Here is a 72,089-nt window from a genome sequence, read left to right as displayed (position 1 = left end):
ATTTATTTTTTAGATAACTTATAAAAAATTGTAGAAAAAATCAGCATTGAGAAATTACTATTATTAATTAATATTTTTGGGAACAAAATTTTGAAAATGTCTATAAATAATTTTTATTTTTATCAATGAAAAAAATTATTTACAAAAAATAATAATTGAAATACAAAATATCATAATATAATAAATTGATTATTTAATGATGTAAAAACTCTTTAATAAATCTCCGATTCTTGTTCAAAATGTTTGTCGGGGTCCTTCCTCTATTTCGGAAAAGAGAGGGAAGGAAGGAGAGAGAACCTCACGGCTCTATTCTTCTTCCCTTATTTTCTCTCCTCTCTTCTCGTTTCTCTCTCTTTCTTCTTTCTCTTTTCGCTCTCTATCTTGGTATTTTCTCTCTCTAGTTGATTCATGGATATTTGGGTGGAAGGGACTGGTGGATAGTTCTGGGTTACTACGTGATGGTGGACCCTTTAGTGGATGTGGTGCAAGAATTCTTTTATGATGGTTTTAGTATTAAACCATGTTTTGATCATGTATGCTTATGATTGAAAATATGATGGATGCAAATATGAATATAACTTACATTTACATAATCTGACTAATGGATGTGGTGCTCTAGACTCTCATGTTATAACTCATAACTTACGAACTTCAGCAATGACACATCTTATTTCTGTATGGGGATAGTTTATATTAGGCGTGCAGATGGGTTGGGTCGGACTGGATCCTGAGTGACGCCAACCTAATTCAGTTTCTTGTTTGGGTCCTAATTTTGGTCCTAAACCCAGATCCATGGCTACAATTTTTGCCCAATGGAGCATTCGGGTCGGGTCAGGTGCATATATAACCAAGTTCCAACCCAAAAAATTTGAGTCTGGTTCTGATCCAAACCCATTCAACTTTTCTTTCCTGTCTGGTCTCTATTCCTCTACTGTCCCTCCGATGCTGGGCCCCTTTCGACCCCCGCCGCTCTCCTTCTCGATCATGCCACCCTCGCCTACTTCTTCCTCATGACTTGAAGATGCTGGGCCACCTGAGGCGCTTGTTGATGGCATCGGCGGCCCGGAGGAGACCTTGGAGGGGGAATGCTGCATCAAAAGACGGGGAGCACCTCAACCTCAATTAGAGAAGCCCTCATCTTGGTGTTGTCCTTGATGATGAAGACGCCGTAGAGCCTGACACACACCAGTTAGACTCATCTTCGCCATTTTCGTCATCGTCACCGACGAGGCTCATACCATCCAACCGAGGGTGGCGTCGCCGCTCATGAACAGGTTTGCGCAAGAGGGAGAAGGAGGGGATGTCAGAGAGAGTGATGAACGGGAGGAGTAATCACAGTTGCAATGGCTGACCGCCGATGGGAGAGAGCGCTCTAATGGGGGAGAGAGAGAGAGAGAGAGAGAGAGAGATGGCCGATGGTGATGGGGAACGAATAGGGGATTTCAATCTTTTCTGTTGTATTTGTGATTTGGGAGAGACAGAGAGTGAGCCAATCACAGTTCATGGAGGGACATGGCACAGCGCATGGATGGGTCACACGGATGGGTCATGATTACGGGCATAACGGATTTTCCGAATTTGGGTCGAGTCAGGTCATAGGGTAAGAAACCCAAAATTGCCCCAAAAATGTAATGGGTCGGGTCGGGTCGGATCAGAATTTAGTAAATCCAAATCCAACTCGAAAAAAAGAACAGATTTAATTTTAGAACCCGACTCGTTCCTATGGGTCCTTTAAATCGGGTCGGATCAAGTCTAAATGGGTCGGGTCATGGGTCAACCCAACCTATTTGAAGCCTTAGTTTATACTAGACTCGTAGAATTCCAACAAACTCAGAGTCTTGAAATTTGAAATCTTGTAGCTATCTCATCTAAATCCTAGAAATTCTAATGGTCATATAATATTCCAAGATTAGTTTGAGCATTTAGTCCACCTTGCTATCTCATCTAAATTTCAATAGAGTTGCAGTTTTTTTTTTTTTTTGATGAAACAGTAGAGTTGTAGTCTTAACTATAACAAATAACTACTTGAGTTGATCCAGAAGGATCTTCAGACTCGATATGGACCACTTTGATCACTACAAGTGGTCCTGGATAGGTTTCAAGAGCAAGATCCGCCATATCGAAAAACCAAGTCGTAGGCCAAATTTCCGGTGGTCACAATTTGGTCATACGATGCCTAATTAAGATGTTTTTTTTTTAAAAAAAAATTGCGTATCTTTTCGAGATCTACAACTGTGGGCCAACCACTTAGAAGGTTGAATCGGGCCGAAATTTTATCGTTTGAGCTTTAAAACAGGCTGATCAAACTGAAAGTTTTTTTTTCGAGTAAGACTTTGACCAAGCGTAGCTCTCTATGTAATAAAAATTCGGCAGAGCGACGGAAGGCAGGGTTTATGTAAAAGTCGAGATATATCTCTTCGAGATTTTTAGCTTTTTTTATACTAGAAATGTCTATTTTAGAAAAATGAGTCCTACTAGGACTAGAAAGAGGAATCCGATATAAATTGTGTTAGGACGGACCTCACATTATAGATGGAGGCTATTTACCTCATTTTTTTTAAGGATCAATGAAAGAAAAGGAGACTTAAAGACCAACTTTCAATATTTCTCCATCTTCTTCTAGTTTTCTTTTGAGAGATTCGAGTTGAGCAGGTTGAAGAAAATCTTCCTTCTTCCTGATCGGATCAAGTTGGTATTATAGCTTTGGTCCTATAGGAGCTTTAGTGCATGGTGCACATATGCGAGCAGTTCAAGCAGTTAGGAGAAGGGTTATCCATACTTGAACTACATTGAAAGACAAAGGCGAGTATGACTGCTACTTCTGCCTCAACGGATGAGGCGATGATGAAACATCCCATACAACTAGAGGAGAAGATAGCCCAACTCACTGAGATTGTGTCTCGATTGGCGACGTCATCAACACAAGGCTAAGGGAGACGGTAATATTGTTCCAAGGAGCCTTGCATGGCAGAGCTCCGACTACCCGACCGACACTCTGCCCTGGGAATGAAGCTCGGGTGGAACCTAACGAGTGGTCTCAACCGTAACCTCACATCATGGGCTAGTCCCAGCACCGGGCTCCTACACCTGGGTTCTGGATCTCCGTGGCGACCCCCAGCTCCTTTTGTTGAAAGACTCAAAGCAACTGGCGGGTGCCGGGCCATGGAACAGGAAAAGCTTCAGTGAAATTCCGGATATTAGGGACCTGGCCGCTAATCTCTTCACAGCGTACTTTGTCATCAAGAACGACGAGGTCTTCTACATGTACAACACCACCAGAACGTCCATCATCGCGAGGCATACCGTGAACTACACCGGCCAGGTCCAATGCCTTGTCTGGCTTGATGACAGCCAAATGTGGAGCGTCTACATGTTTAAGCCGAAGGACCTATGCGACTATGTGTCACAATGCGGGGCTTACGAAGTCTGTAATCCGGACGACTCACCAGTACATAGTTTTTTGCAGGGATTCAAGCCTAGGTCGCCGATAAATTGGGATCTTAATGAAGAAAAAAATGGGTGTGTGAGGATAACAGAGCTAGACTGCTGGAACGGGACTGATGGGTCTGTGACAATAGAGGAGACAAAGCTGCCGAACACATTGAGGACCATGGTGGAGTGGAGCATGGGACTGGATGAGTGTAGGGCGATGTGCTTGAGGAATTGTTCATGCACGGCCTATGCTAGTGCTAATATCAATTGGACCGGATGCATAATTTGGACGACGGAGCTCACTGATATTAGGGTGTTTACCTTTGGTGGACAGGATCTCTACGTTCGGCTAGCAGCGGCTGATCTAGGTATGTACTGCTCCATTTACTTTGGTCAGCAACTGCACACTAGAAAGATATATACCTTTGGATCAATGCAAGCTGGAAATCGGCAGTTGTCTGCATCCCGCTGCTGGTGCCAATTCCTTGGGTGAATTTTTTTAAGTTCATAGTTTCACGTGAAGTCCCTTATATGAGTAGGTTTTAATTTCTTAAAACAATCATAATTTCCATTTAAATCCTATTAGAAACTCTTTTTTTGCATTGCAATCTGTGCTCATTATACCCATAAAATAAATAATACTACATTCAAGTATTCATTGTGGGACTGGAAGTGGGTCTAGGCCAGCCCGAGGATTGTCGGGCTGGGCCAAATTTGGCATGGGCTACCGAATAAGAACGAGTAAATTTGGATCAGATTTGGAGTTAAAATTAGAGCTTGTAGACTTTTCAGGCAACACACACTGATCTGAAAGGAACCTTTAGGTAGGTTCGCTCAAAACACCACACTCCTGGCTCAAATTAAAAGTTTTCAGTCTTGTCCCCATTTAAAAGTTTTGTTAAAAACCCAAACTCAAACCGACTAATTGATAACTTGGTCTAACCCATTTAAAGATCGGGCTAAGTCAAGCAACCAATATTCATCCCAATTTATACGTGGAACTTCTTGACAATCCAAAAAGAAAAAATGAAATTCTAAAAAAACAAAAAGGAAAACAAAGGAATGTTCATCATGTACTTATACAATGGAGCTGATGTTTCAGAGCTGGGATCAGATCATTCACATTCACGCACCATAGTTGGGATTGTCGTTGGCTCTATTGTGGGGATTCTACTGCTTTCTTCGGTGGGCATTTGCTGCACTCAAGGAGAGGAAAGGGTGCTGGTATATGAATACATGCCTAATAAAAGCTTGGACGCCTTCCTCTTTGGTTAGTCAATCTTCCGTTCGCTTCCTTATCTTTGTTTCCTATTCCTCATTAGATTAAGAAAATCACAGCATAATCGATACCTTCTAATGCTTACTTCAAGAGTTCAAGAAAATACTTAGTTCAATAAATACTAACCTTTGCCTTGAATAAATAACCCACTTTTGCTGATCAAATGGAAGAGTACCGAAAATCGAAAAGAAATAGATGGGCGCACTCATCCGAAAATGAACCTTGAAGTAGGTTCCCTTAAAGCACCACGCTCTAGGCTAAAATTAAAAGTTCTTGGTCATGACAATTAGGGAGTGGCTGGCCTTGTAGAGGTGGCCAACTTCATGGAGCTTAAGCATGTTATAATGATTCTTCTGAATCTACCACCATACTGTAATCAATCTTTGAAGACAAGTCAATATCAGGATTTAACTCTCACAAGTATATTTGTCTTAAGTTCTTTAACTCTTAGGCTAAATGCGGGTATAAGCTTTTTAAATTTGCTACCAATTAAAAAAAACAAATCAAACTGAGGTGGACAGATATTTCTTTTCTTTATTATTTATACAAGTAAGGCTAACATAAAGTAAACTTTGGGCAGATAAAGATAAAGGTGTGTTACTGAATTGGCAAACTCGCTGCAACATTATAGAAGGGTGCTCAAGGTCTTCTCTACCTACACTGAGACTCAAGACTTAAAATTATTCACAGATATCTTAAAGCCAGTAACATTCTTCTTGATAAAGATATGAACCCTAAAATATCAGACTTCGACTTGGCAAGAATATTTCGAGGGGATGAGACGGCACTAAATACTCGAAGAATTATGGGGACGTAGTAAGTATTATTGACCTTCATTGTTGTGATATTTATTCTTCAAAAAAAAATATGTAATCATCTTAATGATAAATGCAGTGGATACGTCTCCTGAGTATGCCATGGATGGTGTCTTCTCGGTGAAATCTAATGTATTCAACTTTTGTGTCTTGGTACTTGAAATCATTAGTGGCAAGAAGAACAGCGGCGTTTCCATATCTGAGCACTAAGAAAACCTTCTAGCACATGTAAGACCGGAAAAATAATAGTTAAATATGTTCCTATGTTCCTCTTGTTTTTCATTAAATCATGGTAGTGATGTAGTACTTCTTTCAGGCATGGAGTTATATGGATGCATGGTAATAGCTTGGAACTAGTGGATAAATCAATCAGCAACTCAATTTCCTTGGACATTCTAGAGAGAAAAAATAGAGAGAGAAGAAAAAATGTAGAGAGAGAAAGTGGAGAGAAGAGAGGAGAGAGAAAGTGGAGAGAGGAAACAAGAGAGAGAAAGAGAGGGATGGTCGGCAAAACAGAAAAGAGAGAGGATGGCTAGTGGCTATGGTCGTGTGGTCCGGCGAGGTGACGACTGAAGACGGTGGAGGGCAGTGTTGGGCAGCTGACGGCGGTGGCTGACCGGCCAAAACCAACCCAAAATAGGGCTGAATAAGGGAGGTTTTGGGCTCGGTTGTCCTCGGATTCCCAGCCTGCTCGCCGGCGGCTGGGGTCTGGCTCCGACCCGGGGTCAATGCAAGGAAGGGCCGAGGCCCTCGGCGACGAATGTCGGCGGCGGCGGTGGTCGGAAGAGGGGAAGAAAGAAAAATAGAGTTCTCTTAGCCTGTTGATTTTTGGTTGCTTTCTCGGCCGGCGAACATGAATCCCAGTCGTGGGAAGAAGAAGAAGGAAAGGGAAGGGAGGCCAGAGCGTTACCTCGGCTCCAGTGGCGTCCGACGGCCCTGATTTTCGGTGGCACAAGTTCGAGCAGCCGTAAGCTCTACCGAAGAAAAGAGAGAGAAAAGAAAAAGGAAGAAAGGAAGGGAAGGAGAGCAGAGTAGAAAGGTCGCAACTGCCCCGGCTGGGCTTCAACGACGGTCGTTCGGCCGCTTGGACAGGGGATCACGAGCCCTGCTCTTCCCTTCTTCTTCTTCTTTCTTTTTTCTTTTTTTTAGCTTCTGAAGAAGAAGCCGACTGGGCCTGCCGACTTGGTCAAGCCTAGTTGGCCTGATTCTTACATGGAGTTTATGGAATGGGGAGAAGAGCTTGCCGCTAGTTGATGAATCACTGGGTTACAACTTTCCTGCAAAAGAGGTAATAAGTATGATGGTGGGTCATCTATGTGTGCAAGAACGCCCGGAGGATCGACCATCGATGTCATCTATAGTGCTGACGTTGGGTAGTGATAGCGCGGCATTACCAAATCCTAAACAATCTGGAGAAGTCATCTTCAAGCAAGCAAGATTCATGTACATTGAATAATATGTCCGTTACAATGTTACGAGGTCGATAGCTAGATAGATTTTGTCGATTTTAGTAGAAAATATGAAAGGCAAAGCTTGCTAATTAACTCAATGGAGCTTATCTGGACTAGACATGTCAAGGATTTGGATCATGTTGATTTTGGTGGAAGAGATTGTTGTAGGTGTGTTCTTTTTTGTTCTTTGTTTTTCTTTACATTAAAGTCTAAGAAGTACTATATTTGGGTTAAATGGTGATGATTTTTTTTTTTTTTTGAGCAATAGAGAGGAGATGATTTTTGTTCAATCTAGTATATGTTTCTCTGAAAATAATTTACAGCACAGTTTTGGAGGGGTATTGCGAGTATTCATAGCCACTAATCCATGTCACCATAGTTTTGGAATCTCCCTCCAAGACGTCCATACCAGGCAGCCACTAATTCAGCTTTACCACTCTCCAAGACAGGATTGTCCCCCCAAACACACAATTTCCATCTCACCAGACTTCTGATCAGGCAACTTTCCCTTCAAGCCAACCACCGGCGATGAAACGCCATCAACATCACTCGTAACCGCTTCCATCCTCTCCGTAACCGCGTTTCCTGAAGCTTTTACTTGGGGCCCATGGAACATGGTTGTTGAGGCTTAATGAACTCCAAACGGGCCGGCAAGCCATGTTGGGCTGCACTTTGGGTCACAATAGAAGATGATGAGAGCCCACGTATTTACAGGCCCGTTTGCAGCAACCTCCATATGTGCATCTAGTTTGAGTAAGAAAGAGCCGTCTTGAGCTTCGTTTGATTTCTTATGTTGAGCAAACATCACATCTATGGGCTGCTGTATGAGGCTCTCACGCAAAGCTGACATGCAATACGATGTTTTCGATGTATCCAAAGATCCGTGTCAAATTTCACTCGGAATGCACGATCACTTTTTCATGAATTATTGCTCTCTCGACAATCATCCTACATTGGATGCCATCTCATGTCAACCATCATATATATATATTTATCCTTCAGGAATTCGATCAGGGAGAAGAAGAATCTTCCCCCTCTTGCAAAGGACAAGAGGAGAATGTACAGAGAGTTATAGGAGAAAGAGGGATAGCAAGGTCAATTACATAGGTGTAGAAGACGTCTAGGGTTTCAGTCAACAAGGTGCTTGGATCAAGGGTAACCAGCTGGCAAGCGGGATTTCAAGGGTGACCTTCCTTGTCCTTCTACGAACTGAGATTCTCCCAAAGCTGAATAGTATGGAGGACAACACATAACCGCCAATAGGTGCATTTAAGGAAAAGGTGAGACGCGGATTCAGAGTCAGAACCACACAATGATCAACCTGAACTCATCGACCATCCTTTCTTGACAAGAACCTCTCCTGGATGAAGCCTGTTCTTCGATGCCAACCAAACAAGTACTTTGATTTTCTCAGGCAATGCCACTTTCTAAGTGACTCTAAAGTAATGGCAAAACCATTTGAGTACAGACATATCTCTCTCTCTCTCTCTCTCTCTCTCTCTCTCTCTCTCTCTCTCTCTCTCTCTCTCTCACAGAATAGTATCTAAGTTGAGGGATAAGAAAAGAAAAATACCAATCTTTTCATAGTTCTTGAGATTCAAAGATTAAAAAAGTTCGAGGTATTTTTATACAAAACTTAGATATCACACACTTACTTATAAGTATTGCTAATGGGACAGAGTAAATCGATCACGTCGGTCCATGATCCAGAACAAACATCAAACATAAAATAATATTTGCAGAGAATTGCAAGAAAAAAATAATAGTAGTAGAAAAAAAATTAGGAGAGTAAATGAATGTATTAAAAAGTAAATAAAGGCTGAAATAATGAGTTTGGCTCCCTTACAAAGAAGCGTTAAGCCTACATCTTTGCTTATTAAAAAGAATTCTCTTCAAATTTTCGCATAACTCTTCTCCTTATTTATAAGACTGTACTCTCTCTTCAATTACAAGACGTACAAAAACATCACCATCTCCTACTAATAGACAAATATTAATATCCCACTATAAAAAATAAAAAGCAAATTCGAACCTATTAAGCCTAAGGCCCTCCCTAACTAAAATAGACTAGTACTAGAAGACAAATTATTTTGACTAATATTGAAATAGGAAATAAAGATAAACTAGGAATAGAATTCTAGTACAAAATAGACAAACAAAGGACCTCTCTCTCTCTCTCTCTCTCTCTCTCTCTCTCTCTCTCTCTCTCTCTCTATCTATATCTATATATATATATATATATATATATATATATTGATTGGAATTTTATTGCATATCTTAAAGAAAGGTCTTAGCTTCTACTCTTTGATTCAAAGCATATTTTATACAAAGGATGAAAGAAAGGAAGAGATAAATGTAGTCAATCTATTTTTAGGAGAGTTTTTTTTTTTTAAGGAAATAAAACTGAATTATTACCTATTTGGATCCAAGATCAGTCCGTTACTTTGCATTTATTTGATTTGGTGTAAGTGCTCTCATTAGGAGCTTACTTAACTGAAGTGGTCTTACCTTCGTCATCATCCATCACATCCAAACTAGTTGTAATTGGAAGTCTCGTCTTTTGTGTGCAGTTTCTTCGTCACATTAGATTCTCTTCCATGTTTGTTGAACACCATGGCGGCCCAACCTCCCCGCATGTCATTCTTGGACTTGTCTGGCCGGTGCGGTTCGGGGAGATGATCGCCTTAAGGAGCAAGTCATGGCACTGAAGTTTGCAGAGGGACGAAGATCGTACCTTTAGCACGAGCAAATATCTTTTTTCGCATGAGTACACCGTTCGATCAGCACAAAGTCTATTTCAGGTATATCAAGGTACATAAATAATAATAATAATAATAATAATAATAATAATAATAATAATAGATGTTGTAACTTAAGTTGACCCATCGGTTGGGATTCCAAGTTCGGACTGTTTAATTTATTTTAATCAATTCTAGATCGAGCTAAATTATTTATTTAATAAAATAATTAAATTTGTTTTTTTAATTTTTGATTAATCAAATAATTATTTATTTAGGTTTGGATTGGTATATTTTTGACCAATTCTATATTCGATTCGGTCAATATTTTGTGGGCCAACCTAGCTGTCATCCCTAATAAGCATTTGATCCATTTGTCACTTATGACCCATCAAATCTAAGTGACAAAACAATACATAACCCATTTGTAATTGTGCCCCCGCCCAAAACAAGCTAACTTAAGATAATCTCTGACGGACGCCCATTTATTTCAAGTTAGTTAGTGGATTGGTCGGCATGGCGAAAATTAATAAATCTTGATCATATTGGTACAATTGAATTTAAGATCATGATTGATCTGACGGTGGAAAAATTCCAGCACACTTGCAAACTATGAACGCGGACCACCATAATTATCTAGTCCAGAATATAGATATTTCAAAAGATCACAATGTTTTTCAAGTTTAAAATACAAAACCACTTATTAACAAAAGAAAAAAAAAAGAAGGTGGGTTATTATCCACGGAGTCCACCCAATTCATTATTGGCGAAGTCCGGAAGCCCAAAATGGGACGTGTACAACGGAGGTGCAGCGTTGAGCCAATCTTCCCATCCACGCCACCGGTACCAAGGTGACGGGCCCGCCTCGGAAAAACCTGGTCTCCAAGACTCCTGATACAATATACATGTAAGTCCTATACATTCACCAGTATGCTATCGCTTGTACATGTAGGCTTGCTCGGTGAACGGCCAAGAAATTGTGGCCGCGAGGGGCTTATGGAAGGGCCTGCTACCAATGCAATTGTGGAATGTGGATGCTTGTTTCAAGAGAGTTCCATGACTGGGATTGCTTTAATTGCTCCGATGGAGCCTGTATGGCTTTAATTGCTACGACGGCACCTCTAGCCAATGGAAACATATCCGTAGGGAGCTCAGCTTTCCCGACATCACCGTCAAGGAGCCAGTTGCTTATGAGACCAGTTCTCTAATCTCCTAAAGGAGCTTTGTCTTTTTTCCCTCTTGCTGAGTTAAAAATACTTCTGTGATGTTTAGCCGATGTTGGGGTGATGTGCGCCCCGGGCGAGCTTAAGCGATCACTTACATGCTTAGCTTTGGGGGAATTGTAGAACCATTTCGTTTTGCTGGAAAGGACTATTTAAATTCTGATATCAATGCAATCTCAAAATAGAACGAGGATCCTCCGTAGAGTTAAGTACCAGCATGGGTGGCCACATCATCCACGTCAAACATGGGCCACTTTATTTACCTCCAAAATGGATAACATGGTAGCAGAGTTCTGTCGTGCAAAAGTTGCACCGCTATGAGATTCCCACTCCTCAAGAGTATTGAGAAAGAAAGGGAGAAGAGAAATAGTATGAAGACCATAATATGATGGTAAATGACTGGGACTTTGAGGTAGTGAATGAAATATAGTATATTGCCGGCGAGTAATTAACATCACATCATTACAAACCGATATTGGCGTTGGGCAAGATTTAACCGGTGGAACGGTGACGAGCAGTGAAATTTTACCTTGGTGGAGGGGGAGAAATTAAGGAGGTGAGCATAAGGAGGTGAGAATAAGGGAACGCGAGCACTGGCATCGCTCAAATTGACGAAATACGTTAAATATATTATTATTTTATTATTTTTCATTTCGGTAGCGTGTGCGGTATACATAATTTTAGGATTGGGCTTTTAGTTTCCTTTGGCCAATCGCGATGCTTCAGCTGTTCCGATAGGTGTTACGTCATCCGTGACAAACGAGTTCGCCTTGTATCTTTCCGGCGGAAGAATGATTGATCTTCTTTCGCAACGCCATCCATTGGATCGCGCCCAACACCGATCTCAAAGCAATCCAAATTCATCATTAACCAGATGCACAGATCTCGAAGCAAAAATTGCGTTATCCATTGGTGGATTCGCGTGAAGAAAGATGAATCCTTCCGCACGAAAGATGCAAACCCTACGACAAAATAGCTAGTCTTGGCCCAGACACTAAGCTGGTTCAAAGTCACACCTTTGACCAACCCATATGTTTTTTGCAATGAAAGGACAATGGTCTCGTCGCCACACAATATATTGGAATTTTGAATAGGTCCGACCAGATGACGCGGCCCAATACTCACCTCATCCCCTAATATATCCAACAAATCAACTCTCAGGGTAAGAAGTATTACAAGCCTTATAACTTCAGAAGAATCGAAAGCCGTATTGAGTCCGCAACATTTTCTTCGAAATGGAGCTGTTTGGCAGGATGGACTGGCTGCCTGCAACCCTACTCTTTCTCTTCTTGATCCTTTCTTCTCATTTCTCTCTCTCCGTTGGAGGCGACATCTTGACTCCAACCCAGGCCCTCCGCGACAGCCAAATCCTGATCTCAGCTGGGGAGAGATTCGCCTTAGGCTTCTTCAGCCCTGTCAACACTAACAATCGCTACGTCGGCATATGGTACAAGGTCTCACCTCATACCATCGTGTGGGTTGCCAATCGCCAGCACCCGATCTCCGAGCGCAACAGCAGCCTGTCGATCACCGCCAATGGAACTCTCATCATCACCGACCAGAACTCTAAAACCATATGGTCCTCAGGCTCGTCGGGCCTCGCCAGTCCAGTCGCGCAACTCTTAGACGACGGCAATTTCATCGTTAAAGAGGCTAATGGAGACGGTAATATTGATCTAGGGAGCTTTGCATGGCAGAGCTCCGACTACCCGACCGATACTCTACTCCCGGGAATGAAGTTTGGGTGGAACCTAACGAGCGGCCTCAAGCATAACCTCACATCATGGGCCAGTCCTAACGACCCAGCACTGGGCTCCTACACCATGGTTCTGGATCTCCATGGCGACCCCCAGATGATTTTGTTGGAAGACTCAAAGCAACTGGTGCGCGCCGGGCCATGGAACGGGCAAAGCTTCAGTGGCGACCCGGATATTAGGGCCATGGACGGTAATGGCTTCGTAGCGGACTTTGTCATCAAGAGCGACGAGGTCTTCTACATGTACAACACCAGCACGTCCATCATCACGAGGCTTACGGTGGACTACACCGGCCATGTCCAACGCCTTGTCTGGCTCAATGACAGCCAAATGTGGAGCGTCTACCTGTCTAGGCCAAAGGACCGATGCGATTATGTGTCACAATGCGGGGCTTACGGGGTCTGTAATCCGGACGACTCACGGGTATGTAGTTGTTTGCATGGATTTAAGCCTAGGTCGCCAAGAAATTGGGATCTCAGAGAAGGGAAAGATGGGTGTGTGAGGATGACGGAGCTGGATTGCCGGAACGGGACTGATGGGTTCGTGACAATAGAGGAGGCAAAGCTGCCGGACACGTCGAGATCGACGGTGGACAGGAGCAAGAGACTAGATGAGTGTAGGGCGATATGCTTGAGGAATTGTTCATGCACGGCCTATGCTAGTGCTAATATCAATGGGACCGGATGCATAATTTGGACGACGGAGCTCACTGATATTAGGGTGTTTACCTTTGGTGGACAGGATCTCTACGTCCGACTAGCAACGGCCGATCTAGGTATGTACTGTTTCATTTACTGAGGTCAGCAACTGCACACGAGAAAGATTTATACCATTGGACCAATGCAAGTTGGAAATCGGCAGATGTCTGCATCCCGGTGCCGGTGCCGGTGCCGGTGCCAATTTGTATTGGTTCAAGGGTGGACTTTGTACGCTGTTATAGGGTGTACGCAGTCCAGTTCGTTCTGTTTGGTGTGAGTCTGGCTTGGCTTAGGAGTCGAGTGTAGCTGACATGTTGGTGGGGACACATGAAATCGTCTTGAGAAACCGATAGGACAGCTAACTAACCGTGTTTTCATTTTAATTCAGGGGAAGGCGACCACTGACTTTAGCGTTTCCTACTTTAATGAAATTCTGAAAATTTGAGTTGGTAGTTTGGGCTCGAAATGGACTCGGCTGGAAAACCTCTTGACCATAGTCCAGTTTGAGATTTTTTTGAGATTTTGGATTGGGCGTTTGCTCGAAAGCTTTTGGAAAATTTCAGCTAGAGGCCCGCCTGAGCATAGTCCTGGGCCCACCCCAAACCCAATGGAGCAGGCCCGAATTATTTGGGCTGAAAAGTAGGCCTGCCAACTCGATTCAAGCTTAATCTCTCAATCATTCATATCGTTGCTTCTCTTTTATTTTATGTAATACTATAGCTTTACATTAGCAACCATCTGATAATTAAAAATATGTTTATCAAAATAGCAATGAAGTTGGTCAAGCCTTATAATAGGATAGAACCGAACCACTGTCTATTGAGAATGAGCTTATTTTGGAACTAAACCGAGCTGGGCCTAAGCCTAAATTTGGGCTCTGTTTCGGTCTTGTCCAGAATTGAGCTCCGGTGGGGCCAAGGATGGGCCACTCAAGCTCGGATGGAAAATAAAATGGACTTTATATTTAATCCCAAAATCGGTCTTAATTCTTTCGGGCCTCGCCTGTAGCCCGACTTGAAGACCGGCCCAAACCCATTTTCAGCCCTATAATGGTAGTAGAGCACAAATCAAGGCATAGGACATGATCCACCTTTACATGGGCTGCAGATGGCCCAGGTCTAGATTTTGCCCATAAACAGCTAAATATGGTCCATAATATTTGATTGCTCGGGTGACTTTTTTTAATTTCAAAGTTTCACATGAAGTCCATTATATGAGTAGGTTTTAATTTTTTAAAACAATTATAATTTCCATTTAAATCCTATTAGAAATTAATTTTTTGCATTGCAATCCATGCTCATAATATCCATAAAATAAATAATACTACATTCAAGTATTCATTGTGGGACCGGAAGTGGGTCCAGGCCAGCTCAAGGATTGACGGGCTGGGCCGACTTTGGCATGGGCTACCAACCAGGCACGAGTAAATTTGGATCAGATTTGGAGTTAAAATTAGAGCTTGTAGACTTTTCAGGCACACACACTAATCTGAAAGGAATCTTTAAGTAGGGTCGCTCAAAACACCACTCTCCTGGCTCAAATTAGAAGTTTTCAGTCTGTCCCCATTTAAAAGTTTTGTTAAAAATCCCAAATCAAACAAACTAATTGATAACTTGGCCTAACCCATTTAAAGCTCGGGCTAAGTCAAGCAATCAATATTCATCCCAATTTATATGTGGAACTTCTGGACGATCCAAAAATAAAAAAAGAAATTCTAAAAAAACAAAAAGGAAAACAAAAGAATGTTCATCATGTACTTATACAACGGTGCTGATGTTTCAGCCCTAGGATCAGATCATTCACATTCACGTACCATAGTTGGGATTGTGGTGGGCTCTGTTGTGGGGATTCTGCTGCTTGCTGTGGTGGGCATTTGCGTTCGAATGAAGAGAAGGAGAAGAACAGGTAAAATTAGTCCCCCACGCAATATGCAGCCATAAGTAGTGATTACTAATTAATTGTGACTAGTGCAGCAGCTACCTTAAATGTCATTCCCTTCGCTAGTCACCGCAATAACGAATACAAGGACGAGGACTGGGAGCTTCCTCTATTTGATCTGGAGACAATCATTGCAGCGACCGACAACTTCTCAATCCAAAACAAGCTTGGAAAGGGTGGCTTCGGTCCCGTGTACAAGGTAATTTTATAGTTTACCAGCTGAACTTAGTAGAATGTCACCATGTAGGTCTCAGTCGATGTAGGGTCCTAATTTCAGCACTCTGAATACAATGTTGCGTTCAAGGCTTTCGATCAGTTTGATACTGCCTCCAGATTTAGTACTCTTAAGTATAGCAATGCTGAATGTGGTGATTTCAGGGAATGCTTGGAGAGGAGCAAGAAATAGCTGTGAAGAGGCTTTCAAAGACTTCGGCACAGGGCGCTGATGAATTCATGAATGAAGTGATGCTGATTGCCAAGCTTCAGCACCGAAACCTAGTTCGGCTTCTTGGTTGCTGCTCTCAAGGAGAGGAAAGGATGCTGGTATATGAATACATGCCTAATAAAAGCTTGGACGCCTTCCTGTTTGGTTAGTTAATCTTCTATTCTCTTCCTTATCTTTGTTTCCTGTTCCTGATTAGATTAAGACAATCACAGCATAATCGATACCTTCTAATGCTTAGTTCAAGACTTCAAGAAAATACTCAGTTCAATAAATACTAACCTTTGCACTAAATCAGTAACCCACCATTGCTGATCAAATGGAAGAGTACTGGAAATCGAAAACACATAGCTGGGCGCACTCATCTGAAAATGAACCTTGAAGTAGCGTCGCTCAAAGCACTACTCTTTAGGCTAATGACAATTAGGGAGTGGCTGGCCTTGTGGAGGTGGCCAACTTCATCGAGCTTAAGCATGTTATAATGATTCTTCTGAATCTACCACCACGCTGTAACTAATCTTTGAAGACAAGTCAATACCAGGTTTTAACACTAACCGGCATATTTTTGTCCTAGTTTCTTCAACTACTCTTGGGGTAAATACGTGTGTAAGCTTGCTTTATTTGCTAACTCTTGGGTTATGTGCTTTATTTGCTTTATGTGTCAATCTGAGGCGGACTGATATTTCGTTTCTTTAATATTTTTGCGAGTAAGGTTAACATAAAGTAAACTTTGGGCAGATAAAGATAAAGGTGTGTTACTAGATTGGCAAACCCGCTACAACATTATAGAAGGGATTGCTCAAGGTCTTCTCTACCTACACCGAGACTCGAGACTTAGAATTATTCATAGGGATCTTAAAGCGAGTAACATTCTTCTTGATAAAGATATGAACCCTAAAATATCAGACTTCGGCTTGGCAAGAATATTTCGAGAGGATGAGACAGCACTAAATACTCGGAGAGTTGTGGGGACGTAGTAAGTATTATTTATCTTTCATTGTTGTGATATTTATTCTTCAAAAAAAAAAAAAGTAATCATCTTAATGATAAATGCAGTGGATACATGTCTCCAGAGTATGCCATGGATGGTGTCTTCTCGGTGAAATCTGATGTATTCAGTTTTGGTGTCTTAGTACTTGAAATAATTAGTGGCAAGAAGAACAGAGGCGTTTCCATATCCGAGCATGAAGGAAACCTTCTAGCACATGTAAGACTAGAAAAATAATAGTTAAATCTGTTCATATGTTCCTCATGTTTTTCATTAAATCATGATAGTGATGTAATATTTCTTTCAGGCATGGAGTTTATGGATGCATGATAGTGGCTTGGAACTAGTGGATAAATCAATCAGCCACTCAATTTCCATAGTTGAAGCCTTGAACTGTATAAAGGTTGGCTTATTGTGTGTTCAAGAAAGTCCAAAAGATAGGCCGACGATGTCCTCTGTGGTGTTGATGTTGGGCTGCAAGGATGCATCCTTGCCAGATCCTAAACATCCTGGTTTTTTTCCAACAAGGGCTTCCTCGAAAACCGAGTCATCAAAAAGCAAGACAAACTCTGCAAGTATAAATGAATTATCAGTTACAATAGTTGAAGGTCGATGACTATTAGATCGAGGTGGTAAAATTTTCTCATACCAGAGACAAGTTATGAAAAGTTCTCGTTCTTTCAATGTCTATGCATTCCTTTCAACTATCTCAAATTCTAATCACAAGTCAGTAGTCCATTAGTGTAAATAACTTATACTAGGTGTTTTGTATAATATTTTGAAAATACTGAAAAAAACTAAGAATTCATACTATTGTTCATCCTAAAGAAGATAGCAAAGTAGATCCTCCTCTAAATCTTAAATGGTAACCATGAGAGAGCGCTAAATTTTTTTACTAGTTTGGATTCATTAATATAAAAATGAAACAAAATATCCTACAAATATGGAAAAAGATATCCATTTCCATGATTCCTATGAATAAATGACCAACATTTCTCACTTGATTGGTTCATGTATGAAATAAAAGAGGATCAATGGGGAAAGAGCTCGAATGGAGACTGTTGACCATGAACAGTTATGGGCCCGTGGTAAGATGTAACATAGTACCAACTTTCTTTCTTGAGGAAAAATGTAATGACTTTGAGAACTTTAGCAATGACACATTTTATTTCTATATGGGGACAGTTTATATTAGGGGTGCAGATGGGTCGAGTTGGACTGGGTCCTGAGTGACCCCGATCCAACCTAGTTTCTTGATCGGGTCCTAATTTTAGACCTAGACCCAACCTAATAGAAGATCGGATCGGGTCAAATCGGGTCCATGGCTACAATTTTTGACCGATGGAGCATTCAGGTCGGGTCGGGTGCATGTATAACCGAGTTCTAACCTAAAAAATTTGAGTCTAGTTCGGGTCCAAACCCATTCAACCTTTCTTTCCTTTCTGGTCCCTATTCCTCTACTCTCCCTCCGATGCTGGGCCCCCTTCGACCCCTGCCGCCCTCCTCCTTCTCAATCTCGCCACCCCCACCTACTTCCAACCACCGTCTCCCCCCCTCCGCCATGGCTTTGTTAGAAGTATGCCCTAGAAGCCAAAGTGGCTGACACATATTTGTAATCTGGAGCATAAATTTTTAATTTGACACTTATTAATAAATAAGATTAGGCAATTTGTTTATCATTCATGTTTGTATGTGTCCATGAATCGTCCAAGAAATTAATAGATGATGACACATATTCTCAAGGAGTTGAGAATTTGAGGCATGTGTCATTAGGTATTAATTTCTAAATGCTCCTGACCGATGGATCTATCACGAGGGACGGTGATCGATCCGCTGAGATTGGTGCACAGATTACTTAGTCAGATGGACGAGTCTTGAGTCCACGGTGTAGAGGCACTGGAGTGATTGTGCGAGTACTTGTTAGAGAACAAGGTACTGAGCGTGACCAAAAAAAGTAGTCACATGAATGTCTATCCACTCGTCAGTGACTACTTATGCTGCAGTTGTATGACTGGTCATTTGACCTGTGATGCCTCGGCTATTCACTGTGAGGTTGCTGTAGTTTGACGAGCACGCGGACTTGGGCCCTAGCCATTCGGGTCCTTGTAGTGCGAATTGGCTGCAGTAGGTTCATTTTGGAATAGGGTTGCATCTAGATGGGATCTATCGACCTTGATAGATTAGGAGTGATCCTATGTGATTTATGAGACTGGGTTCGATAAATTTCTGACCAGATATTTTGGAAAAAGAGTTTTCCATATCTCGAACTGGAAGTCCAATAAATTAGATATATGACAGATGATGGGATTTCACAAGTTATCCATAACCTCCGTCATGTTGGGATCCATGATAGAGGGACTGTATCATACGCTAACTGCACCTAGAGGTTCAGATATTCCATTTTGCTGGGTTGCCACCATATACTACTAGGTGTCACTAGTGGATTGTGAGACTCGAAGGCATTCACTTGGTGATCAGTGAACCCTGAGAGTAGAACTAAAATTGTTTCAGTCCACTAAAAAGAGTTTCAGTGATATTGAGAGAGAGATCTCAATATGTCTCACTACCAGATAGAATAGAACCTACGGGGTCACACATATAGAGGATTTAATTAGTCAGACTATCATAATTATGATTTAGAATCATAATTAAAGTCAATTATCAATATGATTGGTGATTGAATTAACCCACTAAGTGCTAGTGAGTTAATGGAATAAGAATTAAGTGGAATTAATTGCAATTGGATTGCAATTGGCGGATTTAATGAGCCAAATCAAATTGGGTTCGACCCAAATTGATTTGGATTCATGATTGGGTCAATTTGATTAAACCAGAGTTTGTACGGATTTTAAAATCCACATGTCGTTGTAGGATGAATATGACTTAAGTCGTGTTCACACTATGCGGACTTTAAAGTCCACATGGCGTCGTAAGATGCTTGCTCCCAATTAATTATCCTAATGTGATTAGGAGTTAGCTTAAGTCCTAATTTGATTAGGAATTAGGTGAAAGAATAGATGCCCTATAAGCCAATCGCAATATGTATTGCGAAAGGTTTTTCTTTTGATTTTCCAAATCATATATGTGATATTTAATTATAAATAAAAGCATTATATTTCTAAATATGTTGTTTCTTATATTTGTGATGAACCCCTTAGATTAGGGCAATGGTTTTAGGGATATAATGAGATCATACTAGTGAGACCTAAAATCTTAAAATCCTAATCTTAAGTATTCCCAGTCGTTGGTACATTGAGTCGGAGATCAATGCTACCGGCAAGACTGGCACATCTTATGTATGCTCGATGCAGAGGGTGATTGATCTCACAATCACTTGTGTGAGACAGTAATACAAAGATGTGGATGCTCATTACAGGAATGAGTTCAACCTGACATATGGGACGGAGGCTGTCATTCCACTAGAGATCGGACTTCCTTCTCCAAGAGTTGAGTATCACGATGCCAGCTCCAACTCTTCACAACTCAGAAGCAACCTCGACCTAATCGAGGAAACAAGGGAGGCCGCCCGAGTTCGTATGGCGAGGTACCAGCAAAAGACAGCTCAGTACTACAACGCCAGGGTCAAGGTCAAATCCTTCAGACCAGGGGACCTTGTCCTCAGAAGAGCTGAAGCCTCCCGACCAACTGAGCAAGGGAAGCTAGCCCCGAATTGGGAAGGACCTTACCGAGTCGCGCATCCGCCGACCCGGAACTTATAAACTAGAGTCTCCAGACGGGACTCCCATTCCACGAAGCTGGAGCTCTGAAAATCTCCGCGCGTACCACCAATAGAACCCCAAGGGGTCCCTCAATATTCAACTATAAATTTCATTTTGTGAATTTCGTTTTATGATGGTCTGCGTGCTTACTTCAAGCTCACCAATTCTCCTGATTACCTCATGGTGTCAGGTTTATTTCTCCTCCCCTGACCACGGTTGGGATGCCCCGATGTCTCGGGATGATAGAGTATCTACGTAGACTCCCTGAAGATGTTCATGAGTTCGTGATGCGCTCTCCATCGGCCAACGAGCTCGGCTCGTTCTCCATCGACCAACGAGCTCGGCTCGTTCTCCTACCCTGAGACGTCAGGATGCCCCAATATATTGGGATGCCCTGTTACAACGGGATGCCCCGATACGTCGGGAAGCCTCGAGACGTCGAGGTGCGGTCTTTATTGACCAGACGAGCTCGGCTCGTTCTCCATCGACTTCCACCAACGAGCTCGGCTCGTTCTCCATCAACTAAACGAGCTCGGCTCGTTCTCCTACCCCGACCACGGTCGGGATGCCTCGAGACGTCGAGATGCCCCGATCCGTCGGGATGCCCCGAGACGTCGGGATGCCCCGGTTATAGGGATGCTCGAGACGTCGAGTTGCGGTCTTTAGTGACCAGACGAGCTCGGCTCGTTCTCCATCGACTTCCACCGACGAGCTCGGCTCGTGCTCCATCGGCCAACGAGCTCGGCTCGTTCTCCTACCCCGACCTCGGCCGGGATGCCCCGAGACGTCGGGATGCCCCGATTCGTCGGGAAGCCTCGAGACGTCGAGTTGCGGTCTTTAGTGACCAGACGAGCTCGGCTCGTTCTCCATCGACTTCCACCGACGAGCTCGGCTCGTGCTCCATCGACCAACGAGCTCGGCTCGTTCTCCTACCCCGACCTCGGCCGGGATGCCCCGAGACGTCGGGATGCCCCGATTCGTCAGGAAGCCTCGAGACGTCGAGTTGCGGTCTTTAGTGACCAGACGAGCTCGGCTCGTTCTCCATCGACTTCCACCGACGAGCTCGGCTCGTGCTCCATCGGCCAACGAGCTCGGCTCGTTCTCCTACCCCGACCTCAGCCGGGATGCCCCGAGACGTCGGGATGCCCCGATTCGTCGGGAAGCCTCGAGACGTCGAGTTGCGGTCTTTAGTGACCAGACGAGCTCGGCTCGTTCTCCATCGACTTCCACCGACGAGCTCGGCTCGTGCTCCATCGGCCAACGAGCTCGGCTCGTTCTCCTACCCCGACCTCGGCCGGGATGCCCCGAGACGTCGGGATGCCCCGATTCGTCGGGAAGCCTCGAGACGTCGAGTTGCGGTCTTTAGTGACCAGACGAGCTCGGCTCGTTCTCCATCGACTTCCACCGACGAGCTCGGCTCGTGCTCCATCGGCCAACGAGCTCGGCTCGTTCTCCTACCCCGACCTCGGCCGGGATGCCCCGAGATGTCGGGATGCCCCGATTCGTCGGGAAGCCTCGAGACGTCGAGTTGCGGTCTTTAGTGACCAGACGAGCTCGGCTCGTTCTCCATCGACTTCCACCGACGAGCTCGGCTCGTGCTCCATCGGCCAACGAGCTCGGCTCGTTCTCCTACCCCGACCTCGGCCGGGATGCCCCGAGACGTCGGGATGCCCCGATTCGTCGGGAAGCCTCGAGACGTCGAGTTGCGGTCTTTAGTGACCAGACGAGCTCGGCTCGTTCTCCATCGACTTCCACCGACGAGCTCGGCTCGTGCTCCATCGGCCAACGAGCTCGGCTCGTTCTCCTACCCCGACCTCGGCCGGGATGCCCCGAGACGTCGGGATGCCCCGATTCGTCGGGAAGCCTCGAGACGTCGAGTTGCGGTCTTTAGTGACCAGACGAGCTCGGCTCGTTCTCCATCGACTTCCACCGACGAGCTCGGCTCGTGCTCCATCGGCCAACGAGCTCGGCTCGTTCTCCTACCCCGACCTCGGCCGGGATGCCCCGAGACGTCGGGATGCCCCGAGACGTCGGGATGCCCCGATTCGTCGGAAAGCCTCGAGACGTCGAGTTGCGGTCTTTAGTGACCAGACGAGCTCGGCTCGTTCTCCATCGACTTCCACCGACGAGCTCGGCTCGTGCTCCATCGGCCAACGAGCTCGGCTCGTTCTCCTACCCCGACCTCGGCCGGGATGCCCCGAGACGTCGGGATGCCCCGATTCGTCGGGAAGCCTCGAGACGTCGAGTTGCGGTCTTTAGTGACCAGACGAGCTCGGCTCGTTCTCCATCGACTTCCACCGACGAGCTCGGCTCGTGCTCCATCGGCCAACGAGCTCGGCTCGTTCTCCTACCCCAACCTCGGCCGGGATGCCCCGAGACGTCGGGATGCCCCGATTCGTCGGGAAGCCTCGAGACGTCGAGTTGCGGTCTTTAGTGACCAGACGAGCTCGGCTCGTTCTCCATCGACTTCCACCGACGAGCTCGGTTCGTGCTCCATCGGCCAACGAGCTCGGCTCGTTCTCCTACCCCGACCTCGGCCGGGATGCCCCGAGACGTCGGGATGCCCCGATTCGTCGGGAAGCCTCGAGACGTCGAGTTGCGGTCTTTAGTGACCAGACGAGCTCGGCTCGTTCTCCATCGACTTCCACCGACGAGCTCGGCTCGTGCTCCATCGACCAACGAGCTTGGCTCGTTCTCCTACCCCGACCTCGGCCGGGATGCCCCGAGACGTCGGGATGCCCCGATTCGTCGGGAAGCCTCGAGACGTCGAGTTGCGGTCTTTAGTGACCAGACGAGCTCGGCTCGTTCTCCATCGACTTCCACCGACGAGCTCGGCTCGTGCTCCATCGGCCAACGAGCTCGGCTCGTTCTCCTACCCCGACCTCGGCCGGGATGCCCCGAGACGTCGGGATGCCCCGATTCGTCGGGAAGCCTCGAGACGTCGAGTTGCGGTCTTTAGTGACCAGACGAGCTCGGCTCGTTCTCCATCGACTTCCACCGACGAGCTCGGCTCGTGCTCCATCGGCCAACGAGCTCGGCTCGTTCTCCTACCCCGACCTCGGCCGGGATGCCCCGAGATGTCGGGATGCCCCGATTCGTCGGGAAGCCTCGAGACGTCGAGTTGCGGTCTTTAGTGACCAGACGAGCTCGGCTCGTTCTCCATCGACTTCCACCGACGAGCTCGGCTCGTGCTCCATCGGCCAACGAGCTCGGCTCGTTCTCCTACCCCGACCTCGGCCGGGATGCCCCGAGACGTCGGGATGCCCCGATTCGTCGGGAAGCCTCGAGACGTCGAGTTGCGGTCTTTAGTGACCAGACGAGCTCGGCTCGTTCTCCATCGACTTCCACCGACGAGCTCGGCTCGTGCTCCATCGGCCAACGAGCTCGGCTCGTTCTCCTACCCCGACCTCGGCCGGGATGCCCCGAGACGTCGGGATGCCCCGATTCGTCGGGAAGCCTCGAGACGTCGAGTTGCGGTCTTTAGTGACCAGACGAGCTCGGCTCGTTCTCCATCGACTTCCACCGACGAGCTCGGCTCGTGCTCCATCGGCCAACGAGCTCGGCTCGTTCTCCTACCCCGACCTCGGCCGGGATGCCCCGAGACGTCGGGATGCCCCGAGACGTCGGGATGCCCCGATTCGTCGGAAAGCCTCGAGACGTCGAGTTGCGGTCTTTAGTGACCAGACGAGCTCGGCTCGTTCTCCATCGACTTCCACCGACGAGCTCGGCTCGTGCTCCATCGGCCAACGAGCTCGGCTCGTTCTCCTACCCCGACCTCGGCCGGGATGCCCCGAGACGTCGGGATGCCCCGATTCGTCGGGAAGCCTCGAGACGTCGAGTTGCGGTCTTTAGTGACCAGACGAGCTCGGCTCGTTCTCCATCGACTTCCACCGACGAGCTCGGCTCGTGCTCCATCGGCCAACGAGCTCGGCTCGTTCTCCTACCCCAACCTCGGCCGGGATGCCCCGAGACGTCGGGATGCCCCGATTCGTCGGGAAGCCTCGAGACGTCGAGTTGCGGTCTTTAGTGACCAGACGAGCTCGGCTCGTTCTCCATCGACTTCCACCGACGAGCTCGGTTCGTGCTCCATCGGCCAACGAGCTCGGCTCGTTCTCCTACCCCGACCTCGGCCGGGATGCCCCGAGACGTCGGGATGCCCCGATTCGTCGGGAAGCCTCGAGACGTCGAGTTGCGGTCTTTAGTGACCAGACGAGCTCGGCTCGTTCTCCATCGACTTCCACCGACGAGCTCGGCTCGTGCTCCATCGACCAACGAGCTTGGCTCGTTCTCCTACCCCGACCTCGGCCGGGATGCCCCGAGACGTCGGGATGCCCCGATTCGTCAGGAAGCCTCGAGACATCGAGTTGCGGTCTTCACTGACCAGACGAGCTCGGCTCGTTCTCCATCGGCTTCAGCCAACGAGCTCGGCTCGTTCTCCATCACTGAATCTCTGCCGACGTCCTCAAAGAACGGAGTCCGAGCAGAGGAGCGTCTTCAGTCGCCTCGGCGCAAGAACGCTCGCGATACCAGGTACCCATTTATTTAATATTTTTACATTATCTTACCTATTCTTGGATTTCTCTGCCGACGTCCTCAAAGAACGGACCCCGAGCAGAGCGTCTTCAGTCGCCTCGGTGAAAAAACAACCGCGGTACTAGGTACCCATTTATTTAATATTTTTACATTATCCTACCTATTCTTGGATTTTCCTCCGCCGACGTCCTCAAAGAACAGAGTCCGAGCAGAGGAATATCTTTAGTCGCCTCGGCGTGAAAACGCTCACGATACCAACAAACTTGGTATAAACCAAGTCTGTTGAATCCTCGTCACGAGCCGATGAGCATTCGACCCATTCGTTGGAAAAAAATCCGGTCCGCCCCGGCAACGCGAGGCTCGAAGTTCACTAACTTCGCTGAAGTTCGAGTCCTAATGACCGCCCTAGGGCTTGGTCGAATTCTGGACTAGGCTCGAAAAGACTCTCCGAGCCCAAATTCCTTGGGCATAAGCGTTGCTATACCTCTGGTCGAAGGACCGAGCAATGGAGCTCGGCAAGCCGAACCTAAACCCGAACCCTGTGGCGGACGGAGTTGAGACCATAGAGCCCATATCCTTGGAACCTAAAATGGATCCGAGCAGAGAAACTTCAGTCTACAACAGACGAGTTTCCAAAAACATATATTCATTTCAAAAGAAGGCCCGTAGGCCAAGTACAAAGATTCGGGCTCGGCCCTTACAAGTGTGGGGACCATCCCGACTTAACAAAACAACAAAAATTACATTCAAGGCTCGAGCTCGACTACTTCGGCTCCAGCAGTGTCGGGAGCGGCTGGCTCGGCGGTCGGGACCTCTTCAGCGGCCTCGGCAGCAGCAGGAGCAGCCTCAGGGGCGACCTCGGCGACTTCAGGGATGGCTTCGGCCGCCTCGGCCAGACCTCTCTGGTCGGCCTCCGGGGTGTCTGCCTCCGCTTCCGGCCTCTCGACCCCTGCTCCCGGTTGAAGCAGGTTCACGTCAAAATCCGGGAGGAGCCGCCGCAGTTGGTTGCGGAAACCCCGGAAGCCCTGAATCAGCCCATTCACGCCCTCCTCTGCTAAGAGGTCGTGAAACTCCTCCGACTCGCGGAAGAGCTTCACCGCGTTCTGAGCTTGCTCCCGAGCCTCGAGCTCTCGAGCTTCATGGTATGCGGCCTTCCGCTCGAGATTTCTCAATTCCCGCTCGAGCTCTAAGTGACGAAGGCGGGCATTCCCCACCTCCTGCTCGCGGGAGGCCAGCGCCAGCTCGGCTTCGGCCAGACGAGCTTCTGCGGCGCGCAGTTCGGACCTCACCAACGTATGCGCGCCCTTCTCTTCATCGAGCTCGGCGGTCAGAGCTCGAATTCCTTCCTCGGATGCTCCTACTCTTTCTTGGAGCACCTGACGTTCGGCCTCGGAAGCCTAGTACCTCGCCTCGGCGGCCATGTACCTCGCCTGGGCCTCCTCGTACCCACGCTGACACCTCCGGGCCCGCTCCCGGTAGTCTTGGATAATGTGCATCAGCGTTTCTGTCTCGTGCAAGTGCTGTAAAAGAGACGTGAAAAAATATTAGGCGCTACGAGTAAAAATTTTCACAAATTACACGGACGAAAAAATTAACTTACCCGGACGGCATTGCAGCGGGTAGCGTCCATGAAAGCATTGTAGCTCATGGACCGCATCCTGGCCTGGTCGGCCGGGAGCAGCGTGACCCGAAATATTTCGCGCGCCACTCGAGGGTTGTCGAGGGCTGAATCGCCCTCGTATACCGACCAGACGGGTGCAAGGGGCACCCGCTCCCCCGAGCCTAATGGGCCTGGAAGGTCAGCACCGGCTGGCCTGGATGGAGCCTACCCCGAGGCCCCCTGACTGCTCCCCGGCTCGGAGCTAGAAGGCTGGGGTCGGACAAGCGGCTGGTCTGACTGCCGCATCGCTGAAGCGGGGCGCGCAAGCGCGAGACCCGCAGGACTCCTTCCCTGGTCGGCAACTGAAGCATCCTGCCGACCAGGGACTTGTGCCAAGGGCACCGGACATGGGAGCACCACCGAAGCTCCCCGGGAGCCCGTGCCCCTGGAATTCGCGCCCTCACTCCGACCAGCCTCGGAGTGCGCGGGGCGAGAAGGGCCCGCCTCAGCCACTGCTGTCGCCAGGGCCGCCGGGGTCGCCGAGACCTTTGCCTTTTTCCTCGGCTCGGTGGGCTCGCCCGAGAGCTCGGCCGCCCTCTTCTGGAAGCGGGCGTAGAGGACCTCACTCTTAGTCACCATCTTTGCGATATCTGCAAAGGTAAGCAGGATTAGAACATTAGAACAGTAATAAAACGAAAAAGATACTGTTACTATCCTTACCGTGGGGACGCACCGAGCTCAGGCCCACGTTCACCAGAGCATCCTCACTTATGAGGCCGTTCAATAAAATGCCGTCCCCGAGGCTGCGGATGGTGTCGACGATCCCCTGCTCGCGTGGAGAAAGCTGGGGGGGCTTATTGATAGACCTGAGCTGGGCCGGTCTCCACCTAGGGTCGTACCCCCATGACCGTTCGGAACCTAGGAAGAAGAATTTCTTCTTCCAGTCATGAATAGACGAAGGGGCACCATGAAAAAGTGGCCTATCCGCCCGAAGGGCAATATAGAGCCACTCTCCGTCTCCCGGATTCGACTTTAAAAATAAAAAGCCGCCGGAAAACGTTGACAGAGGTCGGAATCCCGTGCAGTAAGCACAGCGACAGGAAACCGATAACTGTCCTCCAGGCGTTCGGAGCAAGTTGTGCCGGAACCAGTTGGTATACCGTCAACAACTCATTCACGAAGCCGTGAAGAGGAAATCGTAGGCCAGCCCAGAGTGATTCTAGATACACTCCGATCCGGCCTACCGGAGGATCGGTTACCCGATCCCCCCGCCTGGCGGGCTCCAAACGGAACCCGTGAAGAGGGAAAAACCACTCTTCGGTCATTTCGACCTCCAGGACGCTCATGGTGGACTCGACTTCGCTTGGAATAGAACCCATTGGAAGAAAAAGGAAGATTAGGAAGAAAAAGGGAGACCTGAGAGAGACGCCGGAGAAAAAAGAACTTCGGACTGTAAAAAGCTGGAAGAAGAAGGCAATAAGAAGAGGACGGAAGGCCAGGGGAGAGTTTATATAGACCTCCCCAACGGCCCGGATCAGCGAGAAAAATGCTGCATCCCGTTTGGATTACGACACGCGTCGGCCCGAAAGACAGAGCGCCGCATTTAACTCAGGTTGACGCTTCGGACACCGAAGCGCCCCATCGGATCGTGCGGCCCCATCATGAGCCCACGACGCGAGGACGCTTCGGAGAAAGCATCCCAATAATGAGATATTTCGAAAAGGAGGAGACGCCGCCTATTAAAGGCACCTCAAAGCGCCCGATAATTTAAAACGCGCAATAAATTAAAATTTTCGGAATCCGAAATGACCCAACTAAAGCTACTTTCCACGCTCAAGCTGGAAGCCAGCTGGAACTCGAAAGTCGGGGGGTAGTGTTGGGGAAAAAACTCAAGTCACACCGCCACGGAGGCGCTCAGCCAAAGAGCGCCGACCAGAAAGGCGCTCGGCGAAAGAGCGCCGACCAGGAAGGCGCTCGATTAGAGAGCGCCGACCAGAGGAAAATACCGGCAAGTAGAGGCGCTCGACCAAAGGGCGCCGAACAGAAGGGTGCTCAGCTAAGAGAGCGCCGATCAGAAGAGGCCCAACCAAAGCGCCAAGTAGAGGCGCTCGGTTAGAAGGCGCTCGCCCAAAGGGCGCCGACCAGAAGTACTAGAAGCAACCCCGCCACAGGGCGCCCCGCTGGGCGACCAGCTCGGCTCGGCATCCTTGCCGAGCCGATGCCCTCACCAAATACTCGATCTCCGCCTAACCTTTTAAAGATCTGACGGCTATATACACGACTCCACTACAACTTGCCACCTGCCGCCATCTCTGAGCCGTCAAGGCACAAGATCTCCGCAGGTATTTTGGCACGATCTATCATTAATGCACGAGACCCACTCAAGTCTCCGGAGCACTCAGTCATTTAATGAACACGGCCCAAGACGATCTCCGGATCGCTGAACCATCAAAGCATATGGCTCTCCCTGACCGCCGGTTCACTCGGTAATAAATGCACTTACCGTCTACGAACCCCAGGCCCACTACGGCCGACGGTTCAACCACTCCAACGGGTCTGGTCACCCACGACAACTCCCTGACTCCGGCCTGATTCAGCCTTATTCTCCACTACGCCATTAATGGGCCAAATCGTACCCAATTATCACAAAAGAAGACAAATTCCCCTGTCACCTCCCAGGTAACATAATACCCTTCTATAAAAGGGAACCTGGGAGGAAAGAGGAAGGAGAGGAGAAGAAAAAAGGAAGAAGACAGCACAGACACAATTGAACACAATATTCTCTTTATTTTCTTCACATATCTCTTCCTTGCTCTCTCCACATATTGGCCCCCTCTGACTTAAGCATCGGAGGGCCGGCGCCGGAGAGCCCGACCACCGGCTTTTTTGCAGGACAGGACAGGACGCACTCTTCTCCACTCTCTCATCCCCACGGAGGACGCAGTCGGCCGGCGCACCACCGTCCGCCCTCCCGGCAGCGGAGCTCCTCCTCCCCTGGTTTCGCGGCGGCCCCCGGGTCCAATTTCCAGCAACAATATTCATTCATGACAATAAGTTGTGTACGAGGTCTTCTGGATATGGTGAATTATGTACGAAGATTATGAGTAGGTCAACAAAGAATCAATCACTTCTAGTAAGAGAAGATAACATCCCATTTATTCTAACCTTATGATATTTCAAGGAGTCTTTGATCAAAGCAGAATGAAAATTAGAAAGAGTTTCTAATATTTCATGATTCGAATTATCATTAGAAGATTAAGAGAAATATGAATATGAAATTGAGTTTGACATACATTCATACTCATATATATATTTGGGATGCAGTTTGATTGAATGATTGAATTGCACGTTAACTTACCACTGAAGTGTATTTTTGGTATTTCCATCAAATTTCATATTTTTCAGATAGACATGACACGTTGCTAGACGTCAATCTTGTCTTGTAGGTTTGCTGGAATTAAAGAGTTTAATTCGATCGCCAATTAGAAAGAATTCTAATTGTTAAGTTCAGATTCACGCAATTTGGACCTAAATCGATTAGAAGAGTTCTAATCAGATTAGGTCAACTCGAATCCACACCTACTGCTGGCTAAGTATGGAACCCAATGGGTCACACACAAAAAAATTGATCAAAGGTCTAATTGGATTAGATCATGTTTGCAAGACAAATATCCTAGCAGGTGTTGCAACCTTAGCTCCTGATTCGAATTGGATTTGAATCGGATTTGAATTGGATTCAAATATGATTCTTAATTGATCTAATTTGATTAGATCATATCCTAATATGGGTTAGCCAAGAATTGGCACCTAATTGGCTTGGTTTGACTCTAATTAGATTAGATTTGATAAATCATTGATTTTTGACTGTTGGATCTTCTTCTAGCCATTGGATGAAGACTTAATGGATCAAATGGATGGCGCCATGGATTGGAGCCATTGGATTTTCATCATAGGATGATGGAAGATCATGATGGCATGATGGATACTATTGGGAGGCGTGATAATGAAAAATACGTGAAGGAAAGAGAGAGAATATGTGAAGATTGTAAGTGTTAAGGATGAAACATCCTTTTGATCTTATCCACTTAAATCTCTCTCTCATCCTCACGCCTAAGGGGATTATGGCGCCACTAATTATGGCCTTTGGATCATCATCAAGCCTTGATCAATGGATGAGAATGGCTCCTACTTTTTATGCGTGAGAAGAAAAGAAAATAGGGAGGAGTACAACGCATGAATGAAGAGACGTATCATGAAAGCATCTCTTGGTTGGATAAGGATGAAACAATACTAACTCCTTATCACAACCCTTCATTTGATATGTCCTTTGATTCATGATTGGATGGCACCCCTTGATGAAGGGATGAGTGGATGGGATGCATCTTTTGGAGATGCATCCCCATGCCATCTATAAATAGATGCTCTCCCGGTGAATTCATTCCATCGAAACTCTAGAATTCCAACTTTCTCTTTTATCCCTTCTTTCTTACATTAGTTTCTTTCTTTCTAGCATTGCTTCTAATGTGTCCTAAGCCAAGACAAGGTGGTCTTCTTTAAGACAAAAGGATTAGAAGTGATTTTAGAAGGAGAAAGAAAAATAGAAAGGAAGGAAAGCAAGCCATTAGAGTTCTTTAGAAGAATTCTGCATTAAGGATCTAAAGTCTTTGGAGCTAAAGTCTTGAATCAAGTTTCTATGTGGATGAACGTTGGAGGGTAAACATTTGGGCACCTAGTAAAAATTCTGCACATTGGATTAGAGTTAGAGGTATTCTTCTATTTCTGTATTTATATTATATTATTTGATTACTACCATTAAGGTGATCTTGGCTTAATAGGGTATCATGTAAAGGAACTTTATTAAGAAAATTTTAAAATTCCTAGCTTTCGTTGCCCCTATATGACATGATAAAACCATACAGTGGTACCAGAACAATCCTTAATTGGTTCAATCAAATGATTATGCATGATGTACGATTGCTAATTTACTATGAGATAGTAATGTCATATGTTTAGAAGAGTGCTAAATTATATGATATGATATATAATAAAATTTCATGATATGAATTTTTTCATATGAAGATATGTTGAAGCATGTTAATTGATTCAATCAATTAGTAATAATTTGTACATGCTATGAAATAGCTATGATGTATGATAATTGCTTTTCATTTATATATACTATGAGATAGATATATAGTTTATTATATCATATACATAGATGTGTTAAATATGTTACAATTATAGAATGTGCTTGAGACTAGTAAATCCTTAATAAAAATTATAGTAAGTCATAGTTTCACGTGAAGTCCCTTATATGAGTAGGTTTTAATTTTTTAAAACAATCATAATTTCCATTTAAATCCTATTAGAAACTCCTTTTTTGCATTGCAATCTGTGCTCATTATACCCATAAAATACTTAATACTACATTCAAGTATTCATTGTGGGACTGGAAGTGGGTCCAGGCCAGCTCAAGGATTATCGGGCTGGGCCAAATTTGGCATAGGCTATCGGGTAACAACAAGTAAATTTGAATCAGATTTGGAGTTAAAATTAAAGCTTGTAGACTTTTCAGGCAACACACATTGACTTGAAAGAAACCTTTAGGTAGGTTCGCTCAAAACACCACACTCCTGGCTCAAATTAAAAGTTTTCAGTCTTGTCCCCATTTAAAAGTTTGTTAAAAACTCAAACTCATACCAACTAATGGATAACTTGGTCTAACCCACTTAAAGCTCGGTCTAAGTAAAGAAACCAATATTCATCCCAATTTATATGTGGAGCTTCTTGACGATCCAAAAAGAAAAAAAGAAATTCTAAAAAAACAAAAAGGAAAAGAAAGGAATATTCATCATGTACACTTATACGACGGTGCTGATGTTTCAGGCCTGGGATCAGATCATTCACATTCACGTACCATAGCCGGGATTGTGGTGGGCTCTATTGTGGGGATTCTGCTGCTTGCTGTGGTGGGCATTTCCGTTTGGATGAAGAGAAGGAGAAGAACAGGTAAATATAGTCCACCTCGCAATATACAAACATGACATGAGTAGTGATTACTTATTAATTGGGACTACTACAGCAGGTACCTTAGGTGCCATTCCCTTCGCTGGTCACCGCAACAATGAATACAACAACGACAAGGACTGGGAGCTTCCTGTATTTGATCCGCGACCGACAACTTCTCAATCAAAAACAAGCTTGGAGAGGGTGGCTTCGGTCCTGTGTACAAGGTATTTTCATAGTTTACCAACTGAGCTTAGTAGAGTGTCACGTTGGTCCCAATCGTTGTAGGGTCCTAAATTCAGCACTCTGAATACAATGTTGTGTTCGGGGCTTTCGAACGGTTTGATACTGCCTCTAGATTTAGTACTCTTTAAGTATAGCGATGCCTAATGTGGTAATTTTAGGGAAAGCTTGGGGAGCAGCAAGAAATAGTTGTGAAGAGGCTTTCAAAGACTTCGGCACAGGGCGCTGATGAATTCATGAATGAAGTGATGCTGATTGCTAAGCTTCAGCACCGAAACCTAGTTCGGCTTCTAGGTTGCTGCACTCAAGGAGAGGAAAGGATGCTGGTATAGGAATACATGCCTAATAAAAGCTTGGACGCCTTCCTCTTTGGTTAGTCAATCTTCTGTTCGCTTCCTTATCTTTGTTTCCTGTTCCTCATTAGATTAAGAAAATCACAGCATAATCGATACCTTCTAATGCTTAGTTCAAGAGTTAAAAAAAATACTTAGTTTAATAAATATTAAACTTTGCCTTCACTCAATAACCCACTTAGTTCAATAAATACTTAGTTCAATAAGCATGTATGGTATGGACGTGGTGATTGGATCAGAATACATAATTCCCATCCCCAGTATGCAATCGCTTGTACATGTAGGCTTGCTCGGTGAACGGCCAAGAAATTGTGGCCGCGAGGGGCTTATGGAAGGGCCTGCTACCAATGCAATTGTGGAATGTGGATGCTTGTTTCAAGAGAGTTCCATGGCTGGGCTCCTAGTTTCCTTTGGCCAATAGCGATGCTTCAGCTTTTCCGATAGGTGTTACGTCATCCGTGACAAACGAGTTAGCCTTGTATCTTTTCGCCAAAAGAATGATTGATCTTCTTTCGCAACACCGTCCGTTGGATCGCGCCCGACACCGATCTCATAGCAATCCAAATCCATCATTAACCAGATGCATGGATCTCAAAGCAAAAATTGCGTTATCTATTGGTAGATTCGTGCGAAGGAAGGTAAATCCTTCCGCGCGAAAGATGCAAACCCTAGCTAGTCTTGGCCCCAGAAACTATAGCTGGTTCAAAGTCACACCTTTGACCAACCCATGTGTTTTCTGCAACGAAAGGACAATGGTCTCGTCGCCACACAACATATTGGAATTTTGAATAGGTCCGACCAGATGACGCGGCCCAATACTCACCTCATCCCCTAATTTATTCAACAAATCAACTCGCAAGGTAAGAAGTACTACAAGCCATATAACTTCAGAAGCATCGAATTCCGTATTGAGTCTGCAACGTTTTCTTCGAAATGGAGCTGTTTGGCAGGATGGGCTGGCTACCTGTAGCCCTACTCTTTCTCTTCTTGATCCTTTCTTCTTATTTCTCTCTCTCCGTTGGAGGCGACACCCTAGCCCGAGGCCAACCCCTCTATGACCCCCAAGAGTTGATCTCAGCTGACGAGAGATTCATCTTAGGATTCTTCAGCCCTATCAACACTAACAATCGTTACGTCGGCATATGGTACAAGGTCTTACCTCGTACCACGTGTGGGTTGCCAATCTCCAGCACCCGATCTCTGAGCGCAACGGCAGCCTGTCAATCACCGCCAATAAAACTCTCATCATCACCGACCAGAACTCTAAAACCATCTGGTCCTCGGGCTTGTTAGGCCTCGCTAGTCCAGTCGCGCAACTCTTAGACGATGGCAATTTCATCTTAAAGAGGCTAAGGGCGACGGTAATATTGTTCTAGGGAGCCTTGCATGGCAGAGCTCCGACTACCCGACCGACACTCTGCTCGCGGGAATGAAGCACGGGTGGAACCTAACGAGTGGCCTCGATCGTAAGCTCACATCGTGGGCCAGTCCTAGCAACCCAGCACCGGTTCCCTACACCATAGTTTTGGATCTCCATGGCGAACCCCAGATAATTTTGTTAGAAGACTCAAACCTACGGTGGCGTGTCGGGCCATGGAACGGGCAAAACTTTTGTAACATCCCGGATCCTATGCTCAAGAAGACCTTCATATAGGACTTTGTCATCAAGAACGACGAGGTCTTCTACATGTACAACACCATCAGCACGTCCATCATCTCGACGCTTACCGTGAACTACACCGGCCAGGTCCAACGCCTTGACTGGCTTGATGATAGCCAAATGTGGAGCATCTACATGTCTGAGCCGAAGGACATATGCAATTATATGTCACAATGCGGGGCTTACGGGGTCTGTAATCCGAAGAACTCACCGGTATGTAGTTGTTTGCAGGGATTTAAGCCTAGGTCCCCACGAAATTAGGATCTTAGAGAAGAAAAAGACGGGTGCGCGAGGATGACGGAGCTGGACTACCGGAACGGGACTGATCGGTTTGCGACAATAGAGGAGGCAAAGCTGCCGAACACGTCGAGGTCGACGGTGGAGTGGAGCACGGGAGTGGATGAGTGTAGGGCGACGTGCTTAAGAAATTGTTCATGCACGGCCTATGCTAATGCTAATATCAATGGGACCGGATGCATAATTTGGACAACGGAGCTCACTGATATTAGAGTGTTTCCCTCTGGCGGACAGAATCTCTACGTCTAGCTAGCAGCGGCCAATCTAGGTATGTACTGTTTCATTTACTGAGGTCAGCAACTGCACACTAGAAAGATTTATACCTTTGGATCAATGGAAGCCGAAAATCGGCATTTGTCTGCATCCCGATGCGGGTGCCAGTTTGTACTGGTTCAAGGATGGACTTTGTACGCTGCTATAGGGTGTATGCAATCTAGTTTGTTCTGTTTGGTGTGAGTCTGGCTTGGTTTAGAGGCCGAGTGTAGCTAACACGCCTGTTGGTGGGGACACAGGAAATCGACTTGAGAAACTGATGGGACAACTAACTAACCGTGTTTTCATTTTAGTTTAGGGGAAGACGACTACTGTCTTTAGCGTTTGGGCTCAAAATGGACCGGCTCGACCGAAAAACCTCTTAACCACAGGCTGGCTTGAGAATTTTTTGAGATTTTGGATTGGGCGTTTGCTCGAAAGGTATTGAAAAATTTCAGCCAGGGCCCCACCTAAGCATAGACTAGGGCCCGACCCGAACCCAATGGAGCAGGCCCAAATTATCTATTTGGGCTGAAAAATTGGCCTACCAACCCGATTCAAGCTTAATCTCTCAATCATTCATACCGTTGCTTCACTTTTTTTTAATGAAATACCATAGCTTTACATTAGCAACCATCTGATAATCAAAAATAAATGGGCCTAAGCCTAAATTTGGGCTCTGTTTCGGTCTTGTCCAGAATTGAGCTCCGGTGGGGCCAAGGATGGGCCACTCGAGCTCGGATGGAAAATAAATGGGCTTTATATTTAATCCCAAAATCGGTCTTAATTCTTTCGGGCCTCGCCTGTAGCCCGACTTGAAGACCGGCCCAAACCCATTTTCAGCCCTATAATGGTAGTAGAGCACAAATCAAGGCATAGGACATGATCCACCTTTACATGGGCTGCAGATGGCCCAGGTCTAGATTTTGCCCATAAACAGCTAAATATGGTCCATAATATTTGATTGCTCGGGTGACTTTTTTTAATTTCAAAGTTTCACATGAAGTCCATTATATGAGTAGGTTTTAATTTTTTAAAACAATCATAATTTCCATTTAAATCCTATTAGAAATTAATTTTTTGCATTGCAATTCATGCTCATTATATCTATAAAATAAATAATACTACATTCAAGTATTCATTGTGGGACTGGAAGTGGGTCCAGGCCAGCTCGAGGATTGACGGGCTGGGCCGACTTTGGCATGGGCAACCAACCAGGCACGAGTAAATTTGGATCAGATTTGGAGTTAAAATTAGAGCTTGTAGACTTTTCAGGCACACACACTAATCTGAAAGGAATCTTTAAGTAGGGTCGCTCAAAACACCACTCTCCTGGCTCAAATTAGAAGTTTTCAGTCTGTCCCCATTTAAAAGTTTTGTTAAAAATCCAAAATCAAACAAACTAATTGATAACTTGGCCTAACCCATTTAAAGCTCGGGCTAAGTCAAGCAATCAATATTCATCCCAATTTATATGTGGAACTTCTGGACGATCCAAAAATAAAAAAAGAAATTCAAAAAAAACAAAAAGGAAAACAAAAGAATGTTCATCATGTACTTATACAACGGTGCTGATGTTTCAGCCCTAAGATCAAATCATTCACATTCACGTACCATAGTTGGGATTGTGGTGGGCTCTATTGTGGGGATTCTGCTGCTTGCTGTGGTGGGCATTTGCGTTCGAATGAAGAGAAGGAGAAGAACAGGTAAAATTAGTCCCCCACGCAATATGCAGCCATAAGTAGTGATTACTAATTAATTGTGACTAGTGCAGCAGCTACCTTAAATGTCATTCCCTTCGCTAGTCACCGCAACAACGAATACAAGGACGAGGACTGGGAGCTTCCTCTATTTGATCTGGAGACAATCATTGCAGCGACCGACAACTTCTCAATCCAAAACAAGCTTGGAAAGGGTGGCTTCGGTCCCGTGTACAAAGTAATTTTATAGTTTACCAGCTGAACTTAGTAGAATGTCACCATGTAGGTCTCAGTCGATGTAGGGTCCTAATTTCAGCACTCTGAATACAATGTTGCGTTCAAGGCTTTCGATCAGTTTGATACTGCCTCCAGATTTAGTACTCTTAAGTATAGCAATGCTGAATGTGATGATTTCAGGGAATGCTTGGAGAGGAGCAAGAAATAGCTGTGAAGAGGCTTTCAAAGACTTCGGCACAGGGCGCTGATGAATTCATGAATGAAGTGATGCTGATTGCCAAGCTTCAGCACTGAAACCTAGTTCGGCTTCTTGGTTGCTGCTCTCAAGGAGAGGAAAGGATGCTGGTATATGAATACATGCCTAATAAAAGCTTGGACGCCTTCCTGTTTGGTTAGTTAATCTTCTATTCTCTTCCTTATCTTTGTTTCCTGTTCCTGATTAGATTAAGACAATCATAGCATAATCGATACCTTCTAATGCTTAGTTCAAGACTTCAAGAAAATACTCAGTTCAATAAATACTAACCTTTGCACTAAATCAGTAACCCACCATTGCTGATCAAATGGAAGAGTACTGGAAATCGAAAACACATAGCTGGGCGCACTCATCTGAAAATGAACCTTGAAGTAGGGTCGCTTAAAGCACTACTCTTTAGGCTAATGACAATTAGGGAGTGGCTGGCCTTGTGGAGGTGGCCAACTTCATCAAGCTTAAGCATGTTATAATGATTCTTCTGAATCTACCACCACGCTGTAACTAATCTTTGAAGACAAGTCAATACCAGGTTTTAACACTAACCGGCATATTTTTGTCCTAGTTTCCTCAACTACTCTTGGGGTAAATACGTGTGTAAGCTTGCTTTATTTGCTAACTCTTGGGTTATATGCTTTATTTGCTTTATGTGTCAATCTGAGGCGGACTGATATTTCGTTTCTTTAATATTTTTGCGAGTAAGGCTAACATAAAGTAAACTTTGGGCAGATAAAGATAAAGGTGTGTTACTAGATTGGCAAACCCGCTACAACATTATAGAAGGGATTGCTCAAGGTCTTCTCTACCTACACCGAGACTTGAGACTTAGAATTATTCACAGGGATCTTAAAGCGAGTAACATTCTTCTTGATAAAGATATGAACCCTAAAATATCAGACTTCGGCTTGGCAAGAATATTTCGAGAGGATGAGACAGCACTAAATACTCGGAGAGTTGTGGGGACGTAGTAAGTATTATTTACCTTTTCATTGTTGTGATATTTATTCTTCAAAAAAAAAAAAGTAATCATCTTAATGATAAATGCAATGGATACATGTCTCCTGAGTAAGCCATGGATGGTGTCTTCTCGGTGAAATCTGATGTATTCAGTTTTCGTGTCTTAGTACTTGAAATAATTAGTGGCAAGAAGAACAGAGGCGTTTCCATATCCGAGCATGAAGGAAACCTTCTAGCACATGTAAGACTAGAAAAATAATGGTTAAATCTGTTCATATGTTCCTCATGTTTTTCATTAAATCATGATAGTGATGTAATATTTCTTTCAGGCATGGAGTTTATGGATCCATGGCGATGGTTTGAAACTAGTGGATAAATCAATCAGCCACTCAATTTCCATGGTTGAAGCCTTGAACTGTATAAAGGTTGGCTTATCGTGTGTTCAAGAAAGTCCAAAAGACAGGCCGACGATGTCCTCTGTGGTGTTGATATTGGGCTGCAAGGATGCATCATTGCCAGATCCTAAACATCTTGGATTTTTTCCAACAAGAGCTTCCTCGAAAACCAAGTCGTCAAAAAGAAAGACAAACTCAGCAAGTATAAATGAATTATCGGTTAAAATAGTTGAAGGTCGATGACTATTAGATCGAGGTAGTAATATTTTCTCATACCAGAGACAAGCTATGAAAAGTTCTCATTCTTTCAGTATCTACGCATTCCTTTTAACTATCTCAATCCTAATCACGAGTCAGTAGACCATTAGTGTAAATAACTTATACTAGGTGTTTTGTATAATATTTTGAAAATAATGAATCAAAACTAAGAATTCATACAGTTGTTCATCCAAAAGAAGATAGCAAAGTAGACCCTCCTCTAAATCTTAAAATAGTAACTATGAGGGAGAGCTAAAATTTTTTACTAGTTTCGATTCATTAACATAAAAATGAAGCAAAATATTCTACAAATATGGAAAAAGATATCCATTTCCATGATTCCTATGAATAAATGACCAGCATTTCTCGGTGATTGGTTCATGCATGAAATAAAAGAGGATTAATGGGGGAAGAGCTCGAATGGAGACTGTTGACCATGAATGGCTATGGGCCCATGGTAAGATGTAACATGGTACCAACTCTCTTTCTTGGGAAAAAAAGTAGTGACTATTAGCATAATTAGACTAATGAATGTGGTGCTTTAGACTAATCATATTATATTGATTACTCTGTCACGGTCGTAAAATGTGACACTTATTGATTGCCCTATCATGGATGAAAAATGTGACACTTTTCGATTACCATATCACAGGCTAGAAATATGACACTTATCGATTGCCCAGCCACGGGCGGAAAACACAGTCAAGGTTAGTCTAAAGTTGGAAATAAAAAAAATTGATGTGTAAATGTGAACTTCATTGAAATGAATATGGTCTCTAGCTGATCTCATTATCATCGATTGCCCCATCAAAGGCTGAAAATGTGGCACTATCGATTGCTCTATCACAGGCAAAAAATGTGACACCTATTGATTGCCCCATCACAAAAAAAAACGTGACCAAAATTTGGCCCAAAGTCGAAAAGATAATTAATGTTGGATCCAAAATGAGCTAAAAAGAAATGGAATAAAAAGCTGCATGAAAACACTATTGGAGATTTATGAGATACCGTATAATTTATCCCTCTTGAGTGTTTATATTTCTATTGATATTTGATATATATATGTATATAGTTTATTTGAGCATTATTGATAGTCGATTTGTGATTTCATGATGTGTATAATAATTTTTTGCTATTTTCAAACTTATATTAATGTGTTGCTGTGAATGTATGGAGATTCTTACTGGCTGTAAAGCTCACAGCACCTCTTTTCTTTTTCTTTCAGAGTTGCAGAATGTTTGGTACTTAGTTGTAGTTAGAATCACTGGTAAAAGAATAAATAGATAAATTATCACTGAAATTAGCTGGATGACTAAATTTTGTAATTATACCAATTTTGAAATGAGATCATTATTGTTCAATAATATTGAAGTTGTAATAAATTTTCAAGCCTTACATATTCTTTAGGGCTTTGCCGTAGGCAGTATGTGGTTGTGTCACATAGCCGACCTGGGTGTTGGGTTCAAAGCATGACAAAAGTGGTATCAGAGCTTAAGGTTTAAGATTACTAGAGACTGTGGCATAAGTGACATTAAAATTTTAGTTTAAGATTTCTAGCGGTTATGCTAGAAGTGATCTATAGGGTTTGGTTTTTGATGGACAATTTGCGTATGGGTTATAAATTGCGGGGTTTGACCAATTTGGGGGTCTTATTGATTCAAAAATTATTTTGACAACTCAAATATTTCAGTGGGTTTTTATCGGAGTTGTGCTGCGAAAGTGTGGCGGGTTAAGTTGTTTCGAATTTTGTCAAAAATATTAATTCTAAGTTGAAAAGTATTTAGAGGACTTTGGTTTGGATTTCTTTTATAGTTATGGAGACTACTTAAGAGCTTGAGGATGAGATAAGAATTGAGTATTTTCAACTTTTTAAAGCCTTCAGATATGTTAATTTGGAGGACGAAATTATTTAAGGAACAAAGTTTTTGTGAGGGCCCGGCCCACTAACCGACCCAAAGCCTAGCACAAAGTAAGATCGGACCCACAAAAAAAAAGGGAACGAAGTTTCCTATTTAGTCGAAAGAGAAGACCGACTCTGGCTCCTCTTTGACTGCATCAGAGGCTAGAAAACCCTAGCCTTCATGTCTATTTAAGCAAACCTCACCCCTCCTTCAATCCTCACCATTAATCACCCAAGTTCGCTGCCAATTTGAGTCTATTTTTGTTGAGATTACTCTCGAATTATTCCATGGGGATTGCTCGGAGATTTCGCCGTCGATCTAGCCAAGAGAGTTCACCAGAGGTAAGATAAGGTTATCAAGCTTCCTCTCTTCCTTTTTTCCAGTTTTGGGCCACCATTATTACCTCGAATCCAGCCGGCGACTCTCCGGAATGATCGTGAACAGGGTCTCCCTTGTTTCACGTTCTTTTCTTTTGTTTTTGCCGATCATCGTCCGGCTTGACACGCCGCCGACACCGCCATGGGTCGTCGGCCGCTAGGGGTCACCGACCACAAGCATCGTCGAGGGCCTTCCTCTACTTCAGGAAGGAGAGGGAGGGAAGGAGAGAGGGCCTCACGGCTCTCTCTTCTTCTTACCATATTCTCTCTCCTCTCTTTAGTGTCGGTTGGAGTCTTCTTCATTCCCAATCGTGATGAATTGGGAGTTCATCGCAATCTAGAGATCGACTAGATAAGACCTGGGATCAATTATTTAAGATCTTGTTCCCTTCTCCTTCGAATTCACCCAAGATTAAGCCATCAATTTCGAGACCTTCCTCTGACCTTCACCCTCGTCTTGTCACCGGAAGGAGTCGTCGAAACCCTCCCGAACCGAGGTAAGCACTCCCTTCTTCTTCCTTTCTCTCTTTTCTTGTTGTAGGACGATTGGCCTTGTTTTGGATAGCGAATCACCGAAAAACGGCCCGAAACAGGGAAGCCTTATTTCAGTCTATTTTCCCTCGCCACATCGACCCTTGCTTGCCGTCATCGGCCGCCGAGGTTGGCTGAGCTGCCTCCTATCACAATCGGAGCTGGCCACCATAGCCACCCCTAGATCCCATCAAGGGCGAGATAGACTCCCCTATTTTGGAGAAGAAGAGAGAGTAGACCCAACTCGGACCGGATCCGACTCGGACTGGGACCCGGACCCGGACCCGACCCGGACCCGGACCCGACCCGGACCCGGACCCGGACCCGGACCGAACCCAATCTTCAACCGGGTTGGGTCTGGATCCAAAATTAGAACCCGAACAAAAAACCGAGTTGAGTCGGGGTCCCTCAGGACCCGATCCGACCCGACCATTTGCACCACTAAGTATACTTCAAAAAAAAATGCACTATTCAAAAAATAATTTATTTTTTAATCAATATTTTGTGCTTTTAATTAATTATTTGGCATGCTTGACCCCACTTTGGAAAATTACGTTGCTTACTAAGCTAGTGTAGCTCATTATTAGGATTGTAAGTGGGTCGGATCGACCCATGACCCAACCCGACCCGCGTAAGACCCGACTCGACCCGAATTTTAGGACCCGTGGGGCCGGGTCGGCTCCTAAAGTTGGACCTGTTCTATTTTTTTGAGTCGGGTCGGGTCCACCCAATCTCAGCCTGGATCCGGACCCGACCCATTTTTTTTGCTTGATGTTATTTACTATTATATAGTGGAACTTTGAATATAAAGATACATAGATCCGGATCCGACCCGAATGATCCGTCGAGTCAAAATTTGTAGGCATGGACCCGACCCGACCCAACCCGATTTTCAACCGGGTCGGCTTTGAGTCCAAAATTAGAACTCGAACAAAAAGCCAGGTCAGATCGGAGTCACTCAAGACCCGACCCGACCCATTTGCAGCCCTACTCATAATTATGTTTTCTTTGTTTTTCAAATCCGGATACATAATTGCTTGAGGCTTGGAGAGTGTGCTAGTTTTTTTGAAAATACTTTCAATTATTAGAATTTTAATCAGACTAGTTAGAAAATTTATTTGATTTAAATAATTAGCATATGTTGACTTATGTCATGTTGGAGCTATTGTAAGAATTATTTGAATAAATTCTTGATTAAATATTTTTTTAAGAATTATTATTGTTTTATTATGATCTATAGTCTTGCATGCTTTTATGGTCCGCTATATAGGTATGTGGCATCTATTACGCTCTGGGTTCGAGGTGTGACAGATTTAGTGGTATCAAAGTTTAAGTTTAAGATCACTAAGGATCGTGATAAATCATGACATCTAATACTTTACAATAATCTATAAGAAGAACCACGACATGAGCTATACAAATATAGAAAAGTTTAACCAAAACATTTATAAGCCATGATGCGGGCCAATAATTCCATATAAGAGTTTAAAAAAATGTTAAAACATGGGAAAAGTAACACAAGTAAATAATGGACCTGCACAGTAATTCAAAACAAGAAGCCTCGACATGGACTCTGCAAAAACGAATATAACAGTTCTTCATGACAATTTATAAGAAAAAACAACAATATGCACAACCAAAAATATGTACATAACAAGTTTAGCCAAATTATATATATAAGCCGTGACATGGACCATGTGAAAGCAAGTATATAGCAGTTGCATATAATGATATAAAAAAATCCACCAACATATAATCCTTCACAAGGATTTATAACAAAAACCAAGACATGGGCCATACAAATATTGACAAATTTAACCAAAACATTTACAAGCCACAGCATGGGCCAATAATATCACATAATAGTTTAAAAGATAACCCAAAACATAGGAAAACGTAACACAAGTAAATAACTGGCTTGCACAATAATCCAAAGCAAGATGCCTTGACATGGGCTATAGAACACAAGTATATAACAATTCTTCATAACAATTTATAAGAAAAACGATAACATGGGCTATAAAAATACAAGAACATAGTAAGTTTTAACTATATTATATACAAGCCCCGACATGGGCCATGCAAAAGCAAATGTATTACAATTCCACATAATGATATAAAAAAAAAAAAATCAATGACTTATAATTCTTCAAAAGGGTACGTAAGAAAAGCCACCACATGGGCTATACAAATATTCACAGGTTTAACCAAAACATTTAGAAGCCAAATCATGGAATGAAGGAACACAAGTAGATATCAGTCCTGCACAATAATCCAAAACAAGAAGCCACAACGTGGGCCATATAAAAACAAGTATTTAACTATTCTACATCATAATTTATAAGAAAAACCACAATATGGTTGCAAAAATCAAATACACAAGAAGTTTAGCCAGATTACATATAAGCCTCGACATGGGCTGTATCAACACAAGTATATAATAGTTCAACATAAAAATTTATAAGAAAAACCATAATATGGGCTAGAAATTATAACAAGTTTAACCAAATTATATACAAGCCACGACATGGGCTATACTAAAGCAAGTATATAACAGTATAACATAACAAATTAAAATATGCACTAACATATAAACCTTTAAATTGATTTGTAAAATGTGCCACGATATGGGCTATACAAATATTACCAAGTTTAACCAAAACATTTGCAAGCCACGACATGGGCCAATAATTCCATATAATAGGTTATAAAATAAAAGCCAAAACACCGGAAAATGGAAGACAAGTAATGGTGCTGCATAATCATCCAAATAAGAAGCCTCGACATGGAGCTGTATGAACACAAGCACATAGCAATTCATCATGACAATTTATACGAACAACCATAATATGAGCTACATTTAAATATAAACCATGAAATAGGCCATGTGAAAGCAAGTAATAACAATTCCACAAAATGATACAAAAAATCCACTGATGTCTAATACAATAATCTATAAGAAAAGCCACGACATGGGCTATATGAATATTAACAAGTTTAACCAAAACATATATAAGCCACGACATGGGCCAATAGTTCCACATAACGGTTTAAAGAAGTGCCAAAATATGGAAAAAAGTAATACAACTAAATAATGGACCTGCACAATAATTCAAAACAAGAAGCCTCGACATGGGCTTTACAAACACAAGTATATAACAATTCTTCCTAACAATTTTTATGAAAAACCACAATATGGGCAACAAAAAATATGTACATAACAAGTATAGTCAAATTACATATAAGCCACAACATGGGCCATGTGAAAGCAAGTATATAACTATTCCACATATAAAAAATCCGCTTACCTATAATTCTTCACAATGATTTATAAGAAAAGCCACAACATGGGCTATACAAGTATTGACAAATTTAACCAAAACATTTACAAGCCACGACATGGGCCAATAATTCCACAACGGTTTAAAAGAAAAGCCAAAACATGAGAAAAAGTAATGCAAGTAAATAATGGCCCTGCACAATAATCCAAAACCAGAAGCCTTGACATGGGCTATATGAGCGCAAGTATATAACAATTCTTCATAACAATTTATAAAAAAAGACCATAACTGGGCTTCAAAAAATCAAGTATGTTACAAGTTTAACCATATTATATATAAGCCACGACAAAGGCCATGTGAAAGCAGTTATACTACAATTGAACATAATGATATAAAAAAAATCCACTAACTTATAATTTTTCAATAGGATTTATAAAGAAAAGCCACAACATGGGCTATACAAATATTAACAAGTTTAACCAAAACATTTACGACCCATGACATGGGCCAATAATTCCACATAACAATTTATAAGAAAAGCTAAAATACGAGAAAAAGGAACACAAGTAAATGATGTGTACTGCACAATAATCTAGAACAAGAAGCCTCGATATGGCCTATATAAACACAAGTATATAACATTTCTTCATGACAGTTTATAAGATAAACCACAATATAGGCTACAAAAATGCAAGTATATAACAAGTCTAACCAAAATATAAATAAGCCATAACATGGCCCATGAAGTAAGTACGCAAGAGTTCCATATAATGATATAAAACTTCCACTGACATATAATTCTTCACAATGATTTATAAGAAAAGCCATGACATAGGCTATACAATATTAACAATAACCAAAACATTTACAAGCTACGAGATAGGCCGATATATCCATATAATATTTAAAGAAAAAGCCAAAACAGGGGATGAAGAAACACAAGTAGATATTGCTCTTGCACAATAATCCAAAATAAGAAGCCTCGACATAGACTATATCAAAACAAGTACTTAACAATTCTATATAACAATTTATAAGAAAAAACGTGGTATGGCTATAAAAATCAAATATATAACAAGTTTAGTCAAATTATATATAAGCCTCGACAAGGGCTATATGAACACAAGTATATAATAATTCCTCATAACAGTTTTCAAGAAAAACCATAATATGGGCTAGAAAGTATTACATAACAAGTTTAACCAAATTATATATAAGCCACGACGTGGGCCATGCGAAAGCAAGTATATAACAGTATAACATAATAACTAAAAAAAAATCCATTGACATATAACCTTCATGATGATTTGTAAGAAGTGCCATGAGATGAGGTATGTAAATATTACCAAGCTTACCCAAAACATTTCCAAGCCACAACATGGGCGAATAATTCCACATAACAGGCCATAAAATAAAAGCCAAAAAACCAGAAATTGGAACCCAAGTAAGTGATAGTCCTGCACAATAATCCAAAACAAGAAGCCGCGGCATGGACTATACGAACACAAGTATATAACAATTCTTCATGACAATTTACAAGAAAAACCACTATCTGGGCTACATTTAACCAAATTAAATATATGCCACGACATGGGCCATATGAGAGCAAGAATATAACAATTCCAGAACATGATACAAAAACCATCGACATCTAATGCTTTACAATAATCTATAAGAAAAGCCACACCATGGGCTATACAAATATTAACAAGTTTAACCAAAACCTTGATATGGCATGACAAGGGCCAATAATCCCACATAACATTTTAAAGAAATGCCAAAAAGTAACACAAGTAAGTAATGGATCTGCACAATAATTCAAAACAAGAGGCCTCAACATGAGCTCTGCAAACACAAGTATGTAACAATTCTTCATGACAATTTATAAGGAAAACCATAATATGGTCAAACAAAAAATATGTATATAACAAGTTTGGCCAAATTATATATAACCTATGGCATGGACCATGTGCAAACAAATATAAACCAATTCCACATAATGATATAAAGAAATCCACTGACTTATAAGCCTTCACAATGAGTTAATAGAAAAGCCACGACATAGGCAAATAATTCCACATAACGGTATAAAAGAAAAGACAAAACACGGGGAAAAGTAACACAAGTAAATAATGGTCCTACATAATAATCCAAAACAAGAAGCCTCAACATGGGCTATATGAACACAAGTATATGACAATTCTTCAGAACAATTTACAAGAAAAACGACATCATGGACTACAGAAATACAAGTACATAACAAGTTTAAACATATTATATACATGCCACGACATGAGCCATGTGAAAGCAAATATAACAATTCGATAATTATATAAAAAAATCCATAGACTTATAATTCTTCAAAAAGATATATAAGCAAAGCCACGACATAGGCTATACAAGTATTAACAAATTTAACCAAAATATTTACAAGCCACAGCATAGGTAAATAATTCAACATAATAGTTTAAAAGAAAATCCAAAACATGAGAAAAAGTAATACAAGTAAATAATGGTCCTGCACAACAATCCAAAACAAGAAGCCTTGACATGGGCTATATGAAGACAAGTATATAACAATTCTTGATAATAATTCATAAAAAACCATAATATGGGTTGCAAAAATGCAAGTACATAACAAGTTTAATCATATTACATAAGCCATGACATGGGCCATGTGACAGCAAATATACTACAATTCAACATAATGATGTAAAAAATTCCACTAACTTATATTTCTTCAAAAGGATTTATAAGAAAAGCCACAAGATGGGCTATACAAATATTAACAAGTTTAACCAAAGCATTTACGTGCCAAGACATTGGCCAATAATTCCACATAACGATTTAAAAGAAGAGTTTAAATACAAGAAAAAGGAACACAAGTAGATGATGGACCTACACAATAATCTAGAACAAGAAGCCTCGACATGGGCTATATAAACACAAGTATATAAAAATTCTTCATAACAACTCTTATATAAGCTGCAACATGAGCCATATGACTACAAGTATATAACACTTCCACATAATGATTAAAAAAATCCACTGACATAACCCTTCACAATGATTTTATAAGAAAAGCCAAAAAATGGGTTATATAAATAAAAGCATATATCGCTTTTAACCAAACCATTTATAAGGCATGACATGGGCCAAGGAAGCACAAGTATATAATAAATTTAAACCAACCAAGCCATATATTGGCCATGACATAGGCCAAAGGAACAAAAATATATAACAATCATTCATAACAATTTATAAGAAATGCCACAAGATGAGCTGTACAAATACAAGTACATGACAAGTTTAACCAAAACATATATAAACCACAGCTTAAGCCATTCAAATGCCCGTAAATAACAATCTCACATTACGATTTAAGAAAAAAACCCAAAAACATAGCCATAAGAACATAAATACCTAATGATATTTCATAATAGTCTAAAAGAAAATCCTTGACATGGGCTATATAAAAACAATTGCATAATAATAATGATAACAATCTTACAAGTTGGTTGAAAAGAAAACCCACAATATGGACCATATGAAGACAAGTACATGTGTTTAAATTAACCAAGCTTTCTATAAGCCACAACATGATAAGAACATAAAGCATGGACTTGATGAGCAACAAATAGATTCAAAATACACATTACTTCATTATAGGATTTAGCTGTAAAGGATGCCTTCAACTCCATCCACTATGTCTACTACCAAAATTGGTAATCAACATCTACAAAAAAAATTAGCCCCTAAAGGAAAATCAGTTTTTTTTTCCCAGAAGAAACAAAGTTCCATATAAACCAATATTAGACAACAGATAACATCTGTGAAAACTGAAAGGAGAGGATCAGAGTATTAGAATAAGAGGAGGAGAAACTACAAGACCAGATTTTGATAATTTTAAAGAAAAAGGAGAATTCCTTTTATTAAGAGGAAAGCATATAGTAAAGCATTAAGACAAAGGAATTGAGCAAAATGATCTACAACATACAGAAAAAATCAGCATATTCAGTAAGAAAAGATGAGAGTCGGACAAAGTAATGAGAAAATATAACTATTCAACATATGCCAGAGCAGTTCTTTGTATCTTCCAAAATTCTTCTGACACCTCATAGTCAACTTCCAAAACATATCATCAGCTAATTTCAGACAAGATAACTATATGACAGATGTGTTTATTGCTGAAGAGAAAGAAAAACATCATCAAGAAATAAAATATATGACCATGAACATCTGAGCATTTATTTGGAGATCAACATAACAAGAACCAAAAACCATCCAACAAATGATAAAAATCATGTTTCTTAAATTCCACCTGTATTTATTTAAAAACGAATCTCAAGAGTCCTCTTCTTTTTTTGTTTCAAGAGAGCAACATTGCAAGCACGCAAAAATAAGAAAAAGGAACTGCAAATGTTGTCATGAAACCCAAAAAAGAAGAGAGAGATTAATTTGTAGGGTTGCCAAGTGCGTTTCTGGGGTTTTATCTAAAGATCATGACGATCTCAGATCAACCAAAGAAAGAGTAGTGGGAGAAGAGAAGAAAGAGACGTACCAGCGAAATTGATTGAACCATTTGTCTCTTAAGGAGGTCTGCATGTCAAGCGTCGCTTGTTCGTAGATTTTCTTGGTCAGGAATCGTCAGCTATTTTCAAGACAGATAAGTAATCTGAAAAGAGGGGGGGGAAGGTTTTAGGGTTACAACAGTAACGCATCTCAGAAATCTGAGATAGTTTGCAAGAACTCTAGATTGATCCTAAAGGAAAAGGGAAGAAACGTGAAGAATGAGACGAAACAGGAGATTAATGACTTCAAACCTCGATCGTCTTGGAAAAACTTGCAATCTTTCTGAATCGCTCTTCCGTAGCTTCTTGCTTCTTGACCAAGAATCTTCCGATCTTTCGGAGAAACATGAGAATCGGCCATAGATCTTAGCAACAGAGAGATCAATCGCCATAAAAATTAAAAACAGAGGGGATTGGATCAAATTTTTCCTTGGAGAGGGAATCGATTGTTTGGACGGACGGAGGGAGGGCGGGTTTTTGAGGGAGTTCAAAAAATAAAAGGCCCAAAGGGGGTTACTTATCGTCGGGTCGGTGTGGAAGAATTACGTAGAATTCCCTGGTTCAACCTCCACTAACTTACAAGTCCCAATTTCGCGCTCTCACATGCGCAGGTTTTGCCGAATTAGTTGTACAGAACAAACTTATACAAGTCCCTGTCTGAATACAGAATTACTTATTAATTCTTAAGTTTCAACCTAAATTATTTCCCTTAATCTGATGAGAAAAAATTACTCACGAGTTCTTGGAAGAGATTTTAATCACTTATAAGGCTGGATCATAAACTAGGTACAATTTGTCTGGAATGAAAAGATAGGTAAAATTATTAGTGAACCCATAACAAATAAATAATTATGTTTTAGTTCACCTCCTATAATACATATGAAATTGGTAAATTTGTTGTGGACCCCTAAAACCCAAAACCTCCGCCCTCCACCCTTCATTAAACCCTCCTCCTTGCCCTCTTTAGACTAGCTGGCTAAAAATGATGTCCGCTAGCCTCCGTCTCCTTACATGTCTCCTGCCTCTTCACCTCTTCCTCGGACCCTAACCCTAATCTCCGCCTAGAACTCTTGATGGCCACCATCAACTACCTTTTCTAGGAGTGCAACCCCAACAAGCGTATTGCCGCCTTCAAGAAGTCCTCCGAGTCCTACTACTTTCTTTGCAAGCACTGTATATATAAAATCTCTATCTACCACCTCACCACTACCCGTTGCTCCGATGCTACCTGCCCCCCCAATGCCACTGAGACCATCCTCTGGGACAAGAAGAGCTACCACGTTGACTTTACCCTTAAAAACTTTTCCATCTGCCGGATCTCCCTCTCAGCAAGGTTGGCATGCCGCCACCGCTTTTCACCAGCTCCATGCCATAGGCTACCCCCCCCCCCCCCCCCCCTCGATATGTCCTGCAAATGCTTTCCTCACTTTCTTCACAGACACCGGTAACTTTATTCGGATGGTTTACTGTCTTATATAAGATCCCTACTACTGACCCCTCAATTATTCCCAACCTCTCTTCCTACAACATTCTCATCCGTGTCCGCTGCAAAAGGGGCGATTTTGATGAAGCGTTCGATGTATGAAGCCTCATGGAGAATAATGGGGTCACCCCGATTTGACCTCCTTCAACATTGTTGCTGCCAATCTTCGAAACACCTTCGTTAATAGGGTTGGAATTGGACCCGGGCCGGACTGATTCCAGATCAGACTATGAGCTGACCGAATTTGGACTTAAATATAGAGCCCATATATTTTTTGGGCCAGGCTCAGGATATCATTGGCAAGGCTTGAGCTCGAGCAAAGATAAGGTCCAAAACAAAGCTCGAATTTAAGCCCGGTCCTAGCCCGAACTCAGGCCCAAAACAGAGCCTGGTCTTGGGTGCTTATTTATGAACTGCTTAGAAAATAGGAATGCCTTTTCCAATTATGTTATCAATTTGCTTTTATGGTAAACATATTTCTGACCATCAGATGGTTGCCAATATGAAGCTATAATATTTCATAAAAAAAATATGAAACTACGATATGAAAGATCAAAGATTAAGCTTCAATCAGATTTGGGATAGCCTAATTTTAGCCTAAACGGATAATTGGGCTGGCCCAATTGGGTTTGGATCGGGCGTGGGCTTGGACCGGGATTTTCCAAAAGTTTTTGAACCTAAGCCCAACCTGAAGCCTGAAAATAAAAAATTGTGGGCTTGGGTAGGAGAGTGGCTCGCCTAACCCGGCCTATTTCTAGCCCTATTTATCAATCTATAAGAAAACAACGGATCAGAGAACTCGCCAAAGCTGGCTCTGGCCGAATCCTCCTATGCCAAAGTTGGGTTATTTTGTATGGAAAGAGAAGGAACATCATGATAATCCAAAAATTAGATACTTCTGGTTGTCTTACCCTTAACACGAAGGTCTTTGATGTTTAAGTAGCCATGGGACCTGAATTAACATATTAAAGTCGGATATACAATAATTGTCAAGGATTGCATTGTAGCTACCTTAAGAGATGCTGAAACGGTCAAGGATCATGTTGTAGCCGCCTAGCACGTGTTATAACCATTCAGGCTCACTATTATGATAACTTTCTGTGTAATGAAAGAAAAATGTCCGAATAGAGCATTGATGTTGCTATCCAGGATAAAAGGATTTAGGTCCGCTTGGGATGGTTGCTAAGGAAGATGCTTGTCTGAACGAGTTGCGCGACTTTATCTAACATGTCAAATGGTGTCTGACCTCAAAGATTGATTGCTTCTTATTGGTTTGGTCTAGCTCTCAGATCGGCCGGAGGCAGTTTAGCCTAATTACATCAAGAGGTTGCCATATCAATTATGATTTGGATGAATTTGATTGTGCTACATCATCAGGCCTATTTTCTGCGGCGGTAAATACCCTTTTGAATGCGTTCTATGCAAGCAAGAAATTCTCCGATGCTGAAAAGATTTGGAGAGAAAGATATCGAGCTAGATACAAAGAGCTCCAGTGCAAAGATAGAGCATCGTTTTGGAAGGAAATACTTCCTAGCCAGTAGAGCTTGCGGGGGAATTGAGACCGGTCAGGCCGAAGCCCAAAACCTCTTCCTTCGATAGTCTAATCAAAATATTGCGAACGAAAAATTATACCTTAGAGACTGACCTTATTTCAACCTGCTGTCAAGTGAAGCTACAATACCTTTAAAAAAAAGAAAAGAAAATCACAGGGAAACCCAATAGATGGTCCACTAATTCTATAGGTCCATTGCACAATACGCATCGTCCAATAAATATGCCCAGCTTCTTCTGAAGGCTAGCCAGAGGAAGCATTTGATCCTGCTAGGCACCCTTGCTTTCCATGAAGTAGATGCATTACCTACTTGACAAGCCTGAAGATCAGGAATTGATAGATGGAAGCGGTGGAGAGCCTTCCAGACACATCCGGCCTCCAAATCAACTGATCTGGCTCCCAATTAAGTTGAACATTGGCCAAGACATTAGGGGATTTAGTTCCTCTTTGGCGAGCTGAGGTAGAGATGAGGGAATAGGGAGATTCCAATATGAGGTTCGAGAATCAAAACCGGGGGCAACAGAGCCCGCTTTGTTCCTGCAGTAGAGAAAAACACTGCGGAAAACAATTTCTAATTGTGCCTCGCCGAGCCATGAATCCTCCCAAAAGAGGGTTTTAAGGCTATTTCCAATCTTGCACCGAGATCTTCTTCAGATATGAAGAAGAGAGGAGATAACATCTCACTGGGAAAAAAAAACTTTTAACTTTTTTAACAAACATATGATGCTCCTGTCCAGGAACCATACTCGCATTAGTTAGCGTTGCTACGTATTTGGTGGTCTCTGAGGTTTTGCTGCGTCTTGCAACTTAAATGTAAATCTTTCCTCGGCTTGGCTTCATTTTGGTGGTCCACCTGGAAAATAACTCATACATTACGCCCTGAGGAACCGAGAGCATTTGTTTGACAAGCAGCCTATAAGCAACTGCCTTATTGTATGCCTATGAGGAGTGCTATCTTCAAGCTGATGCTCATTGTCCCTGCTAAAAATATAAAAGGAAAAAGGAATATGCTTTGTATTTAAGATCAAATTTTTAAGAGCAAAACTGGAGACTGTTCCTAGAATGGTGGTGGAGTGCAACATACGAACGTGTTTATTTGTTGTCTGCGTATGCACGTCCAAAGCATTGATTCCTCTACGACTTCAGCGGACTCACAAGTGATTCATCAGCCTATTTTGAATTCATACTAGGGCCTTTAATTGATCAACTAGTAGTTCAAATGTAGTCATGCGGTGATGCTCTTGAAATTCATCTTGAAATTCAACCGTTGGGAGGAAACACAATTCAAATATTTTGTCCTCTTGCTTCCTGTGCCCTGTTTTCTGATACGCTTGACATCCTACTGATACGCCACTGTAGATACTGATGTGGACTGCTGCAGGGAGCTGGAGCTGAGCTGGACAAGGGAGAAGTTAACTACCAACTGAATTCAGTTAGTTGGTTGGGGTAACTGAATTCAGTTGAGGGCTCTTGTATTCACTGTGAACAGTAGCTGTAAGTTTATAAATAGGGAGCCGATGGATGTAATCAAGTGAATTCAATGGAAATAAGAAATTATTTTCTTCTCCCATCACTCTCTTGATCTCCTGCATCTTCTCAGTTCAGGAGTTTTCCTGTTCTTGATATTTCACCTTCTTGATCTTCTGCAGCCTCCCAGGCTAGAGGTTTCTTCATTTTAATATGGTATCAGAGCAAGTATCCATGGCTAATGCTGCAGCGAACTCCTTTCATTCATCCTTCTCTTCAAGTGCTTCGGATGATCAATCAAGCCCATACTTCCTACACCATGGGGATAATCCAGGTACCATCTTAGTCTCACAAACACTCTCTGGGGAGAACTACCCAAGTTGGTGCAAATCAATGGAGATGGCCTTAAGTGCAAAAAATAAAATTGCATTTGTTGATGGGTCATTGCCTAAACCAGATCCATCTGATCCCTTACTCCCAGTATGGATTTGATGCAAGGACATGGTCACTTCATGGATCCTCAATTCAATTTCAAAAGAGCTAGCTGACAGTGTCTTATACATCAATTCGGCTAGAGAAATTTGGAGTGATCTACGTGAGAGGTTTTCACAAGGCAATGGACCCAGAATCTTTCAGATTCAGAAGTCCATTGCTTCTTTGACACAGGATCAATCCAGCGTCAGTTCATACTTCACCAAACTTAAGGTTTTTTGGAAAAAGTTATGGAATTACAGACCAAATCCTGTATGTTCTTGTGGAGCAATGAAACATTTGATAGAGTATCAAAATCAAGAATGCACCATGCAATTCCTAATGGGATTAAATGATAGTTACTCCCATATCCGAGGCCAGATCCTCCTGATAGAGCCTCTCCCTTCTATAAATAAGGTGTTCTCCCTGGTGTTACAGGAAGAAAAACAAAGAGAGATCACGACCTCTGCTGATCCAAACATGAACACAGCAGTGTTCTTGAGTAGATCAACCCACAACCACACTGCAACACCTTCAACCAAACCTGGAGCAGAAGTAGGTCAATTCCAAAGAAGGGATCGACCTGTGTGTGGTCATTGTGGTATAATTGGGCATACAAAAGACAAATGCTACAAGTTGCATGGATATCCTTGAGGATATAAGCCTAAGAACAGAAGTGCTCAGATTTTTGTGAATCAAACATCATCACAAATGGAATCAAAACAATTCAACAGCGTTCCACAGCTTCCTTTCACAATAGAACAGTGTCAACAACTGCTAGCATTGATCAACCCTTCATCTTCATCAGATGGTGGTCAAAGCAGCAATTTCAAAGCTCTTCAGACATCTGGTTATTCCCCATCTGGCTCATCTAATACCTCTGGCTCCAAAATAGAGGGATCAAAGATCAACATGGCAGGTATATCTCATCAGTTTTTTGCTTGTGCTTCTGTCCCAATCACTGAACAATGGATAATTGATACTGGTGCCACTGATCACATGGTACATTCAACCTCTATGCTAACCGAAATTAATTCCTTGGTTTCCACATTCGTTAACCTCCCAAATGGAATCTCTGTTCCCGTAACTCACACAGGAACAGTGAAACTCTCAAAGCACATCACCCTTACCAATGTTTTGGTCGTTCCCTCATTTTCTTTCAACTTGATTTCCGCCAGTGCTTTACTTAAACAGATGTCATGCTGTTTAATCCTCCTATCTGATTACCTCTTCGTTCAGGACCAGTACACCTGGACAACGATTGGTTTGGCTAAAGAAAAGGATGGATTATACTACATGGTTCAAGGTCATGAGTCTAATAAGGATAAATCTTGTAAAACCTCTGTTCATGCAGTCTCTGCCGACTTGTGGCATTGTAGATTAGGACACCCATCTCCGTCTAGAATGCAACTTTTACATGAGTGTATTCCTGAAGAAGCAAGCTCCAGTTTACAACATTGTACCGTTTGTCCATTGGCCAAATAGCATAGGTTGTCCTTTCCTGTTTCGATGAATAAAACTGAATCTCCTTTCGAACTTGTTCATTGTGACGTGTGGGGGCCTTTTTCAGTTCCATCACATGACAATTCTCGATATTTTTTAACTGTGGTTGATGACTTCAGTAGATCCACTTGGGTATTCCTAATGCGCTCAAAATCACAAACATAACCTCTTATCCGGTCATTTTTTAACCTTATAAAAACCCAATTTGGTGCCAATATCAAGGCTGTACGCACTGATAATGGTGCTGAATTCAACCTTCAAGAGTTTTTTGCCTGTAAGGGAGTTCTTCATTAGCATTCATGCGTTGAGACTCCACAGCAAAATGGCATAGTAGAATGTGTGAATGTGTTCCCCTCAAATTCTGGGGTGAATGTGTGCTCACAGCCACTTAACTTATCAATAGAATGCCTTCCCCTTTGCTATCAAATCAATCTCCTTATAAAGTGCTGTTTTCATCAAAACCTGCATATGATCATCTCAAGGCCTTCGGATGTTTATGTTATGTTTCTCCTCTCACACGACATCGAAACAAGTTTGATTCCCGGGCTGAGCCGGCTGTTTTCCTTGGTTATCCTTACGGAATGAAAGGATACAAAGTTTACAGCTTGAAGTCCAAAACCATCTCATTGCTCCTCTTGAGGGGGAGTCTTGAAATTCATCTTGAAATTCAACCGTTGGGAGGAAACACAATTCAAATATTTTGTCCTCTTGCTTCCTGTGCCCTATTTTCTGATACGCTTGACATCCTACTGATACGCCACTGTAGATGCTGATGTGGACTGCTGCAGGGAGCTGGAGCTGAGCTGGAGCTTATGTGGACAAGGGAGAAGTTAACTACCAACTGAATTCAGTTAGTTGGTTGGGGTAACTGAATTCAGTTGAGGGCTCTTGTATTCACTGTGAACAGTAGCTGTAAGTTTATAAATAGGGAGCCGATGGATGTAATCAAGTGAATTCAATGGAAATGAGAAATTATTTATCTTCTCCCATCACTCTCTTGATCTCCTGCATCTTCTCAGTTCAGGAGTTTTCCTGTTCTTGATATTTCACCTTCTTGATCTCCTGCAGCCTCCTAGGCCAGAGGTTTCTTCATTTTAATAGATGCCACCTTGAGCGATGCATCTACTAATTAAATATGGTAGATGCAGCACCGTATTGCAGGCAGTCAATGAAATCTTGAGCCTGCCACCTCCATGTCCTTTCTCTAAGCGCCTGTTTGTTGATAAACATGGTCCAGGTCTCCATCTATTCAGGAAGAAAACAAGCCAAGAGCAAGAATGTAATTATTTTAAATAATAGAGAATTTTTAATTAGATGGAGATTGCAGCCATCCAAATTTCACATGCACCTGCATGCCAAATGCTGATATCAAAGCTATAACTAGCCAAAGTGGCCAATATAACACCCATAAGAACCATTTGGAATTCAGCAGGGTGGTTTGCCTGGAAGCAAATATTTCTATTAACTATGTTGAAAAAGTTCTGCAAATAAGTTTTGCAACTAGGAAGAAAAAATGTACCAGCAGGCAGACGAGCCAAGGTCAGTTTAGCACATGCAAGGAGCCATGAATGTTTTAAGCTGCTACTACAAACCTAAAGTAGCTGAGAATGAAGTGATTTATGGTACATCAAACTCTTCTCCTATCATTTCAGTTTATCGAAAAGCTTCAGTGCAACCTGCAGTTTGGTAAAGAAATTCTAGCTCATCATCATAATGAACTCTGTCCAGCATTGAGGACCGACACTACTGCAAAAGCATACTTACACAATTGTCTACACAAGACCAGTAGTCGAAGTATCATCCTGTACAATGCCTGTGCCCACTTTCATCTCCTTTAATTCTCTCGACACATGCCTGCAGAAATAAAACATGGATGTTCAAGATATAAAAGCAAGTGCACCATAAATAGTTGATACATTGGACTTGCTTGTAATGTAAGAGTAGAGAATTATATAATACATGACGTACATGCTGTACTTACCATGTTAACTGAAAGAGCATGTACTTCCAAGATTTAATGATTATGACTGGTGTATATAAAGGACCTTCACATACATGTCACTGGTGTGGACATACACTACATTTTAAATCAAGACAGTTTGGAAGTATATGACAGAATAGATGTTAACGCCCAAGTACCTTATGTTTATTACACCACTTTGTGTTCGTTGCTTAATTGATGGAGATCACACTTTCTCAACTGTCGTCCTTTTGCGTCCAGGTTTACAAACTTGCTCTATGCTATTTGTAAGAATACTTCTTAGAGAGCTATCATAGAAAATTGGATTATCTAGTGCCCACAGAGACTTGCATTAGTTGCAATGACCCCAAAAGTTATGCGGAAAAGGTAGTAAAGCATAGCTGGAATACAGCAAGCTAAGTATCGTCAGCCACCAGCAAGTTCATTGGGTTCAAGCAAAAAAACAGTTCTGATGGTCAAATTAAGACCATTTCGGTGGTGTACTTGAATTCAAAGACAATCCAGTAAGGTACTGGCTTACAGCAATAGGAAAGCTCAAGAATGCAGGTTAACCATAAACACAAAATAAATAGAAAGATGGACTGGAACTCTTTACAAGTATGCTAACCTGATATGCACGTAAAGGCCTCACACATGTTGGCTTGCAAGAGACCTCAAGGTATTTCTTCTGATCAACAAGTTCCTCATCTGCCCTGAAGAAAACCAAAACCAGCATTGCTGAAACTCATTGATTTGATTTTCTTATCTTAAACAACCAAAGAACTCAAGAACCATCAATGAATGCACACAACTCCAATTCAAAATATTCCTAAACATATAGTCAATGTACTTGTCTATTAATTGGAAGGGCCTATGCCTTCAATAATAATTGAAATATTGAATTTTTGTTCTACATCTCTCTTTTAAGTGAGATGGGCCTTCATAAATTTTAACACCTGAAAGACAATATAAAACCCTTTTGTATCAGCCATAACCCATATTAGAATAAATGAAAGAGAAAAAGAAACAAAACAAACTACAATCTTTATTACGCCGTCTACATTCTCAAAAAAAGAAAAAAAAAACATGGCTGAGGCATTCAAGCGAGAGAGAGAGAGAGAGAGAGAGAGAGAGAGAGAGAGAGAGAACACAAGAGGTTTTTCAGAAAATCGTTGGAGAAACCTAGTTGATTTGGTTAACTAGTTATCATGTAAGACATTAAAGATAAGTAAAATATAATTTAAGGGTTTAGATGCACTTAGATTGGGTAATGCTATCCCTAACGCATTCCAAGCATTTTCGCACAGTGGAGTGAGGGGCCTTTATATTACCCATGACTGGATAAGAATGAGAAAAGGGTCTAAAGAAAATCAATTGCTCTGAAAAAATGTAGACAATTACAAGATTTGCACTTTTATTATTAGTACATTTGCTAGCTTAAGAATTTTGGTAGTTTAACAGTATAATATTTCTTTTCCTTTTAAGCGGGGGGGGGGGGGGGGGGGGGGGGGGGGGGCGGGGGGGCGGACAACAGTTATCCAAGGCTAACCAAATACAAAGTCAAGAAACAAAGCACTAGTACATCACTAAGGTACTCTGTCCAAAACAGGTTTCAGTTTTCTTTTGTTTTCAGTGCAAATAGAGGTTCATTTTGATGTTGTAAACAATGTAATTAGTTGTCTTGGACTTGTTCCTGAAAATTCTTGAGTTCCTCCCAGAGACTCCAACAGATGATAGAAGAAAGTACATCCTAACCATAGCACCAACAGAAAGTTCCTTGAAAAGATCTCGGCTTACTCCAAATATCGGAGATGTAGTATTTCATATTATTTCTTTTATCATATATATGCTAGTCTGTGTTTATCTATGTAAGTGCCTAAATATCATTTGATTGTCATTGGATGATTAGATGGATGGCTCTATACATGTACATCACAGAATGATTTGAAAACACCTTGACCGCCCTCAATTCTGTTATATTTGTTTAGCCCATTTTGGATATTAGAATAAAAACGTCGGTATAAGTGTAAAGATCCATATGTGGATGATATATTGGAGTGCAGTAATTTGAGATGATATGGGCATGACTAGGATTTGTTTTGATGATTTAAGAAAAGAGAGTATCATGGTATAAATTGATGATAAATAACCCCCTATAGTAAAAAGTGGACGTTAAGAACTCATACAATCTTAATTAGTTCGAATAATGGTTGCTGGTTATGGTTGTTTACTATTGAGAAAAGATGCTTCGAAATCCGAAACGACTGCAGTTGAATTTTGGCTCAATTTTGCTTGAAAAAGTTTGTACCAGCTGAATGGAGTCGACCCCTAGCATCTAGGAGTTGACTCATGTGAAGCTTGAGTCGAGCCCAAGGATGAGAGGGTCGACTTGCCACGTGCCACAGTGAAGAAACAGAGAGTTGCAAAGTTCTGAGGCTGCAGGAGTCGACCTCATGCTTGGTCGAGTCGACTCCAGGTTTTCTGATGTCGACCCCTGAACTAAGGGAGTCAACTCGCTAAGTGCCGCAGAGAAAAACAGAGAGGTATTTTTCGAATTGCTTGCAGGAGTCAACTCCAGCTCTGCGGGAGTCGACTCGAGGTATGCTTGAGTCAACTCCAAGACTGAAAGAGTCGACTCTTTGGGAGGACAGTATACCAGTTCTTCGTGCCGTTTTTCTTTGAGCCGACCCGAGGATTTTCCTTCGACTCAAACTTACTAAGAGTCGACCCCGAAAGTGACGAGTCGACCTGATCATGGAATTGATTGAAATGGTGACAAGATGGGCTTTGACTTAGAGATTCGTAGGGAAGTTATCTATGTGTTGGAAACCTATAAATAGGGGTATTTTGTGAACCCTAGGAGTTATTTTTAGTTCTATCTCTCTTGTAAACCCTACAAGGTTTTGATCTCTCTTGTAAGCCCTAGTTGTGCAATCTCCAATGGAAAAGAGAGATCGTTGTAACCCTTGCTGAATATATTAATCTGTGGGTGTGGCCTCCGTGGACGTAACCCGTATTGGGGTGAACCATGTAAAATTGTTATCTTTGTGATTGTTTGATTTTATTCTCTACTACTTCTTTTTCTCGATTTATCTTTCCACAGTTTGGATCCAGAAAAGAGAATAGTACGATCGAAAAATGAGTTCTTGAATCCCCAACAACTAGTATCAAAGCAACGTTCCTCGTGTTCCAATGGTTGATGAAGAAAGATTGAGGATAGAGAAATTCAACAGACATAACTTTAGTGTGTGGAAGATGCAGATGGAGGATTACTTGCCCTCAAAAGATCTGGATCTACCACTGGGCAGAGAAGAAGCGAAGCCGACAGACATGCCGACGGCGAAGTGGGAGTGTCTCGATAAGTAGGCGCTCGCCGCTATCCATTTGTCCTTGGCATCGGAGATCCTCGCCAATATATCCATAGTGAAGACTGCAAAAGATTTGATGGACACACTGGCGTCCATGTATGATGAGCCAATAGAAACGAATAAGGTATTTCTTGTTCGACGATTGTTCACTTTGAAGATGAGAGACAGTGGGAGTGTTCATTCACATCTGAGTGAATTCAACACCCTATGTGCCCAATTAGAATCTGTGAAGATCACGTTCACTGATGAGGTGAAGGTGTGGGCTTTTCTAGGTCAAATGCCTGAAAGTTGGGAAGGCTTCATCACAACTGTTAGTAATTCTTCGAAAAAGACTATAGCGAGGTTTGATGAAATGGTGACTCTTATTCTAAGTGAAGAGGCTCGAAGAAAAATCCTGGATCCATCAGCGAGTTCATTTGGGAATGCGCTGGCTTTTGAAGAACTTAGAAGGACTTCAAAGAAGGGAGACAGAAATAGAGATGGACGATCCAAGTCTAGAAATAAGTCTAGACCTCTTGAAAAGTGCCGAAATTATGGGCAGAAGGGTCACTTGAGGAAAGACTGCAAATTGCTGAAGAATAATAGTGGCTCTAACACTAAGGCAAGTGCTAATCTAGCCAAAACTGCAAGTGAAGACAATGCCCTGATACTTTCCTGTGATGTTCATCCGGAGTCATGGATAGTTGACTCAGGTGCCTCGTTCCATGCTACTGGGAACAAGGCAATCATCTCAAACTATGTTGCAGGTGATCACGGTAAGGTGTATCTTGGTGATGGCGACAGTTGCGACATTATAGGAAAGGAGATGCTCAGATAAAGACATCAAGTGGGATGACTTTAACTCTGAGAGATGTGCGACATGTACCCAAATTGGCTCGAAATCTGATTTCGGTAAGTCAGTTATCGAATTTGGGGTTTGTGACCACCTTCAATGATGATACTTGGAAGATCACTAAGGGAGCCTTGGTGATTGTTCGAGCTGCAAGATCGGAAACACTATACATGACAGCTGATACTGATTCCACCGTCAGTGCTGCAAATCCGACTGTTGATGCAAGGACATGGCACATGAGACTCGGTCACATCAGTCAAAAAGGGATGAAGGTGATGATGTCCAAAGAAAAACTGAAAGATCTGAAATTTGTGGATTTGGAATTCTGTGAAGATTGTATACTGTCAAAGCAGAAGAAGGTCGGTTTTTCAAAAGAAGGTAGTACCAAAAAAAGTTCTAAGTTGGAACTCGTACATACTGATGTGTGAGGACCAACTCAAGTAGTTTCTTATGGAGGAGCAAGGTACTATGTCACATTCATCGATGACGCTACTCAAAAGCTATGGGTCTACTTCTTGAAGCACAAATCTGATATATTTGAGAAGTTCAAAAGGTGGAAGGTTCTAGTGGAGAATGAGATATGTCAGAGATTAAAGTGTCTCAAGTCTGACAATGGAGGCAAATACTACAGTGATGAGTTTGAGGCTTATTGTGCCTCGGTTAGAATTCGAAGACTGAAGATGGTTCCAAAAATGCCACAGCAAAATGGCGTTGTAGAATGCATGAATCGCACTATCAACGAACGAGCATGGTGCATGAAGCTTCATGCGGGGTTGCCAAAGAGTTTTTGGGCGGAAGCAGTCAGTATAGCAATGTATCTGATCAACAGAGGGCCTTTAGTTGCATTGGAGCTTAGACTGCCGGAGGAAGCATAGACTAGAAAAGAGGTGAAACTATCTCACTTGCATACTTTTGGTTGCATCTTTTATGTGCTTGATACTGCAGACAATAGAACCAAGCTAGATGCAAAGTTAAAGAAGTGAACATTCATTGGGTACAGTGGTGATGACTTTAGATACCGGTTTTGGGATGCAACAGATCGGAAAGTCATCGGAGCAGAAATGTTGTATTCAATGAAGAAGTTTTGTACAAGGACCTGCAGCAACAGACGGGCCAAAGCGCCAAAGCTGTGAAATCGGAATATGTAGAGCTGGATGATGTAACAATGTCTCGAGACAATGAAGAAGTTGTTGAGCCAATGGGAGAAGCACAGCAAGAAGAACCGCCAGCTGATATTCCGATTGCATTGCGCAAGGGTAAAAAGAAACAGGAAAACTCCATCTAGGTATGCTGACTCCCTATAGTACTTGTTGCTTACGGATGGTGGTGAGCCAGAAAGCTACAAGGAGGCTTTGCAGGTCGAAGCCAATGACAAGTGAAAGTTTGCCATGGATGATAAAATGGATTTTCTATCATCCAACAGGACGTGAGATTTGGTTCCACTTCTAAAGGGGAAGAGAGCTTTATACAACAAGTGGGTACACAGATAAAGCTTGAACTGGATGGTTCTGAGAAATTCAAAGCGAGACTTGTTGTTAAGGACTTTTAGCAGAAAGAGGGCATTGATTTTGACGAGATCTTCTCTCCAGTTGTGAAGATGTCTACTATCCGGATAGTGCTGAGTATAATAGCAGCCAAAGACTTACATCTTGAGCAGCTTGACATCAAAACTGTATTTTTACATGGCAACCTTGAAGAAGAAATCTACATGAAGCAGCCAGAAAGATATGTAGTGAAGAAAAAGAAAGATTGGGTGTGCCGACTTCAAAAAAGTCTGTACGGGTTGAAACAAGCACCTCGTCAGGGGTACTTAAAGTTTGATCAGTTTATACTGAAGAATAATTTTCAGAGGTGCAACAGTAATCATTGCTGCTACTTCAAGGGATTGAAGAGCTCATATATCATTCTACTTCTATATGTAGATGATATATTGGTGGCAAGTGCCAACATTGGAGAGATTGTGAAACTGAAAGAACAACTGTCCTAGGAGTTTTCAATGAAGGACTTGGGTGAAGCCAAGAAAGTTCTTGGAATGCGTATCAACAGGGACAGGAAGCTTAAATGTTGAAGTTGTATCAGGCAGAGTACATTGATAAGGTGCTGAAGCGGTTCATTATGGATGGGGCTAAAGCTGTGAGTACTCCACTGAGCGCACACTTCAAGTTATCCAAGCAGGAGTGTCCTACTACGCAGGATGATCGACATGAGATGAAGAATGTACCCTACTCATTAGCGGTCGAAAGCCTTATGTATACCATGGTTTGCACGAGACCAGATATTGCCCATGCAGTGGGAGTGGTGAGCAGATACATGAGCAATCCAGGCCAGGAGCATTAGAGAGCTGTGAAGTAGATATTACGGTATCTGAAGGAAACCAAAGACATAGTACCATGCTATGGTGGTTTTGATGTTTGCTTACATAGTTTTGTGGATTCTGACATGGCTGGAGACATTGATGGCAGAATAAGTACTATCGGTTATGTGTTCACACTGGAAAGTGCTGCAATTTTATAAGTTTTGAAGCTGCAGAAGATTATAGCGTTGTCTACGACCGAGGCCGAATATGTTGCTCTTACTGAAGCGAGCAAGGAGATAGTTTGGTTACAAGGTTTGATGAAAGAGCTTGGCATGGAGCAAGGCGATACGAAGTTGTATAGCGACAGCCAGAGTGCTATACATTTGGCAAAGAATGCTGCTTTTTACTCAAGGACCAAACACATTGATATCAGATATCACTTTATTCGGTCACTCCTCGAAGAAAATATTTTTCTGGAGTCGACCCTTGAACTAAGGGAGTCGACTCGCTAAGTGCCGCAGAGAAAGACAGAAAGGTGTCTTTCGGGTTGCTTGCAGAAGTCGACTCCAGCCCTATGGGAGTCAACTCCAAGATTGAAAAAGTCGACCTTGGAAAGGTTACCCACAATAGATTGGGACAAACGAGCTCAAATTCTCTCCAATTTCATTTTTACTAATTTTGTTTAACTAATTACCCTTTTGTACACTTTGGTGGGCCTTTTTCTTGTTATGCTACAATTTTTTTTTTTTTTGGTGGTGGGGGAGAGGGTTGGGGTGATATCAGAACTATCTTTAATAATATTTTATCTAGTCGTATATCATTCATCATTCTTAGAAAATTAGCTATATGCAATGATCGATAGATTTAATTGAATTAACCCTCATGTGTGACTTGAAAAGGAAGTGCAAAAGAGTTGCGCCTTAAAGACAAATTGCAAAAATGATTGAAATTCCTTACATGCTTTCGATATTTCAAGTTTCACCAAATAAAAAAATGCTCTCTTAAATCATAATCCGCCATTATAACAAATACTATGATGTTATTCAACCATCCATCTAATTCTAGTTATTATTTATAATTGAACAATAACTTTTTAACAAGGTCTAGATTTTTAGATGTGCATTGCTAAGCAGAGGTATAACTATTTAGCTAAGCCCTAATCCATCAAGTCTCTAATTATATTTAATAAATATTTTTGATAGAATTATATTTAATAAATAAAATTAATAATGTTACCTATTTAAACTACTATTTTTTGAAAGAAAGGGAGGGAGATCCATCCACACATTAACTATTTAGGCTAGAAATCTACCATTCAAGATTTAAAACCATAATCTTTGATTTTTAGATAGAGAACTATTAATATTGGAATAAGTTCCAATTCACTATTTACTCATACTCCTTTCAGCAATTAAAGAAATTAATTATGGAATATATATTAACTATTGGATAATTAACAATTAATTTTCCAAACTATTAATTTTCTAATATATATTAATTATTGGATAATTAACAATTATTTTCCATTTTAATCTCTAGTCAAGATAGAGAACTATTAATATTGGAACAAGTTCCAATTCACTATTTACTCATACTCCTTTCAGCAATTAAAGAAATTAATTATGGAATATATATTAATTATTGGATAATTAACAATTATTTTTCCATTTTAATCTCTAGTCACTAAGCAGATGGATTAGGCCATTTTGGCAATCTCAATTCTAGTCTACATATGTTAGTTAAGAATATTAAAATTGTTTAATACATTGTTTTATGGTGATCACTTTCTTTAGTAAAAATATGCCTTTATACATTTTTGTATGCCAAAGCATATTCCTTTATAATTGTTAGTGATTAATATTATGCAATTATTTAGACCATATTTTCTATGTATTTTTATGTTTTTACTATGTATTTTTCTAAACATTAACAGAGGAAGTTGGGGTATGAATGGAATTAAAATTTGGCAGCCCAATGGTTTCGGTGGATGCATAGGACACATGGTGCAAAGAGACTCTTTATAGAGGAGTTATAGGTGGCCAAGTGGTGACATAGGAGAGAATTAGTTACTAGAAAGTTTCTCTCTTTCATAAAGAGTGAACTCGCTTTACATATCTTCCTTCGACATTCATCAAAATGTAACTCTTTAGATAATTTATTTACATCATTTGGCCCTCTTATCTTTTATCTTTTCTTCATAGTTATCTTCAAGTTACATCTAATCTCTTCAAGCTATTGCTGACAGATTAGATTAATTTGTTACTAATTATTTAGTTTAACTTGTTGCAGCTTAATTTAACTTATTTATTTTGTTGCTAACAATCTAATTTTCTTTAGATTATATTATTGTAGTTTGACATTTTATCAATATCGATATCCCCATAATTAGGAAGTTTTTGGTTAACAAGGCAAATCAAAGAATCAAGTTAAATCATAATTCATTTGCCAATTGATCGAGATAAAAGTTAAATGCAGTAACAAATGTACAATATGACAATCCTTGATTTATTTTACCAAATCCTTTTCACATAGTGCTAATAATAAATCTCGATCGTTTTTGAAGAGATTAATTTGGTAAAAGATAATTATCGAGTGAAGGCCAATGGCCACTAGCATTTTAGACAATTAGTATGAAATCATGGATTATTAGGTTTACAACAAACTAATTATGCTTGTGTTTTTTTTTCAAGTTATAGGTTACCCAAAAGATTAAAAAAGATAAAAAAATCTATGTTAATTATATGCTGCTCTATCGTGATTACCTATTGAAGCCACTGCTGGGCCCACGAAGAGTATCATTATATTCAAACGGTGGAACAGGAGGATATACAATACTATGCACAAGAAAATAAATAAACAAAAAAATAGTCGAGTTAGAATCTAAAAGTTATTCAAGCATCAAATAATGCATGTGTCAAACTAACCAACTAAAAAGAAGAAATTACTTCAAAAAAAAAAAAGAATCAACAAAATATGTGGATGCCTTGTATAGGATGAAACCAGGTGTAAATTGAAGATGCGACACACATTTAAGGCATCATCAAACAATTGTATTTGCAAGCAAACCACCATGACAAACTACTTTAGCTAATTGTGTTTTGCAGTTTGTTGTTAAGTTCACCAAAACCCAAGTATATTTGCAAAAAAATAAAAAATATTTTTACATATGCATATCAAGTTAGACTACACATGTTATTTTAACTCCTTAAAAAAAGGAGTTAATGATTTTAAAATAAATGATGGATTATCCAAATTAAAGATCCAACCTAATGAACATGACCTACACTACAACAAATGCCTAAAAACCAAAATTCTTTGGTAGTCTCTAACCTAACATCAAGTTGGTTCAAAAATGAATGGTATCAATTGTGTTAGTATTGCAAAATACATGATAGGGCACATAGCTTAAAAACCCACATTACGGATCATGATCTACAAATCTGAGAACACGAATAGATTTAAATTTACTAGGTTTGGATGATTAAATCATAATAAAGCACAATATCATGCAATTAAAATCACCCATTTAGACACGTACTTGATGGTTATGTTAGAGACCATGAAAAAACAATGAATTTTGGTTTCTAGGCATTTGTTAGTGTTGATCATGTTCAACAGTTTGGATCTTGAATTAAATAGTCAATAATTGATTTTTAACCATTAACTCCATGAATTTCACAATATTTTTCTCTGTGGATAATTCAATCCTTATTCCAATTTTTATATAAATGTTTTAAATTTAATTCTAAAAAAAATTGGATTTTACTAGCGCATAACTAAAGAAACAAAGGACATTTTTGGGTTGCAATTCTGAGAAGTGGTTATTCACGAGGACCGCATTTTTGCCAGCTATCTAACAAATGAAACCTATTCACTGAGGATGATCCATCCATACAATAATAATTAACAATAACTATTAATTTTTTCTGTGTCAACAAGTCTCAATACCCTATATATGTATATCTGTGTGTGGATAGATAAATAGATAGATGGATGGATGGATAGAGAGAGAGAAACTGTGAAAGAAACCACCACATGGTTTATAAGAAATGAAATCAGTATAAAAGGAAGAAAACAAGAAGAAAAACAAAGGACAAAGGGAAGAAGGGGTGTACCCAACCAAAACCAAGCTGCAGGCCCAAAGCTTGGGTAAAGAGCCCAGATTAACAGTCCAGGCGCAACGTAGATGGCGCAGTATCCTTTGACAAAAGCCCAATCCCTTCAAACAACCATCGAATTAAACAATATGCCACGCAAGTGGCTTATTTTGTTTAAGATTGAATCCTTCCAAAAAAAATACTACACCTGAAGCAAAGTGGTGACCCACAAAAGGGTAACTCCGTCCATCCAAACATTCCAATCAGCAACAAAACCTTATAAAATCTCGCGGTTTTCCCACAAACGTCGTGGCGCGGTAAGCGGAGGAGGGGAAAAAAAATAAAAGAAACTGCTTGGGTGCTGCGGAGGCGATTCCAACCTTCGACCGCACGGCAGGATCGAAACTCTCGGAAGAGCCCATACTGTTCTTCCCCTTGGGTTTGGAGCTGGAGGTGAGTGGAGGCGGCGAGAAACACGAGGCCGTGACCCGACTCGACTTCCCACGTGCCGGTGTTACGTCATTTATACGTGTGAGAATCTCGAGGCTTTTGCCCATACTCTTCTCCCCGGAACCCCATATCATGTTTGCTCCCGTCCCAAGCAACGGTCTCTCCTAGGTTTTATTTTTAAAACCACACCATGCACCATGAAGTTTTTTGAAAACTTAACTATAGCCATTGTGAAGACTGTAAAAGGTGGGGGCCATGTTTCAGTAAAAAGAATGTGGAATTGGGTGTTTTGAGATGCAGGTAATTAAGTAATTCAAAAGCCAACGGGTTTATTTTGATTCGTTATATATATCTGTCAGACGCTATTGGTTGGTCATTCGATGGTTAATTATGATTTTTGGAGGCTTATAATCTTATGTTTCTTTTGATATGTGGGTGTGCTAAGTGAGTAATACTAGCTGACGAGTATGCTTGGATTGTTTTCTGTATCTATAGAACATCATTTGTTGGCCATTTTGATGATTATGAATTTTCTTTTTTGGTGGGTGAAAGTTATGATTTTTTGCCTCGGTTAGTGTAAGTCTATCCTTTAATCAATGCTTTTGTTATTAGTAAATGTTCTGTCTGTATCTGCTTAAATTTTGAATATGAGTGTCGTTTAAGACATTCGTTGTCTTATAACTCGAGGTTTCATGCGTTGCTCACCGTTTCTTTATGGTTCAAAAAGCTTCACAGGTTTGCTTTTGAAACAAGGGACTTGAATGCGTGTAGTTGGAGCTTCTGGAAAAATAATTAATCGACTAAGCCTAACATCGTGTCAAATGCTCTTTCGTCTTCTCTACGAAAAGCTTTTGATAGTTTTCTCATATTTTGCAAAAAAAAAATGAATAGTGAGGTAAAATAAATAAAATATACGAAGAGATTGATGCTCGTAAGTTATGTATGGCATAAGATAGGTGAATCTTAATTCCAGCTCCATAATCCGAAGAAATTATTTTGAATATCTCGTTGAAGAAGGTAAAACAAGGAATTTAATGTGCCACCTTGTGCTTTAGGTCACACGAAGTTGCCACCTTCTAAAATTATGTTGGAATGCATGTTGCGAGTGAACAAGCCATTCAGACATGAATTCTGAAATAACCTTCATCTGCATGGGCCCCTGATGACAGCTGCCTCCAAGGATTAGGTAGATCTCACTTGAACTTTTGTATTATATCTTTTTTCTTGCCAATAAAGATACCAATGTCCAATACTTTATGAGCTCGTTTGGTTCGCAGGAAAACGAGGGGGGAAAGTGTGGTCAACGGGAAAGTAATGAAATGCCTCTTGTTTGGTTGGAGTTTTCAAAGGAGAGAGATGGAAAAGTGGTATTCCCATGGGAATATGATTCCCACATTTCATGGAAAAGTCTTTCCCATGAGAAACATGGGAAAGTTACTTTCCCATGAGGTGGGAATCACTCCTTTTTTATTTTTTCCCAAAAAGACCCTTCAGCATTAAAGAAGCATTAAAGAGGCATTAAAGACCTAATTTTTATTAAGGGCATAATAGAAATTATACATAACTTTTCTAGAAAAGTGGATGGTCAACCAAACATAAGCACTTTGGAAATTAGTCACTTTCCCATGGTTAACCAAACATGTCAAAAGTACTTTCCTAGGTATCCTCTTCCTAGGAATCTGATTCCCAGGAATCATATTCCTAGGAGGGAAAATACTTTCCGCGAACCAAACGAGCCCTATATCAGACATCGTCCGACCAAGGACTGTAGCTCTCGGCAGTTCATCGATCTGTGAATAAATAAGTCAACCCAGACACCGGGACCACCTAATATTTTGCAAATCTACAGGAGGCCCATCATCAATGTGAAATGGTGGCTTCCCACATCATGTTGTTATTATCTAATCATAGGGTCTCACTGCGTCCGAGATTAACCGAAGTACAACGGAAGTAACATGCAATTAATAATTCCTCGACTTTTGAGCTGTTTAGTTTAAATTATAAATGTAAATTATTAATGGATGCGAAATTGACATAAAATATGAAACCAGAAATATGACTCGATCTGAGATTTGTGTTGTCATATTATGTAGTGATTGTGGGAATTATACATACGGTCCCTTGGATTCTTAGTTAAGAACGCATATTGGGTAAGATAATGATGTCTTCTATAATTTAATTAAAGCCACATTAAAAATACTATTTTTGATGATAAAAGTGTAATTTCATAAACACGACACTTGGGATATACGCTAAAGTTCCATGGAAAATTATTTGTATTTAATATGTTAAAAATGTTTAATAAATGGTTGATTCAAATATTAGATCGGTATTGAAGGACAATATAATTCAGGTTGGATTTAGTGTTTAAATCAAATCCATTTCTTGATTTCATATGACATGACCTTTGGATTATGCATCAAGGTTCAATGTTAAATTATTGTATATTTTATACATCTGATGTGGATATAAAGTCAGCACTAACTGCAACATAATTTGTGTCGATCTAAAGTTTTAATTTGTGTTTGGATCTAATTTAACCAGGTTCATTTGACAAATTAAGATGCACATTGGATTCAAATATTGACTTGCCATATTCAAGTTCCACATTACGTGACCCAAATTTAATTCATGTCAGACATCAAATTGAGATCTATTTCCAAATCTTTTATGGCATGGCCCTTGATTAGGCACCAAGGTCCTGTTGATATTTATTATATATACG

At 41.9% G+C, this 72,089-nt stretch overlaps 1 protein-coding gene, 1 long non-coding RNA gene and 2 pseudogenes across 9 annotated transcripts; 2 read left to right on the top strand and 2 right to left on the bottom strand.

The window, feature by feature from the left end:
* Positions 1-12,112: 12,112 nt before the first annotated feature.
* On the top strand, positions 12,113-33,901 carry LOC149768638 (G-type lectin S-receptor-like serine/threonine-protein kinase At4g27290). Of its 7 annotated transcripts, none has more exons than XM_089930983.1 (7): positions 12,113-13,470; positions 15,176-15,298; positions 15,367-15,530; positions 15,710-15,920; positions 32,512-32,622; positions 32,696-32,846; positions 33,030-33,901. In XM_089930983.1, exons 1-7 carry the CDS (start codon positions 12,174-12,176, stop codon positions 33,049-33,051), a joined length of 2,079 nt encoding a protein of 692 aa, XP_089787109.1. In that variant the 5' UTR covers positions 12,113-12,173; the 3' UTR covers positions 33,052-33,901. The 7 variants fall into 7 exon arrangements, with proteins under 7 accessions (XP_089787109.1, XP_089787106.1, XP_089787108.1 ...); XM_089930980.1 differs by having other exon boundaries at positions 33,024-33,424; XM_089930982.1 differs by having other exon boundaries at positions 32,699-32,846; positions 33,024-33,423.
* A 247-nt stretch (positions 33,902-34,148) lies between these two features.
* On the top strand, positions 34,149-39,273 carry LOC149768637 (receptor-like serine/threonine-protein kinase SD1-7; annotated as a pseudogene). Its single transcript, XR_016413378.1, has 7 exons — positions 34,149-35,449; positions 37,008-37,130; positions 37,199-37,362; positions 37,542-37,752; positions 38,344-38,581; positions 38,638-38,812; positions 38,901-39,273. The product of XR_016413378.1 is annotated as a receptor-like serine/threonine-protein kinase SD1-7 (transcript).
* Positions 39,274-45,311: 6,038 nt separating this feature from the next.
* Positions 45,312-50,374, bottom strand: LOC113461057 (uncharacterized). Its single transcript, XR_003383031.4, has 2 exons — positions 50,138-50,374; positions 45,312-49,989 (listed from the first exon to the last, which is right to left on the bottom strand). It is a non-coding gene; the product is annotated as an uncharacterized LOC113461057 (long non-coding RNA).
* Positions 50,375-58,004: 7,630 nt separating this feature from the next.
* On the bottom strand, positions 58,005-59,164 carry LOC120110670 (cytochrome b-c1 complex subunit 6-1, mitochondrial-like; annotated as a pseudogene).
* Positions 59,165-72,089: the final 12,925 nt, after the last annotated feature.

Source organism: Phoenix dactylifera, chromosome 1, assembly GCF_051530095.1.
Source record: "Phoenix dactylifera cultivar Ajwa chromosome 1, Ajwa_hap1_PhDact_Kaust_v1.1, whole genome shotgun sequence".
Lineage (NCBI taxonomy): Eukaryota > Viridiplantae > Streptophyta > Magnoliopsida > Arecales > Arecaceae > Phoenix > Phoenix dactylifera.
The sequence above is the reverse complement of the archived record's forward strand: the minus strand, read 5'-3'. Positions and strand labels throughout refer to the sequence as shown.

Coding starts and splice junctions, on each gene's coding strand:
- LOC149768638 (XM_089930972.1), top strand. CDS start 12,174: ATGGAGCTGTTTGGCAGGATGGACTGGCTGCCTGCAACCCTACTCTTT. Junction 15,531..15,709: donor GCTTCGGTCCCGTGTACAAG/GTAATTTTATAG, acceptor TGGTGATTTCAG/GGAATGCTTGGAGAGGAGCA. Junction 15,921..16,511: donor CTTGGACGCCTTCCTGTTTG/GTTAGTTAATCT, acceptor AACTTTGGGCAG/ATAAAGATAAAGGTGTGTTA.